The 62,079-nt window shown below is 54.0% G+C and overlaps 20 protein-coding genes across 20 annotated transcripts; 9 read left to right on the top strand and 11 right to left on the bottom strand.

Moving 5' to 3' along the window:
• Positions 1 to 6,474: 6,474 nt before the first annotated feature.
• Positions 6,475 to 7,995, top strand: BO80DRAFT_280774 (uncharacterized protein). Its single transcript, XM_025714927.1, has 6 exons — positions 6,475 to 6,668; positions 6,721 to 6,747; positions 6,808 to 7,042; positions 7,104 to 7,205; positions 7,269 to 7,667; positions 7,729 to 7,995. Exons 1-6 carry the CDS (start codon positions 6,595 to 6,597, stop codon positions 7,840 to 7,842), a joined length of 951 nt encoding a protein of 316 aa, XP_025569402.1. The 5' UTR covers positions 6,475 to 6,594; the 3' UTR covers positions 7,843 to 7,995.
• Positions 7,996 to 8,458: 463 nt separating this feature from the next.
• On the top strand, positions 8,459 to 11,229 carry BO80DRAFT_419833 (uncharacterized protein). The gene is made up of 3 exons (XM_025718322.1): positions 8,459 to 9,652; positions 9,709 to 9,811; positions 9,868 to 11,229. The coding sequence occupies exons 1-3, from the start codon at positions 8,873 to 8,875 to the stop codon at positions 10,947 to 10,949; spliced, it is 1,965 nt and encodes a 654-aa protein (XP_025569401.1). The 5' UTR covers positions 8,459 to 8,872; the 3' UTR covers positions 10,950 to 11,229.
• On the bottom strand, positions 11,145 to 12,097 carry BO80DRAFT_419829 (OB-fold domain-containing protein; the record flags this gene model as incomplete). The annotated part of the gene is made up of 2 exons (XM_025718321.1): positions 11,918 to 12,097; positions 11,145 to 11,854 (listed from the first exon to the last, which is right to left on the bottom strand). The coding sequence occupies exons 1-2, from the start codon at positions 12,048 to 12,050 to the stop codon at positions 11,145 to 11,147; spliced, it is 843 nt and encodes a 280-aa protein (XP_025569400.1). The 5' UTR covers positions 12,051 to 12,097.
• Positions 12,098 to 12,353: 256 nt separating this feature from the next.
• On the bottom strand, positions 12,354 to 13,263 carry BO80DRAFT_469714 (TspO/MBR family protein). Its single transcript, XM_025723034.1, has 2 exons — positions 13,129 to 13,263; positions 12,354 to 13,071 (listed from the first exon to the last, which is right to left on the bottom strand). Exons 1-2 carry the CDS (start codon positions 13,229 to 13,231, stop codon positions 12,617 to 12,619), a joined length of 558 nt encoding a protein of 185 aa, XP_025569399.1. The 5' UTR covers positions 13,232 to 13,263; the 3' UTR covers positions 12,354 to 12,616.
• A 417-nt stretch (positions 13,264 to 13,680) lies between these two features.
• Positions 13,681 to 15,111, top strand: BO80DRAFT_280706 (putative serine/threonine protein kinase). Its single transcript, XM_025714926.1, has 4 exons — positions 13,681 to 14,042; positions 14,086 to 14,375; positions 14,429 to 14,640; positions 14,692 to 15,111. Exons 1-4 carry the CDS (start codon positions 13,951 to 13,953, stop codon positions 15,031 to 15,033), a joined length of 936 nt encoding a protein of 311 aa, XP_025569398.1. The 5' UTR covers positions 13,681 to 13,950; the 3' UTR covers positions 15,034 to 15,111.
• BO80DRAFT_430211 (putative DRAP deaminase) lies at positions 15,010 to 15,939 on the bottom strand. Its single transcript, XM_025720661.1, has one exon. It carries the CDS (start codon positions 15,868 to 15,870, stop codon positions 15,190 to 15,192), a length of 681 nt encoding a protein of 226 aa, XP_025569397.1. The 5' UTR covers positions 15,871 to 15,939; the 3' UTR covers positions 15,010 to 15,189.
• Positions 15,940 to 16,191: 252 nt separating this feature from the next.
• On the top strand, positions 16,192 to 17,209 carry BO80DRAFT_450560 (DnaJ domain protein; the record flags this gene model as incomplete). Its single annotated transcript, XM_025721820.1, has 2 exons — positions 16,192 to 16,381; positions 16,440 to 17,209. 2 exons carry the CDS (start codon positions 16,192 to 16,194, stop codon positions 17,207 to 17,209), a joined length of 960 nt encoding a protein of 319 aa, XP_025569396.1.
• Positions 17,210 to 18,082: 873 nt separating this feature from the next.
• Positions 18,083 to 21,054, top strand: BO80DRAFT_280676 (universal stress protein family domain protein). Its single transcript, XM_025714925.1, has 4 exons — positions 18,083 to 19,615; positions 19,717 to 20,465; positions 20,513 to 20,574; positions 20,624 to 21,054. The coding sequence occupies exons 1-4, from the start codon at positions 18,394 to 18,396 to the stop codon at positions 20,784 to 20,786; spliced, it is 2,196 nt and encodes a 731-aa protein (XP_025569395.1). The 5' UTR covers positions 18,083 to 18,393; the 3' UTR covers positions 20,787 to 21,054.
• A 207-nt stretch (positions 21,055 to 21,261) lies between these two features.
• BO80DRAFT_430209 (tyrosine--tRNA ligase TYS1) lies at positions 21,262 to 22,876 on the bottom strand. Its single transcript, XM_025720660.1, has 6 exons — positions 22,656 to 22,876; positions 22,546 to 22,584; positions 22,030 to 22,487; positions 21,917 to 21,983; positions 21,627 to 21,868; positions 21,262 to 21,563 (listed from the first exon to the last, which is right to left on the bottom strand). Exons 1-6 carry the CDS (start codon positions 22,774 to 22,776, stop codon positions 21,330 to 21,332), a joined length of 1,161 nt encoding a protein of 386 aa, XP_025569394.1. The 5' UTR covers positions 22,777 to 22,876; the 3' UTR covers positions 21,262 to 21,329.
• A 581-nt stretch (positions 22,877 to 23,457) lies between these two features.
• Positions 23,458 to 25,931, top strand: BO80DRAFT_430208 (H(+)-transporting V1 sector ATPase subunit B). Its single transcript, XM_025720659.1, has 9 exons — positions 23,458 to 23,671; positions 23,761 to 23,845; positions 23,920 to 23,939; positions 24,026 to 24,061; positions 24,150 to 24,311; positions 24,370 to 24,686; positions 24,739 to 25,013; positions 25,067 to 25,285; positions 25,343 to 25,931. The coding sequence occupies exons 1-9, from the start codon at positions 23,570 to 23,572 to the stop codon at positions 25,648 to 25,650; spliced, it is 1,524 nt and encodes a 507-aa protein (XP_025569393.1). The 5' UTR covers positions 23,458 to 23,569; the 3' UTR covers positions 25,651 to 25,931.
• A 255-nt stretch (positions 25,932 to 26,186) lies between these two features.
• Positions 26,187 to 28,733, bottom strand: trpB (tryptophan synthase TRP5). Its single transcript, XM_025714923.1, has 3 exons — positions 28,432 to 28,733; positions 28,055 to 28,358; positions 26,187 to 28,000 (listed from the first exon to the last, which is right to left on the bottom strand). Exons 1-3 carry the CDS (start codon positions 28,565 to 28,567, stop codon positions 26,269 to 26,271), a joined length of 2,172 nt encoding a protein of 723 aa, XP_025569392.1. The 5' UTR covers positions 28,568 to 28,733; the 3' UTR covers positions 26,187 to 26,268.
• A 762-nt stretch (positions 28,734 to 29,495) lies between these two features.
• On the bottom strand, positions 29,496 to 32,015 carry medA (transcriptional regulator medA). The gene is made up of 3 exons (XM_025714924.1): positions 31,845 to 32,015; positions 30,271 to 31,754; positions 29,496 to 30,217 (listed from the first exon to the last, which is right to left on the bottom strand). Exons 1-3 carry the CDS (start codon positions 31,882 to 31,884, stop codon positions 29,768 to 29,770), a joined length of 1,974 nt encoding a protein of 657 aa, XP_025569391.1. The 5' UTR covers positions 31,885 to 32,015; the 3' UTR covers positions 29,496 to 29,767.
• An 11,990-nt stretch (positions 32,016 to 44,005) lies between these two features.
• Positions 44,006 to 44,790, bottom strand: BO80DRAFT_469704 (uncharacterized protein; the record flags this gene model as incomplete). Its single annotated transcript, XM_025723033.1, has 3 exons — positions 44,006 to 44,175; positions 44,226 to 44,597; positions 44,671 to 44,790. 3 exons carry the CDS (start codon positions 44,788 to 44,790, stop codon positions 44,014 to 44,016), a joined length of 654 nt encoding a protein of 217 aa, XP_025569390.1. The 3' UTR covers positions 44,006 to 44,013.
• Positions 44,791 to 44,818: 28 nt separating this feature from the next.
• On the bottom strand, positions 44,819 to 46,481 carry BO80DRAFT_430203 (putative alcohol dehydrogenase). The gene is made up of 2 exons (XM_025720658.1): positions 45,430 to 46,481; positions 44,819 to 45,380 (listed from the first exon to the last, which is right to left on the bottom strand). Exons 1-2 carry the CDS (start codon positions 46,234 to 46,236, stop codon positions 45,084 to 45,086), a joined length of 1,104 nt encoding a protein of 367 aa, XP_025569389.1. The 5' UTR covers positions 46,237 to 46,481; the 3' UTR covers positions 44,819 to 45,083.
• Positions 46,482 to 48,987: 2,506 nt separating this feature from the next.
• Positions 48,988 to 55,784, top strand: BO80DRAFT_439701 (uncharacterized protein; the record flags this gene model as incomplete). The annotated part of the gene is made up of 5 exons (XM_025721091.1): positions 48,988 to 49,085; positions 49,207 to 49,639; positions 49,727 to 53,705; positions 54,366 to 54,960; positions 55,043 to 55,784. The coding sequence occupies 5 exons, from the start codon at positions 48,988 to 48,990 to the stop codon at positions 55,782 to 55,784; spliced, it is 5,847 nt and encodes a 1,948-aa protein (XP_025569388.1).
• Positions 55,785 to 56,503: 719 nt separating this feature from the next.
• BO80DRAFT_460092 (putative RING finger domain protein) lies at positions 56,504 to 58,014 on the bottom strand (the record flags this gene model as incomplete). The annotated part of the gene is made up of 4 exons (XM_025722373.1): positions 56,504 to 56,762; positions 56,833 to 57,267; positions 57,311 to 57,861; positions 57,907 to 58,014. 4 exons carry the CDS (start codon positions 58,012 to 58,014, stop codon positions 56,504 to 56,506), a joined length of 1,353 nt encoding a protein of 450 aa, XP_025569387.1.
• A 685-nt stretch (positions 58,015 to 58,699) lies between these two features.
• BO80DRAFT_450548 (mitochondrial fission 1 protein) lies at positions 58,700 to 59,292 on the bottom strand (the record flags this gene model as incomplete). Its single annotated transcript, XM_025721819.1, has 4 exons — positions 58,700 to 59,029; positions 59,073 to 59,166; positions 59,211 to 59,229; positions 59,274 to 59,292. 4 exons carry the CDS (start codon positions 59,290 to 59,292, stop codon positions 58,700 to 58,702), a joined length of 462 nt encoding a protein of 153 aa, XP_025569386.1.
• Positions 59,274 to 60,221, top strand: BO80DRAFT_394802 (kinetochore Spc24 family protein). The gene is made up of 3 exons (XM_025717291.1): positions 59,274 to 59,494; positions 59,552 to 59,949; positions 59,995 to 60,221. Exons 1-3 carry the CDS (start codon positions 59,468 to 59,470, stop codon positions 60,170 to 60,172), a joined length of 603 nt encoding a protein of 200 aa, XP_025569385.1. The 5' UTR covers positions 59,274 to 59,467; the 3' UTR covers positions 60,173 to 60,221.
• Positions 60,172 to 61,131, bottom strand: BO80DRAFT_498019 (uncharacterized protein; the record flags this gene model as incomplete). Its single annotated transcript, XM_025724110.1, has 2 exons — positions 60,172 to 60,515; positions 60,549 to 61,131. 2 exons carry the CDS (start codon positions 61,129 to 61,131, stop codon positions 60,229 to 60,231), a joined length of 870 nt encoding a protein of 289 aa, XP_025569384.1. The 3' UTR covers positions 60,172 to 60,228.
• A 360-nt stretch (positions 61,132 to 61,491) lies between these two features.
• Positions 61,492 to 61,958, top strand: BO80DRAFT_439697 (med21 domain-containing protein; the record flags this gene model as incomplete). Its single annotated transcript, XM_025721090.1, has 2 exons — positions 61,492 to 61,533; positions 61,587 to 61,958. Coding segments are annotated over 2 exons (414 nt in total), but the record flags the coding sequence as incomplete, so codon positions are not given.
• Between the last annotated feature and the right edge of the window lie 121 nt (positions 61,959 to 62,079).

The raw sequence follows: 62,079 nt of genomic DNA, 5'->3' as shown, positions 1-62,079 counted from the left end.
AGCAGAAAAGAAGGCAACAATTGAGGTGTTAATGTGAGTGACGGACAGTGACGCGAGTGGTCCAGCGAACGAACAGGCGACGCGAAAAGGGCCCGGGGGGACTCGAGAGAGGCAAGATTACCTATTTCCAACGGGGGACTCATCTTACTTTCCCAAGGACGATGAACTAACCCCGTCCCAAGGGCCTAGTAATAATAAAAATCCATGGTCATTCGCTCCAGACGCCGTACTAGCCTGGCCGCTAAGGTGTCCGCGCGAGGTCGGCCTCCGTAATCGTCCTTCACAGCAGGATCCATACCGACCGAATCCGTATTGATTACTAGCTCCCTCAGTACTAAGAATAATACCCATGAATAATGTGGTCACCACCATCCCCAACTCCGTTTAGCACGTCGGTCCTCCCCCCGCCGAGAGAGGAATGGTCGAGGAACGGGGTCCCACCCGCACCCAAGGAAAGCGAAAAGGAGGTTCTCTGAGTTACCAACTTACCACACCCGGGCGGCCCAAGGGGAAACCTACCCTCGAAGACGGAGGCGCTGTTGGCAGCCTGGCACGGTGCCGGAAAGGGCCAGATGAAAACATGACTCAATAAACAACAACACTAACTACGCACTACGGAGTACTCTGTCGACGGAGGAGGAATGATCGTGGGACAACGATGGTTTAGAACAGACGGACGGATGACTTCCCCGAGAACGTCCTGGAGTTTGGAATAGAGACCACTGGGAGGGGAAAGAAAGAAATAGATCCATCGTTCTATCGAATCGCTCAACTTACTTGCGAAATGTGGTTACTTTTTCCCCCTCAATTTCCTCTGGGTTTGGGTTCCGGTGTTTACGGTTTGTTTGTTTTTGAGAGTTCCCCATCGGAGAAGAATGTCGTAAGTTACGGTATTGCGTTTACCGACATTCTCCCAGAAAGTCCCAGGATTTCTGCCCATTTTCCCGCCCTTGACTTAGCTAGGCATGTACTAACTACCTTAATTACTTTGCAGGCCACTGCTTACCTACCTGACTTTCACCACTAAGGTGCTAAGCTAAGCTCTTTGACCTGAAAGGACGGGAAAACTGTGATGCTGAGACGTTTCCATCCAATCGCCCGTGTCCAGATGTACTGCTGGCTGGGCAATGAGTGGGAGTGAAGCAGTGCACCCATTCATGAGGGAGGGGGAGCTACACCAGCCAGTCGTGTCCTCTCCTTACCATACATCTGAATCGGGGTACAGCCCCGATCCTGGCGAGTGGTCATTATCAACTATTCTAAAATCATGTGGCGCAACCGTCGTTGTTTGGGTCATGCCAGGCAATTTGAGATTCATTGCGACTGAACGGATCTAACAGAGTTCGGCCTAGGATGAGGTATAGATTCATTTGGATAGTTAGACTGGTGTAGATATATCCAGCCCATTGACATGGGGGCGGCGGCCTTTCAAAGAGTTCGAAATGAAGACCGGCCTGAGAGGAGCCGGCGGTGCGCCATACGACCAGTCACCATCACACGTCGCTTTGAAGACTCTGGGCTCTTGGGAGGTCCAGCCTTAATAGACTCCACTTGGTCTCCGCCTCTAGTGATCGTTAGACGGGCGCTAGCAAGGATGGCCAGGGGTTGGGCCGCGTCTCTTGCTTCCTGCCTGCACACTCGCTGAGGGATGCGACCTGCTTGGCCATCCCACCCAGGGTCTCGGAGAATCAGACTCTCGGCCTCAGTAATGTGACATGTACACCTCGCCATGGCGGACGGGATGAGAGATCGCTCGCCTCGTATCTTCCATCCCCCTTAGGGGTTGCATGTGATACCCCCATTACCTCATCGACATGGCCGTGGAGCAGACAAAGGAAGGCGAGCTGCAATGAAATCAAGATTTGAGTTAAGATTCTTCCTTGCTGCGATGCTGCTAGATGGGAGCGTTAAATAGTCGACCGGCCAGCCAAGTCGCCATAATGCCTGTTTTGGCACTGACGGACACTCTCAGAATGGAGGTGAGTCGGTGGATGGATCCACAGGATCGAGCAGAGGATACAGATGCCTACAGGCTGTGTGGACAGTTACAGTTCATGCAGGTTGCTATCAGGATCCATTAATGATCGCTCATCTGCTGTCTTGAACAATGTCTCCAGCCAACAGTGGCTGGACATGTATGCTCCCCGTACTTCCGTCGCCTCCTCAGTGCTTAGGTGGCTGACCGCCAACATGGCAACGCTACCCACTCACTGTAACGACCGATCTTCAAATCGAGCCCGGAAACTGTTACCCAGATGCTGCCACCCCCATCGAGACAGATGTGGCTTGCATACTTGCCCCTCCGGGTATGCCGGTGGACTCACCCTGGATAACCTACATGTGTATCACTTTCGATGGGTGAAACGGCAAGGATGCTTGGACGAAATTGAATAATTGAATGAGATCGGAGATGGCACTGAAGCAGGAGTAGCGCCGGTTTCATCATATCATTGGTGCTTCGGGTGAGCAGATGATGAAAATTTTTCATGCTGAAGGAAGTACCTTGAAAAACAAACCTCGTCGAAGGATTAATCCTAGGTATGTCCGAGGAGGGGCAGACATGTTGTTCCAATCAGCTATGGAGGACTCTCCATGCCCGTGCTTGATGCTCTCAGAGTTCAAGACAAATATGGCGCTTCACGGAGTTTCAATTTAGCTCACTCTTAGAGCAATAAACATGTACGAGTTACTCCGTACTCGAGCATGCTGTCGATACTTACGCATGTCTGCGTCCCGGACTGAGTTCTGTTCACCTTCGCGTCAGTATGTATCGGCTACTGGGTACGGCATACGCGAGACAGTCCCCAGCCATCTCAGTCGGTAACTCTCCGGAGTACGGAGCAGAGGCATCACACTACCCCATAAGGCCAAACCGCCAAGCCAAAAGTACGGAGACGATGCATATGTATAATTAGTTGATTCACGATACATACATGAAAAGGCAGTTTATACATCAAGCGACGTTGATCCCCTGTAGGTAAGCCTGTGCATCTGCGAGATCAGATCCAGTGGGCTGTACAAAGTACATCTTACAGAGTACTCCGTACATCGTACCATCAACCGAAACGGCAGTCTTTCCTGTACGGAGTAGTCTACTACTACTAGAAATAGATAGCTGTTACCACAGTGACCACCGATCCAGTTCCTTCTATACACCATACACAGTAATAGGCAGATACTTCGCCACTGAATGCACCAATTCTTGAGTCCATAATGGCGCATAAATAGTCCCATTTACCAGGCTTTCCGGTTTACCCTTGCAATGTGGGGTGATCATGGTCGATCTTATGATAAGATGACATCGACAACTCACTACCTAGATACCTAGTACCTACTACCTAGATGATTGATGGGCAAGGAGCTATCAAATTGGTAGCAATAGTAGAGTCGCTCCTACAATTGCGACAATTGAATAGAACCTTCATACCCACAACTACAAGGCATCCAAGGTAGATAGATAGTGCGGGTGGATTCATAATCACCATTCCACTATGTATACTCCGTACGAAGTAAGATCGAGCAGGTATTTCCCTGATAGGAGAATTGAGGTCCGCCTGTCAAGTCGGTGGCGGGTGATGGGTCATACCTGCTACCTAGATGGAGAAGCCATGTCTTGAGGGTGGTCAAGTCTGCTCTGGACCCATGGAAGACGCGTATGATCGAGAGCTCACTGCTGCACACCGCACCTACGGGGTGTGCTAAGCTTAGTGTCGACTCCTCGTTAAGATCCGTTTTTGATGACTGGACATACATATGCCAAAAAGGGGTCTAGAATTAGATAGTACAGACTACATAGCTAGGGAGGTTAGGATGGGTCGGTCACCGCTTGTGTCACTTGACCGATGACAGGCTTCAATTGATCCATTCGGTGGTGCACAGTCACCGTCTTTTTGAGGCCCCTCTTTTGAGGATTAGTTCTTTGGCTTTCTTCGTATTTCTTCTGATTGATTTGAGGGAATGAGGGGATGAGGGGAAGAGAGATAGACCAGATGGTCTTTGAGAAGGGAAAAAAGAAAATAGAGGGGTCGGCAGTGCGAAAATCTCGACTCGTAATCTTGCCGGCGTGACATATTCTCCGTTTTCTTTGCTCTCAGTTCTTCCGCTACCGGGCGACGGGCGACGGGCTCTGTTTGCACATACTATTGAATTTTTATTTTTATTTTTGTCTATTAGTAGTTCTGTTACTACGGAGTCTGGTTTATTTGTTTATTTACTCCGTACCTCTGTTCCACATCCCCTCTTTTATCAGACATCCCCGGCTGTTCATCCCAAGACGCCCACCGAGGTTAGTGACAAGTGACAACAAAGGCAAAAACTTTGTGGGAGCGATTGGGAAGGGGACAACCCAATGAGTGCCATTTCTTGGAAAGTTTCGGGCACCAGCGCAGAAAGGGAAGGGTGGATGACTGGGACCGGAGTCCTAGACGACCGGAGATGGGCTCCCGTCCCAAATGGATAGATCAGAGGTCGGAAGACGTGGTACTGGTGAAGCCAATGGGTCTAGTCGACCACCGGCCGTCTGAGCTACCAGCCAACTGCGCCCAGGATCCTAGACAGTGGAGCTCATCTCCCTCCAGCCGGGAGACAGTGAGTGGGCAGCGCATGCGGATTTCTGTGGACCTGGTGATTGCGCCGGGGGGGTTCGGGGAATGCGGATCCCCACTCGGCGTGAGGCCCGTCCCCGCTACCCGACAGACCCGGTCCCGTCGCTGGCCAGTAGTTTTGCGCCCAGCACAAATGGTGAGGTTGTGATGGAGCCCCCAAACGGATCCGTAACCAACAAACGGATCCCCTGGGTCTCCTGACTGTCTCGCAGCCATTCGACCTGTCTCGCTAGCCACTCCGCCTATCCTCAAGGATCTCTTAGCCATGCAACTATGTCAGTAGCTTTCGAAGCCGTCGCATTCCAGGAGCGTTCCAGAAGGATGGAGGAGGTTCATGGAAACGGCAGGGAAGGAGATCCGGCCACCAAAATCGCTCAAGTGGCCTGTCTCGGCAAAAGAAGCTCGTCGTATCGAGCGGCATCCCCTCCCGGGTGGAAGTTGACCGTTGAAAGGGAACGGACTAACGATGGGTAATGATCATGAAGGTGGCCATTCATCGGCCATCGAGTTGCGGACTACGGAGCGCCGTGGAGGATCAACAAAGCATTCCCTGCAGCACCAGACGGCTAGACATGCTTCTGGAACGCCACTAACGATCCCACATTATTAATTCCCAGAGTTCTGGTCCTTGACCTTTCACAGAGTGGCCAAAAGTACCAACATCCTGACTTAGGCAGGTACCAACCAGACATGCATCAGAGCCGACGTGCATTCTCCATCTCTCGCGGCAGTCTTTGCTCTTCCCTACCGACATGACCTACATGGGAGCCACCCTTCAGTGGGTGCTCTGTAGGCCCTCCTTCTGATCAGCTCCAGCCAGCAAAGACATCTTCAGGATGCCCAACCAATCGCGATGTGAATCAGGCTGGTCTTGCCACGGATTCGAAACATGATTGCTGGGTTAGCCGTCGGGACTTGCAGTAGTCTCAGGGTGTCTGCATTCCTCCCGCCAAGATGCATGCTAGATCTCCTTTTTTCTCTTCTTTATTTTCCGACCCGGTGTAGATCGATGGGGGCCGACGGAGGACTCCGTCGAACCTCCGACAAGGGTAAATGTCCACCTCATGAGTGCATCTGGTAGGCTACGAGAAGGTGGGATGTCTGAATTCTGCACTGTCATTGGCTCTATGTTTCTTTTTCCCCTCATTCGCTGGAACCATCGATTTGATATGGTACTACGTCATCACGTTCTTCTTCATTCTGATATTCCGTTAACATATCTCGTAGTGCTTTGCTCTACAATGAGCTTCCAGAATCTCCCCAAAGCCATGTAGTGATATCCTACTGCCCCAAGCGAATGGGGAACAAACAAGTGGCCTGTGGACGAGTCCCCAAAGTCCAAGACCTCTGTTTAACTTTGGCGACGAGGTGTTTGCCAGACAGTGCAGCTCGTACCAGGGTCATCTCTCAAGCTGGCAGACAATTGGCCATGAATATGACCGGCCACGAGAATAGCCTCTGAGCAGCAAACGCGGGTTCTCGTCCAGACTGAGCGAAACATTCCATTTTGGATGGGAGAAATACGGTGTTTGCCGTATTCAATAATACCAGCATGGTTGGGTTGACTGCCACTTGCCGCTTGCTGCGTAGTCAGACAACGTGAACTTCCTTCTAGAATGGAACTTTCCAGCCATGAATCAAGGCTCATGATGCTCTTGACCGCCACCGCCTCTCTTTCACGAGTTGTCTTATATCCTTGACTTGTGACTGGTGCCCAACTGCCTCTGATATCACTGGTGAATGCGATCATCTACACCCTTCACTGCTCGTTGAGGCTCCCTTCACTAGGAACACTGGATCTCGCTTAGGATGCCATGGTGACGAGTGTGTAATTACAGTTCTTCACACCAGCGTATAAAAGACAACACAGTTTCCTATCCGTGGATCACTCTCCTTCGATCCGGATTCCTTAGCAGTTCTCGGCGACCATCTCTCTGACCCGGACTACTGTTCTCGGCATACTGCGTTTGTCTCAGTGCTTGCTTTCACAATGAGTTCACGAAAGCTGGGCCCCGGAACCCGTAATGCCTATTCTGGGGGCTACAGCCAATCAGTCAGGAGACAGTCAGTTATGTGCCCCGCGTGATCCGGACCACTGGAACTGACAACACTCTAGGATAGACAATGTCGTTCTTCCAGACAAGTGAATCTCGCCCGCTTCCGTTTGTGAGTGTCCTTGGATAGGATGGCTAACAAGACATAGGATCAAGTGCGGAACGTGCAAGAAGTTTCGGTACATCCAGGCCTTTTCCAATCGTCAGCTGGACGCGCTACGCAATGCTGTAGTGGTTCAGGGAGTCCGGGCTACTACCAGTGGATATGCCAGATGCCTGACTTGCACGGGAGGAAGTCTCGCTGAGCTCAAGTGCGCCGCCTGTGACCGGGTCAAGGCCGTGGATGAGTTTGCAAAGAACCAGCGGCAGGCACGCGACGCTGCGGTATGCTGTCTGCATCTATAGCGGAAAGGGACCAGTGAGCTAACCTGCCATCTACGAACAGAAATGCTTGAACTGTGTGCAGGATCGTGCCGAGACCGAACCTCTCGTCGACGAAACCAAGATGATTACTGATGGCGAATCTACTGCCGCTAGCTCGACCATGGTTGGTGTTTCTATAGCCCCTACAGAACCTGAGGCTTGGTTCCAGTTGCTGACAGAGTTGAAGAGCCAGGTTGATGGTAGCTCCGTGGCGGGATCTTCGAAGCGCATCCAAGGCTCTACCGACGGCAACGACGATGGCGACGATGGCGACGACGGCGACGACGGCGACGACGGCAACGATGATGACGACCAGTCCATTGGTGGCGGTGTCTTCGTGGAAAAGGAAAATATAGACGAAAATAGCAGTCGCCCTGGAAAGGAGAAGGCATTCATCGGATACGACCCCCAGGGAAAATCCCACCGCCTGTCCGTCCGGACTGAGGGCGAAGAGCCTGCTGAGGGAACCGGCTCTATGCACAGCGGATGGGCAGCCTGGGGTGTGAAGAACAGGCCCTCCGGAAAGGATGCCAGTGATGACACCAGACCGATGAGGAAGAAGGAGCCCAAGTTTGCCAAGATCCGAGTAAGTATACGAGACACCAGTTTTGTCCAGGGTGGACGATAGTAACAATTGTCTTTCGCAGGGCTATCGATTCGAAAAGGGTGAAGGCCCCAGTATGAGAATTCCCGAGTCCACCGGCCAGACTATCCCGTCTGACGACGAGGAGGAAGACAATGAATTGGATAGCTTCCTGTGAGCCGGCCTGCTTCCCAAGGACAAGGCTATGTGCTGCGGCGATCGTGCTGAGTTGTCGGAACATTGGGTCCAACTGAGAGCTTCATTTCGGGTTTACTTTTCACCTTTCGGTCCTTTTCTTCTCTTCATTGATTTGTTTCCCTTATTAAACAGAATGCAACACATGTACTGTGGTAGCTGGAGACACTGGCAGGTCATGGGTAAGAAGCAGGTGCAGCCGCTGTATTTCCAAGGATGATAATAAATTGACATTTCGGTTTCATTGGGTCGTCAGGCCAATTCCAGGGATACGGTCCGTTCCCGCATATCAACCATGGTCCATGGGTGTTGTCGAGTAGGTCCACGAGTATATATCCGGTTGAGTCGACACTAGCAGGCTGACACTTCGTGATAGATGGGCGTCTAAAACTAAGAGACTACAATTGTGCCACAGGAACGGACATGGATAGAACCGAGCAGCCATGCCTCGTCATCGCCGCCCAAAGTCCATGAATTGGGCCAGGCGACGCGGGCAACAAACAAATCAATCGAATAATCGATGCGGTTCCCCGCAGCCGGCAATGACGTATGCTCTAGAGTCTTCTTCACAGTCGCTACTCTTCTTTCTGTTTTCTGCACGACCCACTGGAGCTGCCACACCTTCATTGTTTTTGATTCCGGGATTCTTTTTCCTTCGATCCACCTGTGGCATAGTGCTGGGTATATCTCCGCTGCCGTCAGTTGCTGTGCGAGGAGATTCCGTCCAGCTCGCTACACCGTCCGTTTCACCATCCGCCTCTTCCAGTGCCCCTCCGTCGTCGCCGCCCCTCTTCCTTCTCTTCCTTCTCTTTCTTTGTTCCCACTCTTTCTCTGCACGTTGCCACACGATTGTCGCATCCAGGCTATCCTTCTCCATATTTATTTGACCCTCTTTAAATTGAGTTAGCCTCAGTACTCATCCACAAGGCTAGCTTGGATGATCGTTTTGGGCTCGTGAGAGCGCAAGGCAACACAACACTGATCCGGCGTCCTGCGCCCCAGCAACGGTCACGATGGCTTACAACAGCTTCCCCAACAGTCCCCCCTACTCGCAGTTTGGACCCATGAACCATGGCAACCCGAACGAAAATCGTGCCTCGTCATACACCCCGCCTTACCCTTCGCAATATGGGTCCGAGCAGATCAATATGCCTCAGCCTCAAGTCCCTCCGACCTCCTCTTCTCCGGCCGGTTACTATCCGAAGCCTTATGAGCCAGCTCCATGGCAACAGCACCAGCAGCCGCCGACCGGAAGAATTAACGAGGCTGTGAATTCAGCCTTTCATCAGGCTGACAAGCCAGGCTATCTGTCTCCCGAGGTCGTTTCTCAGATAACTGCGACGGTGATACAACAGCTGAAGGCGACGGGATTGGATAACTTGCAAAGCGAGCAACCGCCGTCACAGCCCCCGCCACAATGGGCGCCTCCAGCAAGCTCTATTTATGGGGAACCGACGCACTCCCCCGTGAGGCCGCAAAACACCCCTCCGCTACCCCCCAAGGTTCCTACGGGAGATACGGACTACCAGGCACCTGTACCGCCTCCTGTACATCCTAGTAGCCCTCATTTGTTTCCTGGATCATCCTTAGGACAGTCGACAAAGAGACAAGGGTCTCCAGCAAGCCAGCTCAGCGGTCAGAGCCATAATATGGAGTCTCGACCAAAGCCACCGTCGAGGGAAGCTACGGTAACGGAGATGACAACGCTGGAGAAAATCTGGGGCAAGCTTTTCGAAGACGGCAAGCCAACAGAAAGACTTGGCCAGTTCTTGCGAGGAATCGCAGTCCACCTTGTAAGTGCAGCTCTGCAATAGGAGAGTTCTGGACGCTTACGAGTCTGTCTGATCAGATTGAAGAGTACCCGCCCGGAAACACTCTGGTCGTAGTTCCGGGGAAGATGCAAAAGTTTTATGAGGATACGAGCGTGTCGTCAGATCCTTACCCTTGGCAAGGTTAGCACCGATGATCTTCTGCTGTAACGCGGTGTTGCTGACTTGAACCTCTGTAGACATTTTTGACGATCATACATCATCGATTTCGAGATTGCTTCGCGAGCTACAAGTAGAGCATCATCTAGTGCAAAATAACCTGAATGAGAGACCTGATACCCCAGGCCTGACTCCGCGCGGCTTCGAGCGTTGGGCAACTTTAATGATCCAGGCCCATCCCGAGAAAGAGTACGATCGATTACAGAAAGCGGTGCTAAACATGCCCATCAGCAACCCTGACAAGAGAAGCGAGAGATTTCCCAAGGAAATACCACGGCGATTGTTCCCTGACACGCCGGACCTCTCGTTGAGGGAGGAGATAGATCAGCACCTCATCAAATATTGCGCCGTTGAATTGCCTCCGATCACGGAGGAGGAACTGAAACAGGTCGCTGCACAACGTCACAGGAAGACTGTGCACAAAGCATCGGTGACCTCTGTTGACTCGACCCCTTCAGTGGGGGAGCGCGAACGCCAGCCTTACTATAGTACGTCGTCTTCTGCTGTTGCCGACGATGACGATCAAGAGGCGCCGTCACGTCCTATTGAGCGCCAGAGGAAACCGTACACGGCGCAGCCTGGAGGCGGCAAAGTCTACGAGGAGCCTGGCACGCCCAGCCATCGACATGCCAACTCGATGTCCGCAGGCTCTGGGCCTCGCGATGGTCCTAGTACGATGGGACCACGAACGTCGGAGACGTACAGTCAAGACCCTTACCACTTGCGTCCCGGCACCAGTAACTCACAGCGCCCTACGACTACCTTTGGACGATCACCCAGTCCGTCACGGGCTCATGCCGGCGGCGACTACCGGCACTCCGAGAGCGATCTCTTAGGCCACAATGGTGGCTCTCGGTACCAGGGAATCTCTGACGGGGACTTTTACTACACTTCCACTGCAAACACCCTCCCGGGCGACATCATCGAAGACCGTCGCCGGTACCACGACCTTGACCATGACCGGGACGATCAAAGGCTATACGACTCGCTTCGTGAGCGAGAGAACGAGCGAGAAAAGCTCAAGCGAAGCAGCTGGGGTGGTGACGAGGACTACTATCGGGGGGGCACCGGGTACGATTACAAGGGGTATGGTTTGAGGTGATACATGACAGCAGTCTGCTTTCCTTGACAGCGTATGTTGAAGTTCGTTTTGGCGCTTTCCCGAAAAGAGATATCCGTTTATGACTTATGACTTATGATAACGTTTCCACCGTTATTCTCATTTGGCTTTGTCTTTCTTCTGCCATGACTGTCCCTTCACGATGTAATCAGGCTTTTCTCCTCCCTGTATCAATAATTACCTTTCGGGAATACCATCACCACCCCCAATACTCAAATCAACCCCCTCCCCTCTCCTCTTCTCAATCTCCCTCATAACCCTCACCCCATTCTCCCGACACCTTCCCGCCTCCTTCGCCCTAACCCTCTCCTCCCACTCCCACCCCTTCTGAATCCTCCTCGCATCCCTCTCCTCCCTCTCCACCCGTCTCCTCTCCCTCCTCCTCACCCGCTCCTGCTCCTCCTCCACCCGTTCCTCCTCCTCCTCCATCTCCCCCCGTAACCTCTCCACCTCATCCCCTCCCAACCGCCACGGCACCGACAACACCTCGACCAAAAACCGCGACCGCTGCTCCACAAACCGCATCTCCGCATTCGTGTCCCGGATCAGAAAATACCGTTCCAGCTGCAGTTGGTTGGTGTTGCGGAACGTCGAGATTGTTCCTTTTACGTGCGTGAGCGTTCCTGGTACCAGCGGGGTGATGTCGATTGGGGTCTGGGTGGTTGGGGAGATGTGTGTGGCGGGGCTGCTGGTGGTGGTGGTGGTGGTGGTGACAGTGGTGGAGGTGCTAGGCTCAGGGCCTTTGATAACAACAATATCGAGCGTTGCGCCGGTACTATCATCCAGGGTGAGGATTGTTCGGGTGGGGAGATCGTGGCAGGCGATGATTATGCCCACGAGGGAGATGAAGCGGATGGGGTGGTTGGTGTAGAAGTAGGTTTGTTGGTCTGGATGCAGTGTGAGATGAGTATATTGTATATGGCAGCAGTTGCAATGGAATCAAATCATACCTGGATACTCTGCCCGTCTTTTTAGTCGAAGCACATCCACCGCGGCTATCTTCACCCAGGTGAAGTGGGTTGGGGAAGCTTGGAAGCAGAATGCTGGGTAGAATGGGAGGGCATTGTTGTCTGCTGTCGCCATGGGACCATTTTCATGGCTTGGGGTGGAAGGGGTTCTGACTGGGGAGTTGGTGGGTTGATAGAGGGAGGAGTGGAGTGTTTGTTGTTGGTGAGGGGAGGAGTGGTTATCGGGATCACGTGGGGTCAGGTGGTGATAAGGGTGGTTTCTATAGGGTATTATAGAATGAGGTTTAATGGATACTCTACTGCGGCGTATCATCTCTGTGTGGATTAGTTATATCTAACTTACAGGCATCTGAACTGTCTACGGTAGATCCTGTTATGCGATTGATAAGCATCTACCACATATACTGCTGTTCTCTGCCAGCGATCGATGATCGAGCTCTCGACGACCCTTCGAACATTCCTAATAGACTCATTTGAAATTATCCATGTTCTTGACTAGCGTAGATGGGACATCATGGATGGGTACGGCAAGCATAGGAAGAACATGGGAAGGGCCTTGAATGAAGTGACTTATTGATGGAGCGTTCGACCAGTAGCCATTAATAGTGACAGGAAAATTCGGTGGATAGACTCAAAACAATCTCACCCCATACGGAAATCCAATAGTATTAGAGCAACCAATCACTCCCGCTTCTTTTCTCCAATCGTCCACTGATTCAACATCCCCACCCCAGCATTCAAATACGTCGCGAATCCCAACCACGCCGCATACGGCGCCATCAACCAAAACGCCACGCGATCATGCTTCCACCAGATATGCATCAACGCCGCCACGTTCCCTCCCAGCAACAAGATATCCGCGAGTGCCCAGGCCGGTTTCCGGAGCATAAAGAACAGGGGCATCCACAGGTGATTCAACGCGAGTTGCGAGATATATAGCGTTTGGGACTTGGCAGCCCAGTCTTGTACGATGGTCGAGGAATCCATTGTCGCAATGGTTCCTGAGACGGTCGCGTGGTGGATCGCAAAGCCCATCATTCCGTAGAGGGCGGTCCATGCGCATGGGAAGAGCCAGGTGGGTGGATACAAGGGTGGTTTCTTGAGAGAGTGGTAGATTTGCTTTGTCCTGCCTTTGCCTGGTCTGTGTTAGTGATGCATGCGATGGTCTATCTAGGGGAATGGGGCAAGCTCACGATTGGTGTAATAGCCGACGAGCGAGCCGGTGGTGATGGGCGTCACCACGGAGACAAGGGGGTGGGCGAAAATCGCCTGGGGCAGCGCGGCGGACCAGGGCATGTTGTTGGATTCAAAAAAGAGCAATGAATTGAGGAGAGCTTGTGGAGTGGAATCGTGTTCGTTGGCGATTATTTATGTACTGCGGAGATCGATCGATCGCGGGAGCAAGGAGTGGTCGACGTCATCGCGGGATTCCCCCCTGGGAATGTGTTTATGCGGAGAAATGAAGGGTCTCTAACATGCGATGGAGTGATGACATCTGGCAAGATCAATTCCCTGGTGAGAACATGACTGTTCGTGCTGCCATTCATCGAATGAAAGTATCTTGCTTCCCCGCATCTGCAGATCTACCGAGAAGCTCGTGTGGACTGCGGAGAAGCTTAATGACACCACGTGAAGCCTCTATGATAATTTCAACATCGCGAGGGTTCTATGAGTTCTCAAGTTCTTACTATTCTTACTAATTGAGATCTGCGCTACATCTATTCAGAACAGAAAGTATAGCCAAACTGGCAGAGCTGTTGAAGAGCATCTTGACCCCTACTAGCTTGATTCAGAAGTGAATTAGACTGGCAGACTAAACATAACCTATAGCTATCAACAGCCACCATCTGTACTTAAGACTCACGTGTCCATGATATTTACAGCAATATCATCCCTCATACCCGGCTGTTTATGCTTGCATCACGTGGGATACCTCGCACCACAACCCCCTTAATTCTTCTTCACTAGCTGCCCGAACTTCCCTTGTCCGAATACCAAATCATATCATTCACCATATGTCATTACTTCAACTCGGGCAAACCCTCCGAGGCAGGCTGGGAAAATACACCATAACAAAACAAATCCAGGACACCGTTTGGTTTGCACGGTATGTGAGTCACCCTCCTGAATTCCTGGCTAAGCCTTAGCAGAAACCAAGCCAACGAGACAGTCGTAGTCAAAGGAGTTCAAGGCCATCCTCGCGTGGAAAATGAACGAGATGCTCTTAAACGCTTCCAGCATTCAACGACTCATCTCCGACCATTACTCGACGAAGTACAAGAGCCTGCAGAACCACCTATCATCATCCTGAAGTATCTGGAGGACAACCTCCTCAGTTCATCTATCAAGAAAACTCTCAATCGTCAGGAGCTTAAATATGTTGCACGATCTATACTCAAAGCATTGAAAGTCCTCCATAAAGATAAATATGTGCACACAGGTAGGTTAATTCGAACGGATTCACACCGCATCATTTAGCTAATCAATCCTCAGATGTCAAACCAGACAACATCTTCGTAAATTACAAACAAGGCAAAAACCGGTTCTCCGAGATCCAGCTCGGCGATCTAGGAGGCTGTTACCCCGCCGACAGCTCCATCGCAAGAAGAGGCACGCCTGTGGGCGCAGCCATCTGGTCGAGTCCTGAGATACTGATGGAAACGCCCTGGAATACGGCCACCGACATCTGGTCTTTTGGAACGGTGGTGAGTTGTGCGCGTCTACAATATAAATCTATAGCCTAACACTTCTTATAGCTGATCAGCCTGATATACGGGGGTGACTTTAACTTATTCCGACCACGCACGGTGCCCTATGGCCATGAGGAATACAACTTGGAGGTCTTGAAACAGCAGTTCAGATATTTTGGGCCCTTTCCGGGGAAATATCAGGAGATTGCAGGCCCGGAAACGGTCTTGGCGATCTTGTATCTGATGCATGAGATTCCTCAATCGCAGACCACGCCGTTTATTCGGACGACGGAACGAGAGGTATCTTTGAGGGATAAGTTGTTTATTGGGAAGATTATGATGCTGGATTGGAGGGATAGACCTACGGCACGAGAATTATTGGAGGATAGGTGGTTTGAGCAAGACTAGTCGGTGTATTCGACCTGTACTCGTCAAACTGTCAATCCCCAAAGGAACGACCTGGATATATTGCTGTACATCTTATAGACACATACAACCCCACTCCACCCACCCATACACAATTGAAATACATCCACCACCACCGCCGCCGCGGCATCCCCAAGACTAAACTATAACCTCCCCCTCCATCATCCTCTTCTTCGGATTCCTCTTCACCCCCTCCTGCCTCCTCCTCTCCTCCTCACTAACCGCATCCAAATCCGTCCTCACCCCCCGCATCGCCCTCTCCACCTCCTCCTCCCACCCCTCATGTCCCGCCACCGCAACCTCCAAAATCTCCCTCTCCAAACCCGCCACAACCTCCCACTCAATCCCCGCCTCCTCCAACCTCTTCACTCCCACAGACTCCCCCACAAACGTCCCGGGCTCCTTCACCCCAAAATACACCTTCTCGATACCTCTCCCCTCCCCACCCCCGCGGGTTTGAATAATCCTCTCCACGCAGGGCATATTCCCCGAGAGACGTTTCCCGCACGGCTCCATGGTCACATACATGACTAGTTTCCGGTCTGGGTCGTCGGAGGGGAGGACGTCGGCGACGTGGTCCGGGGGGACGTTATGTTGGGAAGCGAAGTTGGCGAGACAGCATTGTTCGGCGTGTGTGTTGCCTGGGTGTTGTATTGTGTGGCCGGTTGAGAGGAGGATGTCGGAGGTGTAGGTTGGGGTTGGGTCGGAGGTGTGTCGTGAGATGAGCACCGCGCCGACGCGGAAGTTGGTGGGGAGGGCGGGGGCTTGGGAGGCGAGGTCCAGGCAGGTGCGCATGTATTTTAGGTGGGGGGTTGTCATGGTGTAGATTCAGAGTGAGTTGGGGAAATGAGGGAGGTGTAATTGAGGTGGGGTTTGAGAGGAAGATAGTATGAGGGGAGAATAGTTACAGACTATGACCGCATAGATTGATAGCGGGAGAAGCTCAAACTCCACTAACCCCGATCAGGAAAGCAAAGAGGATCGCGTCCCACGCGTTTGTGTTTGTCTCGTTTGTCAGGTCTTCGCCGCTCGGTGTTATCCATGTTCTTGTCCAGGATATAAATCACCTCCAGGTCATAACAAAAACAACTAACTTTTACTTTTTGTCATATATATTCATTTTTTTGACTCTGACTCGCTATGGATAGTTCCTCTGATGACTTCTGGGAGAATGGCCCAACCTGGAACAGTGATGATGAAAATAACGAGGACGAAGGCCCTCAACCGGCCATAGAGACCGACCTGTATGACATCCTCGGCGTCCAGGAGGATGCAACCCCGGATCAGATCAAGACTGCCTACAAGAAAATGGCGCTGAAGCATCATCCTGGTGCGTGGATATTCTCGTTCGTATTCAGATGGATTGTCGTATTCTGACCGCATTGCAGACAAGGTTCCCCAGAGCCAGAAAGAAGAGGCCAATACCAAGTTTCAGCAGATTGCGTTCGCCTATGCGGTCCTCTCTGATGAGAAACGACGGAAACGATATGACCGGACTGGCAGCACGGCGGTGGCGGTCTATCGAGATGATGACTTTAACTGGGTGGATTTCTACCGCGAACAGTTCTCCGCCGCGATCGATGAGAATGCGCTCGATCAGATCAAGAAGGATTACCAGGGGACGGAGGAAGAGGCCAAGGACGTGCTGGCTGCATACGAGACCCACCGGGGCGATTTGGATAAGGTCTACGAGTCGGTGATGCTGTGTAATGTGATCGATGACGATGAACGATTCCGCGCCATTATCGATACGGCGATCGCCGAGGGACGGACCAAGGAGTACAAGAAATACGTGGAGGAGCCGGAGAAGAAGCGCCAGCTGCGACTGAAGCGGGCGCAGAAGGAGGCGAAGGAGGCCGAACAATTGGGCAAGGAGATCGAGGGGAAGAAGGCCGGCAAGAAGAAGAACAAGGGGGGAAAGAAGGACGCGAGCACAGGGGACATGAATGACCTGGCAGCGCTGATCCGACAGCGGCAGGCCAGCCGTGCTGATGCCTTCTTCGAGAAGATGGAGGAGGTGTATGATGTGGAAAAGGGCCTGTTCAAGAACGGGAAGCGCCCGACCAAGCGGTCGCGCAAGAATGAGCCTCCCACGGAGGAGGAGTTTTACCTTACTGCAGCGCGCTTGGGACAGAATAAGAAGAAAAAGACCAAGTAGTTGGTGCCGGGCCTGCACCGGGTCTTTGGGTGGATTCATTTTGCGCCATTTTCCTTTGGGGGTTGGGCGTTCTGGTCATGTAGGGACGATTCCTTTCGTAGCATGGTACAGTGAGTGAATTGAATTGGCGAATCGGCATGGGGCATTTCTTTTTGTGATCGTTTTTGTTGTTTTTGTCATTGTTGCTTTTGCTATTTTTTGTGATTTTTTTACTCCGGTCTGCTCTTGTGGTTCATTCAATAGGCAATAGAACGGACATATTTTGACCGCCAGAAGATAAATGGATGCCTGGGGGAAGCTGGGGAAGGGAACGTGACCGATGACAGCTCCTGAACACTGAACACCACCTCACGTCGAGCATAAATAAGCAGCCGGTCTACTGCATCCTGCGTACACAAGCCCCTCTCCATTGGTGAGGACTAGACAGGTTTGCATTCCAGCTGCATCCCAGCAGGAGTGACTGTCTCCAGGATGATCGTCAGCATCAAGCCTGGGGGGAACCAATGCAAGGGATGACCATAGTTCGGGAGGGTGGCACAAGTGATGGTGCTTATAAGGATCAGCCAGCTGCTCCCCTCTGTTCGTGATACCCCGCCATGCCGAGCTTTTGGACGCCTTGGCCGGCCTGAACCAACCTGTTGTGCTCGCCTCGCCTCCTTCTGCTTCTTCTTCTTTCTCCCCATTTTCTCACTTGGATTCTCCCCCCGAATTAACAGACCAGCACCGATCAGCACAGTCCCCAGAGGAGCTAGGATAGCTTCATCGCCGGCTCGCTGGCCTGACGCCAGCCCCTGTCCTTGGCAATATCCGAGGGAAAAGCACCGAGTGAGGATCGCCGTGGAGGTGCAGCCGTTTACGCACGTGGAGATCCGGTCTCCATCCTTCTCCGTTCTTGTCGCGTGCCTCTGGGTTCCATCTCAGCGCCAACCCGGGGAACTTGCCTGCTCGGAACTGTCACGACTGACAAGAACCTCAAAACCTGGTTCAGCGAACGGGAGGGAACCTGGGGACACTGGAGGAGAGCAAGGTGTCAAGCAAACGATCATCACTCTCTCCACATCTGAAAGCTGGGCAGAGCAGCTAGTCGCCGACTGAATCACATTAATCAGTTAGCCCACGGTTAGTGCCTGGAACCCGCCCGCACAAAGCCAAAGACCGCGCGAGGCCATACCCCACAGCCCGTCATGCCGTACTATAGCAGGAAACCCGCCCACATGTCGCTGGAGACGGCCCTGGAGGAAGAACGCCGGGAGCTGCTGGAGGAGATGGGCGAGGGTCCCTCGCCCGCCTCGTACCGGCGCCGGAGCCTGCTGGACATCTCTCCGAGTCCCGGCTTCTTGCCCCCGCGGCATGGCTCCATCGCCGGCATTGGCGTTGGCGTGACTTCCCCCTCGTCTTCGGCCGTCCGTCATCCTAGTTCACACTACTCGTCCTATTATTCCTCGCCGTCTCCGCTTCCTTCATCTTCACGCCGCTCCTCCACCAGTCCCTCTTCCACCGCGACTGCGACAACTTTCAACCTGACGCCGGCAACCCCAACCACGCCTCAACCATCCCCTCGCACCACGACTACGGCAACCACCACGTCCGCCGTGGCGCCCCCTTTACCTTCTGCGCAGAGGAAAGGCTCCGTCCAATCCGACGGGTCTGTTTCCCCCACCCGATCCACCGACTTGGTGTCAGGCGACAAGGAAAAGTCCGGAGACAACAACACCAACAACGGCACCAGCAGCGAACCCAAAATTAAGCCGGAACACAAGTCTGGCCCCAGCATCCGCTGGGATTCGTCCACCGACATGCCGCCCAGCGTCGCCAACCGCAATGCATCCAGACGCACTGCTCAGCCGCAGGAGAAGTCATCCAATCGGCTGCCAAGCATGGCGGCGGTGATGTCGGGGCTCGACTTGAAAGTCGGATTCCCGAGTTTTGTCAGAGGTAGAGACTCCAGCCGGAGCAACTCCACGCGGGGAGCATCCCTGGATTCACGGGTCTCTTCACTCCGACCGGGTCGCTCCAACTCCCCGAAACGCCGCTGGCTGAGCCCCAATGCGCGTGGCCAGGTCGCCGATCCGGGGAAACCTGTGGTGGCCATGAAAAAAGACACCAGCCCTCCGACGAATATGACCAAAGAACCCAGTCCGGAATCCCGCCCTGGGTCCCCAGAAGTGGAAGCCAAGTCGTCAGCTCCAGGTGAGGCGCGACTGGAGAAAGATCATTTTGACAATGAGAACAATCCGATTGAGACCAGCGACGAGGATGTCGGCGAATCTACCTCCAGTGATGACGAGGCCGGTCATGAGGACGACTCGGAAGTCAAGCGTGGCAGGAAGAAAACCGTCGACAAAGAACCCCCCACCAACACTGGCCAAAAGCAACCTACTACCACGAAGACTGCGCCTGTATTCCGTATGTGCCCATGATTCTCATGTTCTCCAGTAGTTCCCTTCATATCCAGGTCGCTGGTATCATGCCGTCCTTCCTGTTGCACGAACTGATGGCGTGTGCAGGTTCAGATAATGACTTAACCGGAAAGGCAGAGTTGATGCACACTGCAAAACAAGGCCCAGTGCCGAAGAAGCCTGATGTCCATCCACGGACAAGCTTCGACTCGGCCTCGGCGACCAACACTCCGTTCGGATCTGAGGATGAAGCTGAGCTGTGCGATATCAAGCGGGCCCAGAAATTGGGCATTCAAATGTCCGCTATCGACAGTACCGTTCAACATCGATCCATCCGGACCATCATCCGCGGAGACTACACCGATCTGCAGGAAGAGACGGAGGGCAGCCGCCGACGGCAACGCAAGTACCTCGTTGCCACAGACTTGAGTGAGGAATCAGTGTATGCGTTAGAGTGGACGATCGGAACTATCTTGCGCGACGGAGACACCATGTATGCGGTCTGCGCCATGCACGATGAGACGGCTACACCGGCATCGGTGCAAATTGGTGACGGGGCCAAGGCGATGCAAGATGCGGCGGCCGTGGTCGGCTCGCAGACAGCAGAGACGGCAGAAAAGGCCCAGAATGATTCGAACTCCCATCTTCCCCGCGCGCTCTTTGGTCGTCTGGGATCGGACAGCAAGCCGGGCTCAGTCGATGCTCGAGGCATGTCCAAGGCCGAGTCGGAACGCGTCCATGCCGTCGAGGTTATTTCCCAAACCTGCGTTCGGCTTTTGCGGAAGACGCTGCTCCAGGTCCGCGTGGCCGTCGAGGCGATCCATTGCAAGAGCCCGAAGCACATGATCACCGAAGCTGTGCGTATCTTTTCTATGTTGTGATTCTATTGCTAATATAACCCTAGATTGACGGACTCGATCCAACATTGGTGATCGTCGGTGCGAGAGGCCGCAGCGCACTCAAGGGGTAAGTACTCATCCTGACATGTATATGTCCCAAACTCATCAGTCTACAGCGTCCTCCTCGGCTCCTTTTCCAACTACCTGGTCATGCACTCCTCCGTTCCCGTAATGGTTGCCCGCAAAAAGCTGAAGCAAACCAAAAACAAGAAAACGACCGTCCGCCTCTCCAACAACCTAACCACGCCTAAGAAACTAGCCCTAGCAAAGATCGACTAGAAAATGTTCCCTCCTTCCTCCCTCCTCCCTTTCTCCTTTCTTTTCTCCTCCTTGCCTTTAATCCTTACGATACCGATTCATGGCGGTCCGGCGCATAGGCATTTTATGGTCGAAATCTGATTATTCCTTATTTCCATCCAAGTTGTTCGCTTTCTTCGCTTCTGAACATGTATGATTAGGATTCTTTCTGACGACGGACGGATATGATGAACTACATTATTAGCTCTAAAAATTAAAAATTAATGACACCTTTTTGCTGAGAAGATTATGAGTCTGTTGATTAGAGGCGTCGCTCCCATCGTGGCTTGGGTGATAGTTTAGTTTCTCTCTCTCTCTCTCTCTCTCTCTCTCTCTCTCTCTCTCTCTCTCTCTCTCTCTGTGTGTGTGTGTGTGTGTTTGTGTGTTGGGGGATGGGAAGGGAGTGAGTAGCAGGCAGGAATTACTGTTGATGGAATACAATGAGAAGAAAGGGGTTCGAATAACCTGAAGGAGACATTGGCTATGAATTGACGCTATGCTTGCGGTCTAGATATGTAGTCTAGTCTATTGCTCTGCGGGCTTGGGGCTCTCTTCTTTCGCCGCCGCCGCGGCCGCTCCCGGGTGGCGAGAACCCTTGTCCTTCTGCTTCTTCTCCTTCTTCTGCTTGGGAGCCGGAGGCGGGTAGGCCTTCAGCGTCACCTCCTGCCATTCGGGCGAGGCCTCGTAGGCGGCCCGGATGGGGGCGGTAAGCTCGACGATAGCCTCCGCAACAGCGGGCTTGAGGATCTGGGGCGACAGCTGGGTTTGGTCAGTATGAGGCAGACAGCATGGGGATAGGTATAGGCAGATCCCTCAACTTACAATGTCGTTCTTGTAATCTTCGTGCATCTGCTCGATGCTGGTGTACACAAGGGGCTCCAGGCCGTCTCTCTCACGGCTCACGCGGAACTCCGGACTTCCGTTCTTCAAGGTCGAAACCGGGAGAAGGACGTACTGTGCGAATGCCAGGATACCGTTGTTGTCGGTCTCCTTGGGAGCGGCCTGCGCTTTGCGGATCTTCTTTCGGATGCTCTCCACGGATTCGAGGAGATCGATCTTGCTGTCTGTAAGGTGTAAGTCGGTTGCTGTAGGGAGGATGTGCGGAATAGTACCTTCTTCACTGGAGCTCATCTTGCCACCGGAGAGACCGGGCACCATTGCGTTGCAGAGATGCGCGCGCTAGCGATGTAAGTCATAGATCATTGGTGTGGTCGGTTATGCTTACCTTCCTGTAGCCAAGCTTGGGGTGCCATTCCGTGGAGGCGGCAAACAGCTTCCTTTGATCAAGGCCTCCGAACTGTGCGTCGACGTCCAAGTACTGCTCATCGAGCACCTGGAGGAGAGGGTACAAGAGACCACTCAGAGGACCATTGGAGGACTGCTTGACAATCTCCGCACCGGCACGCTTGGCGTCGTGCTCCGAAACCAGGGAGGACAGCTTGTACACATCCATCACATAGTCCATGTTCTTTTGGTAGGAGGAACCGCGAACGAAGCGCAGTTTCTCAGTCGAGACACCGACGGCCTGGAGCAGAGCGGTAATGGTGAACTCATAGTACTTCGCCCGGTATTCAACCTGCTCGAATGTGGACTTGAGCGAATCCAAGTTGGCGTGCAGATCCGCAATCAGGATGGTCATCTCTGCGCCCGCAGCGAGGAATTGGGCGATCTTCACAGCCGGCACTATACCGATGCACTAGTTAGCAGCGCGCCTATCGGCCACGTTTCAGTGAGATTGTACCCAGGTAGCCGCAGTGAGGTTTTCCGGTCGGGCTGGTGCCTGTCGCATAAAAAAGAATATGTTAGTATACTGCGTGACTGCATAGACTTGCAGGAGATGGTGAATCGTACCCCAGTAGATCTTTGGGTTCCGCCCCTCGGCCAGAATGTTCTCAATGAGATCCAGGTTGAGAACCTCCTGGAGGTTCTCGGTGATGAGGGCGAGCCTCTGGCTGGCGTTCAACTCCGTCATGGTGTGAATAGAATGGTCGAAGGGCTTTGAAGAAATAGAGGCGACGCTTTCTGGCGAATATAGAGTGTGCCTGGTGAGTCAATCTGCAGCGATAACCTAGTTAGTCATCGAACAATTTCAGTGTCTCTTTCCCCTCCGGAAGCAATTGTTCCGCGCTATCAATCCGGCATCGGATTGGTTCGTGGGCTTACCTAATCTCACGGCATGACATGGGCGATAAGATAAGAGACCCCAGGGATTCCCCAGGGATGGGAGGATATCCAGGGCGAGGGAGATGCGCCTGTGCTGATCATAGTGGGGTGAAAGAGCCATAGACAGTGCCAGAGACAGGCTCATAGCTTCAGGTCATGGGAGAAAGAAGACAGAAGACAGATTCATGTTAGTATGTAGTTGGACCCCGGGCGGGTCTAGATCGGAGAGTCCAGCCCCATGGTCCTGTGCATACAGACTCGAATACTCCGTAGAAGGGGGAGAATTGCATATTCCTAGCTAGGCAGAGCCACCGAAGTATTGTGAATAGATTTCTTGGGATTGGTGGTGCTGACCAAGATATCAAGGGAGTAGTTAGCTGGTAGGAACTAGGAAGACTAGTAATGTTGGACTAAGGACGTAGTAGCATCACGTGGGGTGGCTGGTCACCGCCCCGGCGGCGGCGTGGAGCAGCCAAAGCATACGTCGACACTCCGGCCTCGACTAAGGAGCTGCTGCTGCTGTCTTTCCCCTCAACTCCTTCCCCCCGTTTCTTCGGTCTTTCGGTCCTCTCGTGCGCTTGCTCCTGCAGCCCCTCTCCACCATGGCGTCCGAATTCGTCGATCCCAGGATGACCAACATCAAACCTCGCATCCGTTATAACACCATCGGAGGTATCAACGGCCCACTGGTCGTTCTGGATAACGTACGTTCGACCTGCATCGCTGCGCCGCTGCCTGCGATGATCAGGACCGGCCACTTGACGATCTCTTGACTTACGACAATGTATCCTAGGTCAAATTTCCCCGTTACAATGAGATCGTCTCCCTCACTCTCCCCGACGGGACCGAGCGCTCGGGTCAAGTCCTGGAAGCTAGAGGTATGTCCCCACCCATGCATCGCTTGCGACAGCCGCATTTGATCGAAAGAGCTAACTCAAGTCTTCCGGTGCAGGAAACAGAGCCGTTGTTCAGGTACGGGCTACATTATAGCTGTGGTGATCCGGTGATATTGCGTATTATCGTGCGGAGCGTTAACGCGGGATTGCGGTCATGACTAGGTCTTCGAAGGTACTTCTGGTATCGATGTCAAAAAGGTAATATATCCAGGAACTGGGGATAAATCCACCCTCCATCGGAGGCAGCAGATCCAATCAAGTACGTGCATGCTGACCTCTGTCCCAGACGAAAGTCGAGTTCACCGGCCACAGCTTGAAGTTGGGTGTGTCCGAGGACATGCTGGGTCGTGTCTTCGATGGATCCGGTCGCGCTATCGACAAGGGCCCCAAGGTCCTGGCGGAGGATTATTTGGATATTAACGGTCAACCCATCAACCCCTACTCTCGTGTATGTACCTGGTCGACTGCGCCTGGCATGCGACCCTGGCTGATTGGATGACGCAAAGGTGTACCCCGAGGAGATGATCTCCACCGGTATCTCTGCCATCGATACGATGAACTCCATTGCTCGTGGACAGAAGATCCCTATCTTCTCCGCCGCTGGTCTTCCCCACAACGAGATTGCCGCCCAGATCTGTCGTCAAGCTGGTTTGGTGAAGCGCCCCACGAAGGATGTTCACGACGGACACGAGGAGAACTTCTCCATCGTTTTCGCTGCCATGGGTGTAAACATGGAAACGGCCCGTTTCTTCACTCGCGACTTTGAGGAGAACGGCAGTATGGAGCGTGTCACGCTGTTCCTGAACTTGGCCAACGACCCTACGTATGTTGCTGCATATGTCCCAGCTGGTAGACATGACAACTGACCTTCCCAGGATCGAGCGTATCATTACCCCCCGTCTTGCCCTGACCACTGCCGAGTACTACGCCTACCAGCTGGAGAAGCACGTCCTGGTTATCATGACCGATCTGTCCGCCTACTGTGATGCTCTTCGTGAGGTCTCTGCTGCACGAGAAGAAGTTCCGGGTCGTCGTGGTTACCCCGGTTACATGTACACTGACTTGTCGACTATCTACGAGCGTGCTGGACGTGTTGAGGGCCGTAACGGATCTATCACTCAGATTCCTATTCTGACCATGCCTAACGATGGTATGGCTATCCCTGGCTCATCCACCCAAAGATCGTGAGCTAACCGAGTATAGATATCACTCACCCCATTCCCGATTTGACGGGTTACATTACGGAGGGACAGATCTTCGTCGACCGTCAGCTGTACAACAAGGGTGTCTACCCTCCCATCAACGTGCTTCCTTCCCTGTCTCGTCTGATGAAGTCTGCTATCGGTACCGGCCGTACTCGTAAGGATCACTCGGAAGTGTCCAACCAGCTGTACGCCAAGTACGCTATTGGACGAGATGCCGGTCAGTTCTCCCCTTCATCTAATTAATATGATGCTCGCATACTAATTCCTTAAACAGCCGCCATGAAGGCCGTCGTCGGTGAGGAGGCCCTGTCCTCGGAGGACAAGCTCTCCCTCGAGTTCCTCGACAAGTTCGAACGTACCTTCATCAACCAATCTCCCTACGAGTCGCGTACCATCTTCGAGTCGCTCGACATCGCCTGGAACCTGCTCCGCATCTACCCCAAGGATCTGCTGAACCGTATCCCCAAGCGCGTCCTGGACGAATTCTACGCCCGCTCCGCCCGCAAGATCGCCAACAAGGACACCCGCGACAACACCGTCGACCCAAACCAGTCGGAGACCCCTGATCTGATCGAGACGTAAACCGGCCTTTGTCTTTGGTGGGTCTAGTATACATGTTCATACCACGAGTTTGAAAGCCAAGCTGTTGTTTCCCTTCTTTATAACTTGCCCATTCGTCCGTGTTTGCCGCCTCTCTTTTGCGCGCCGAGGTCATTCCACCTCCCTTCCTGCCTTGATTTCCTCCACTACGATCTGCATATACTCCTTTTTCTCGTAGTTGTATATCATATAGCTCATGGATTCTTTGATAAATCGTCGATCTACTCAATAGAGACATCATCTGTGCATGATTGTCTACAGTACACAGGCATCTACACCAAGGTACTAATAGCATGTAGTAGAAAAGAAAGAACCAAAAAGAATCCCGATTGCATTGGTATATGTACTCTAAGTAAAGCAAACTCAACTCAACCGAAAAGAATAGGACGAAGCAGGAACTAGAAAAAAGAGACTTTTCCTTTTTTTTGTCGCTCATTGACCAAATCGAATCAGGTAGGGAAGATAGATAGGTGGTGACATATCCTTGGCTGCAGAATAGAGTAGATGCGGTGGTGTGAGGTCTAAACAGCTCTAGGATAGGGTGGGGGAGGGGGGTAGGTAGGTAGGAGGGAGAGGGGGGTGGTGATGGAGATGTGACGCTTAGAAGCGCAGGTCCCAACCGATCTTGGGGCCGAGGCGGGGCAGTTCGTCGGCGACGCTCTGGACGTCCTTGTCACCTCTGCCGCTCAGGTTGAGGACGATGTTGTCGCCCTTCTTCATGGACTTGGCGAGCTGCATGGCGCCGAAGACGGCGTGGGAGGACTCCAGAGCAGGAATGATACCTTCGGTCTGGGCGAGGGCGCGGAATCCAGTCAGGGCTTCGGCGTCAGTGGCGGCGATGAAGCTGGCGCGGTCACTGTCCTTCCAGTTACTGAGCTCGGGACCGACACCGGGGTAGTCGAGACCGGCGGAGATGGAGTGCGTCTCGGAGATCTGACCGTGCTTGTCCTGGAGAACGTAGGTGCGGACACCGTGGAAGACACCCTTGCTGCCGCCGGAGAGAGTGGCAGAGTGGCGCTCGGTATCGACGCCGTCACCTCCGGCCTCAACACCGACGAGCTTGACGCTGGGGTCGTTCGAGAAGGGGTAGAACATGCCCACGGCGTTACTGCCACCACCAACGCAGGCGACGACAGCATCGGGCAGCTTGCCGATGAGGGCCTTCATCTGCTCCTTGGTCTCATCACCGATAACGGACTGGAAGGTACGGACGATGGTCGGGAAGGGGTGAGGACCGATGGCGGAACCGATGATGTAGTGAGTGGTATCCAGATCAACAACCCACGCACGGAGGGCCTCGTTGACGGCATCACGCAGAGTACGGCTTCCAGCGTCGACAGCAACGACGGAGGCACCGAGCAGTCTCATACGGAAGACGTTGAGGGCCTGACGACGGACATCCTCAGCACCCATGTAGACGACGCACTCCATGCCGAACTTGGCGCAGACGGTGGCAGTGGCGACACCGTGCTGGCCGGCTCCAGTTTCCGCAATGATTCTGGTCTTACCCAGTCTCCGGGCGAGAAGGATCTGACCGAGAGCGTTGTTGATCTTGTGACTTCCGGTGTGGTTGAGGTCCTCACGCTTCAGCCAAATGTTGGCACCGCCAACGTGCTCCGTGAGACGGTCGGCAAGATGGAGACTGCTGGGGCGACCCATGTATGGGTAGTAGGAGCGGTATTCTTCCCAAAACTTGGGGTCGTTGCGCGCGACCTCGAAACCACGCTCGAGCTCGGCCAAGCAGTCCATGAGGGACTCGGGGACGTATTGACCGCCGAACTCGCCGAAACGAGATGGGATGAGAGCCGGGTCGCCAGAGCCGTTAAGAGCCTCGATCTGATCAACCAGACCAGGGCCAGCGGGCGTGTCGTCGTTGGTGATGACATCGGTGGGCTGAGACAGTGCGGGAGGGGCCTCCTTGAGAACGGGATCGAGCACGTTGACAGAGCCAGTCACAGTGCCCTGAGCATCTCTCTCAAGTTTACGACCGGTAACACCGGAGAGGTATTCTTGGGCCTTCTGAGCCGCCTGGCCGGCAGGGGCGTCACCCAATACGGTGATGATCTGGCTACCAATAACGACACCCTCGGAGATGTTCTGGACGGACAGGAAGTGCTCGCGGGTGCTGACACCGAATCCCAGAGCGGTCGGGACATTGCCGGACCAGGTGTGAACACGAGACAGGAGATCGGGCAAGTTCGCGCTGAGCTTTCCGGTGGCACCGGTGACACCCATTCTGGAGACGACGTAGATGAAGGAATCGGCGATCTTGCAGAGGAGCTTCATGCGGGACTCGGAGGTGGCGGGGGCAATGAGGGGGACGTAAGACAGACTGTAGAAGAGATTAGACGAGCTGTTCATTCACGGGCGAATCGGTCAAACGTACCCAGCGCTAGCGCACAGATCTCTGAAGCGGACAGCCTCCTCAGGAGGGAGATCGACCATGATGAAGCCATTGACACCGGCTTCCTTGCAATGCTTAAGCATAAGCTCCTCGCCATACTGCATCAGAGGGTTGTAGTAGCCCATCAGAAGAACGGGTGCCCGGAGACCCCGGCTTCTGGCGGTGCGGACCATGTCCAAAACGATGGGGATAGTAACGCCATTGGCCAATGCCTGGGTGTTGGCCTTCTGAATGGTCGGTCCGTCTGCGATGGGGTCGGTGAAGGGCACACCCATTTCGATGATATCTGTAGCACGTGGCCAATGCCTTGTTAGTCCTCCGAGGTCCAAATAATCGGGAGAGTGGGGTCAAGGACATACCAGCGCCTCCATTTTCCAGACCCAGAAGCACATCTACCGTCTCTTCAATGGTGGGATAACCTGCAGTGAAGTAAGCGACCAGAGCGGCACGCTTCTCCTGCTTGGCTCTGGCAAACGCGTTCTTGATTCCATCCATGGTGGCGGAAGGTGGGGGTGGCACCCAAAGAGCGGTCGTGAGAGAGATACGGGGGAAGAAAAGGGGGATTGATTAAGAGAGAGGAAAGAGACGGTAGAGGGACAGCCCAAAGAGGGACAATTAAGGGTAGTGGAGGGAAAACTGGGGGAAGGAAGAAAAGAGAAGGCGATGTCGGGGGAAGAAAGTGGGTTTGAGTCACGGTCAGCGAGTTGACTAACTGGCGATGTTCCTCTTTCTTTTGCGCGGAATGTCCCGCCCCGGTCAGGTGATGTGGCGATAAGATAACCCCGCCGGATTAGTCATCCCGCCAATCCCGGGGCCGCCGACTCGGAATGACAGCGCGGTGCCGGAGAACGGGCTGGTGGCGACCGACGCGGACAGACTCTGACAGACTCTGGCAGACACGAAATAGTACTATGGATATTGGTAGATCGATGGGCAGACGGATCGGTGAAAGACCTCTCGGTATTAGATTATATGGTAGTCAAATCACATCCGACCTCATCCGCAAGACAGATCGAGCGAGGCCAACCAGAACAACAGCAATATTCACAGACGCCACAAGCTATGCATATATAGATCCGCCCAGACACCAGAGTCCTGGATCGAATCCCCCGAGGGGAGACCACAAGTCTCACTCCAAAGAGGCGCAATGAGGAATGCAGGAACAGGGGCAAACCAGCGGCGGAAAACAACACGATGACACAAAATTGATACCAAAGCCCATTTCACACTTTTTATCCCTCGCCAACCCAGATGTCTGGTACATCAATCCCAAGGGCTATCCCAAACCTGCAACCTGAAAGGAACGACTGCGGCGCCATGCTATGCCAGATAGTTGTACAGCTTCGTAAAGGAGTGAAACCCTAATGCCCGTATAAGATGCAAAATCAAAGAGAGAAATGACACGGCAGAGAAAAAACATATCGTCTATAATGCGTAAAAGCGGAAGAGGATATTGGGCATCAAGGCATGAAAATGATAAAGGAGAGACATGAGATCATTCACAGTGATCATAAATAGAAGGCTAACCCGGGAGATCCATCGCTGAGTGGAACGACTCAGTCAAGGTCTCGCAGCCAAGGAATGACAATAAGAAAAGAGGTATCAAATAATAATGAAAAGGCACAACGCAGGAAAAAGAGAAGCCAAACGCCAGCCGATGCAAGTCACCGCCGTGTCACCGCAATCCATGGTATCTCAAGACCCGTGGGCCTGGTCATGCACGGAATACGGCATCGGGGTGAGGTAGTTGTAGCAAGCGCTGCTGCTGGGAGCCCCAGTGGCTGCCGCGGACGTGAGTAGAGGATTCAGTTCCCATGTCCTGCTGCTGACAGGAGCAGTGAGCCCGACTTGGCTCTGCTGTTGACAGACAGCCGGGTAGGAATACGGCGTAGCCAACGTAGGATAGGGCTGGCTGACAGTAGGCAACCCGCCCCGCAAGTCAGGAGGCCCCGTCATGGGGGGAGGTGTGTAGGCGGAAGCAGCAATGCTGGCACCGTAAGTGCTCGGAGCAGCAGTATCCGAGACCGACTGAGGGGATGCAGCGTTCTGGGGTTCAGTTCCTGAATCAGAAGCAGCTCCAGTGCTGTTGTAGTTTGAACTGATCGGGGTAGACAATGTTCCAGAAATCGAAGAGTAGCTAGCAGACTAAATGAACAACGGTTAGCCTATGCATGTGCGACAAGAAAATAAGCACTCACGTATTTCCCGATGATCTTCTTGAGGGCGTGACTAAGGATTTTCCAGGGGAAAACCTTCACATCCTTCTCGATATTTCTTGGCTTCGGGGCAGGGAAGCCCATGATAACTTTGAAGAAGTCCTCACTGTCGGCCTTGGCCTTGGAAACAGTCAGGGGTCTGAAGCCTTCCAGATTGCGGCGGATCCGGTTCTTCTCTTCGACCGTGAACCGAACCCCGACCAAAGACTCGAGCAGATAGATGGTGTCAACACTGGTAACAAAGCATTCGTCTTTCCCATCCCAGTAGATACAGCTAATGCAGATGCTGTTGGGGGCTCGATCCTCGGGGGCGACTGGCTTGAAATCGGCGTGGATCGTGCTACCACTTTGCATCCGGGTGAATTGGACGAGGCGACGTTTCGCCTCACGCTCCTCTCGAGACCAGCTTTCGGTCATGGCATCCAGATCACCGTTCAACTTGAGGACCGCCTTCGTCGGACACATAGCGTAGGGATTGAATGACTGTGCCTGGCCATAAGCGCCCGATTGCTGTAACGTCGACGTCCGAATGAGTGTTGGGTTTCCAAACCTCCCGGGCGATGCTTGGTTTTGTTGGCGGAACGCGTGGCTGACGGCATAGCTGGTACCTCTGGCATCATTACTGACCGAGAGAAACGAAGGGCTGTAGGAGGGTGTAATTGGGGATGGGGCTCGGATGGACGCCTGGGACGTTGTCGACAAGGCGGAGTACTGGGTGGTCGGCACTCTCGGGGATGCAGCCGCGTGATGAGGGGTGACAAAGCTGTTCATGGCGGGCAAGGTCTGCACATACGGAGAGTAGGCCGCCGAAGACACGGTGGGCTGCTCTTTTGCGTGCATTGGTGGGCCAGTAATTCGTTTGGGTGCTCTCGAGAGCGTCTCGTCCGAGTATGAAGGAACTCGTCGCTTCCGGGACTCGTCTGAGGGGGACTGTATCGCAGCATGCTCATAGGTATAAACACCGACTTGTAGAGTGACGGCATGGCAATCATTGTGGTTCAAAGCTACTTGCAAGGGAACCGCGAACGACGGAGACCCCGTGGAGCTGAATGGAGGCGTATCGACTGACAGGGCATACTGGAACAAAGGGCCCTGGAAACCGAGAAAGTGGGGGACGCAGTCGCATTTCTTCGAGCCAAAGACGAGATACACAGTGGCATAGGACGACGTGTGGAGATCGTACGGCGACTGAATCTGGACAAAGACTCTGGTACCTTCTGAGCCCCTCTGGGGAGAGTAGGAGACAATTTCCGGTAGCTGACGACTCTCGGCGGCCAGCATCGGCGAACGACTCTCTTCATAGGAGCTGGCATACTCTCCATTGGCCATGTAGGGAACACAGTCGGATATTTGGCTGGCATGATCGGGCATCGGGGAAGGGACAAGCGAAGTGGCCGTCACATACGGTGCCTGGCCGTAGCCCGGATATGGCACACCTTCGTGCAAAGATCGAGCAGAATCATAGTCTACCACCGGTTGAGTCAGCGTCTGTCTCACAAGGCCCCAAAAATGGACCTGAACCTGCCATGCCATGAGCATGAGCGAGCAGTGCTTACCGATCAACGCCGCGTGTGGGGGCTTCTGGAAAGTAGACATAGACAATATGGGTTCAGACTTGGCCAAAAGGCCGTCTGATAACGCACCGAGGAACTGTGACTCTTCAGGGTCGGAAAAATCCAACGACTCGTCTAGAATTAACGGTGTTTGTAACTCTGGGTTGAACTGTAAAGCGCCCGGGGTCAGTCCAGGGCCCAAGGTGTGTGAGGCAGCGGAAAACAAGGCTGGGCCACGCGGCGAGGCAGCAGATGAATCGAATATTTTAAACTGGGCGAGAGCAAACGGGGAAGGTGGAAGAAAAAGCAGAGATTGGGCAGCGAGCAGAAAAACCGGACTCACCAAAACACCGTGCGTCTTCGAGTAAGCCAGTTTGAAGGTGTTGCAGAGACTGCAACAGAACACGACAGCTTAAAAAAGCGAATGGCAGTGAATTTATCCTGGGAAAACGATAGGATGTTGGAAAGGCACTAGCGAGCTCTCCGAGACAAAACGAATGACGACACGAAGTGGCTGTCAGCCCGAATGAGGCAGATGGCACGAAAAGCTTCGAATCAGCAATCAGGACTCGATGGTCCAGAGTAAAATGACGAAGGTGTGGCTGCAGGATAGACACTAGAACTGAGCCACGCTGTCGATAACTTCTTCTGACTACCTATAGGAATCCTGCTTCCATCTGATGGCGACCTGTTAGCCTTTCACCACAGACAGCAGCAATGATGAATATCGGTGACAGTCTGTCTGACGAAGCGAGCGAGGTTGAGCCGACCGAGCCGAGACAGGAGTTGTTCTGCTCTCTGGTGTTCGTGAACGCGAAGGACCAGGAGAAGAAGGGCCTGTAGTCGGAGGGACGAACTGTCCGGGGTGTGAGTATGAACCACCCAGAGGTGAGGGAACCGGCTCGCTGCATAGACTAGCAGGACTTACCAAGAAAAATGAGGAGATGAGACTTGCGTCCGCGAGGCTTTTGGAAAGCTAATATGCAAAATTCACGGTCCCTAAGCGACTAACGAGATAGCCTACACCTTGACGGGGTTAACAACAAACATCCGGAGCTTGGTGACGGAAACCCATACAAGGGAGGTGACAAGCGCACGGAACCCATCATGGACCCTAATTTTCCTTGGGCCCTGGTGCGGCAAAGGCACGACCTTGGAGAAGCAAGGAGGATGAGAGGGAAGGGGACACGAAGGAGAGTGATGCAAGGCACCAGCCGAGTCTGTGGCAAAGGGAGGGAGGGTTGGCACCAACCTTAACAGACCAATGACTTCCACACAGGGCGAGCCTTCAGACCAAAGGGGACGCCTATTTGAGACGTTTTCCTGCTAGTTCGTAATAAGGTGGTGCCCTCAGCCGAGACACCGATCCACGATGGTTTGAGTCCAGGTCCGACCTCGTGAAGGAGGACTACACAGAGACAAGGTTGGCGAGTCGGCTGGCTGACGATCCACACGGTCTTTTCGTAGCCACTTGAGACAGAAGGGCGAATCCGGAGCCTGCAATAAAATAATGTCGTACTGGCTTATTTTATTTTGTTTTCTATTCGTTTCGTACCAATCGTGAAGGGCCACTGTCGAGACGATAGCGAGAACGGGGGCGGATGATGATCGTCCTTTGGGGTACTTCCCGCGCAACAAACGGGGATCGCTCTATAGATCCGACGTATAAGGAACCAGGCAAACGCACAGCTGGGGAGGCCGCACGACACGGAAAGGAGGAGTGGGCGTTCAATCAATCAGCGACTTGATTCCGTCGGGAATAATAAGACACTGTCGTCGAGCCCCCTCTTCTTCGGGTCGGATTGGCGTGGAGACAAGCTCGAGGCAATTAAACAGATATAGCACAGAAGCGAAGGTTGTCGAACAATCAGCGAGCGCGTGAGATCCGTGAAGATTAGAGATTAGGATATCCAATAAGACCGATCAGTTCCTAATCCGTCCTGCCAATAAATGCTTCTCTTCTTCCTTATTTTTTCCTTCTTCGTCGATCAACACAAACGTAGCGAACGTAATGATACTTGTCGATACCAAACAAAGCGAGTGTAAGGTGGGCGTGAGACGAGCGAGTGAAAGGGTAATAAAAAAAAAGTCACGAATGAAACCTTCACTGTGCCATAACAGACAGTGTCAGGGAAATAAAAGGTGGGGAGGGGTGGGAGGGAGGAATATGAGGAGAGAAGTAGTCGAGGATTAAAAAAAGAACCAGACTGATAGCTGGGGAAGAGGGAAAACAAGAGATGACGAGAGATATATTACTTTTCCCTTAAAGCAATCCACTTAAGCCGAGGATGCGGTGGTAAGAAACGAGAGAGCACTGGGCGACAATGGCCTAGTGTGGCGGGGATGTGCTGGGTGGGAGGGAGGATGGGAGGTAGGGAAAAAAGGGTAATATTGGTGCAATTAACCCTCGAGGTATGGCACCCGGCAATGATATAAATAAATAGTAAATTGAAGGATGCTTCAATCTCTATGAAATTCACTCGCGGAGGGGGGGCAGATCCAACGGCGGCCGGTTCTCAGTTGTGTGTGTTGTTATAATTATACCTGAGGTTCTTCGGGGAATCATAACACCCTGAAATCTGAAGACCAAATGGCTGGTTGGCCCATGGATCTTTTTTGCTCCATCGTGGAAGTCCCTGGGCTGGCGGTGGTCCTCCACATCTCAACCGCTAGACTACCAGTCCCATGGAGTCTTAGTACCGGCCCATACCCATCGATGGTTTTCTTTTACGAACCTTCCGAGGCGCCCATCTTTCTCCTTTCACCAGGAACCACCCAGGGTCCGGTCGGGTCACGGGGAAGCCTTCGAAGGAGGAAGGAAGCTAACGTTCTTCCCTTCTAAAAGAGGATTTTTATTTTTTGTTTTATCTTATTTTATTTTCTTATTGAATTTCACTTCTCTTTTTTCTCTCTTTACATAGTACTTGCACCCGTAAGAAGAAGATAGGGAAAGAAAAAAAAAAAAAAAGAACAAAAAAAAATATTCGGGCCCTTCACCAAAGAGGGGAAATCCTAAGTGGAGGGTGTTCTTAGTCAGGGTAGGTTAGCCCAAGGCTAAAATCATAAGTCATAAGTCATAACCACCAGGATCGTTATGATTATTTTTGTTCCCGGAATAATGATTAATGATTATTATTTGGTGAGAAGAATCTTACCATTGGGTATTGGGTGAATAATCATCCAACGACCCCCCCCCCCCCCCCAAATCCAGCAACAGGCTAATTCTGTGTTAGCAAAGAATAGCAGCAGACGCCGTTCGAGCGGTCCATGCCGCCTTGACCGGTGGATCCCCCAAGGGCAAAAGATCAGTCGGGGCTGCAGATTTGCAGAAACCACAGGGAGAGGGAAAAGAAGAAGCACTGGTTCTGGTTACGGTTATTTTTGCTCAGGCTTTATTTGGATCGTATGGAGGTCAGATTGGTACAGGATGGTCTCCATACTAATTGGCTGCGGCAACTCTGCGATTCTCTTTACATTGGTGGGGGAAGGGGGCGATTTTCATTTTCCGTGATCCTTGGCCTTTCGGGGCCCTGATACGCTAATACGGAGCCTAATAATACCTACCTACCAAAGCACGACTCTGCGCAGAAAGTTTGGACTAACTCACCCCTCGTACATCTGGCAGGATGAGCTGCCCTGTCACTATACGGCAGACTAAGGCAGAGACTGTAGGAGGTGCAGCACCGAGCCTTACACGGCCATGCCCTCCTTGCCGGTGCCCTTTGCTTTTTCCTGTTGCTTGCCCAGCTGGTGCCATTGATCCCGAATGACCATGCATTCCCATGATCATGGCTTGGGTCTTGATTCAAGGCCATCCATGTTGTTGGCCATCAAAGAGTCAGGTCGACCAGGTCATCCCGGTCCTTCCCTACCTGTCTACACCCGACTACTCCGTAGGGAAGGTGAGGACGCTCCAATGTCCCACGGGAGGTTCTTGAATCTTCCAATCAGGTATGAGGTCATCGACCTATTACCTAGATAGTGATCAAGGACCCTTTCATCTTCTCGAGATAGCGGATCTCCCAGGCACCTAATAGTAGCCCGTCGAGGAGGATGACCCGGATCCTTCGCATGGTCACCGTCCAGCTATCTCGCATGCAAAGGCACCGTTCTGGTACGAGGAATCGGAGCGATCGTGAGTTCGTGACATATTATTAGCTCTCCCAAAGGTGGTTTTTCCCACCCCTGCCCCCTTTCCCGAAGAGGAAGCCCTGGTGCCTGCCTCGGTGCCAACTGCCACGGCGCCATTCCCCGTTGGGGAGTCTTAATTTGGAGCCCTCAGGCAGCACCGGCCGTAGTTCGTTTTAGCCTCCCTTCTCCCCTCCATCATTGCCCCTTTTGGGAATCCTCCGTCCGTCGTCTGGAGATAAAGCCCCATTCAGCCTCGCGGTTCCAGTGATCGGGACCAACTTCTGACCGATGTTCCGAAGCAGGAACAGATATCAATTCAGATCCCTATCAAGTATCGCGTAGCTATCCTCGCCGCCAACTTGCTTGCGCGCGTTTCCGAAGGGAACAACCGTCCAGGGTCGACCCCCGCCAGTGACTTGGCAGCGTTCTTCCTCTCCTTCCGAGATTTTTTTTACTACGGAGTAGTAGGTGTGTAAGGGAAATGTCAGTATCAGCACGCTCCAGGATCCCATGACATCAAGTCTCCAGCATCCAACCCCGATATTACTCGCCAAGGTTTCTGGAAAAGTTTATCCGTCACTTTTTTAGCAGTGGTTGGGTTGGAGACCAAGGTGTCCAACTGAGCGCCCGCACGAGCATGCAGGAGCGCTTCAACAGCCAGTCAGAGGCAGCGAAGGACTGGTTCCGTGCCATCCCCCTCGATCACTCCACATTGTGGCAGCGCAGCGGCTGGCCTTGCCCACTGAGGTCATCCACCCACACGGATTCAACGCTTCAGCTTTCATGAAAGTCCCAGCCTTCCACTTTTCTGTGGTCGACAGGTAGATTGGTTGGTGGGCGGATTGCCTGAAAAGAGAGCAAGCCACTCGGGTCGAGGCGGGCGCAAGGCGGTGGTGATGCACCGCAAGGTACATGCGCCATCCGATCGCACTTGGTTGTACAGCTCTCCAGAGGACAACCAGACAGATGAGCCAGGCAGCGTAGGTAGCGGGCGATCTACTAGGATTCCGTACAGAGGTACTTTAAAGTGCTAAACATAGCAGGCCTTGCATTGGCTGCCCACTGGCGGTCATGCAAGGGCGGGTGAGGCCGTCCCATTGGCGCAGCGCGAGGGCCAGTGGGGAGTTGGAAATTCTTAGCGCACCAAAATCCGTTTCTTTCCCAAATCCTCCGGTTCCCCGCTACGATGTGATTCGTCCTCATTCGCCCGGACGGTGGCACGATGGGAAGCACCGAAAGGCTCGAGGTGGTAAGGTAGCAGCGTGGTAGTACTACTAGCCTGGGAGCAGGAGAGCGACCCTGCATTGTCACCACACCGTGACCCGTCAATGGCCGACTATCGCGGCTGAGCTGTTAAGACTTGAGACCTGGCCAACCGCGACGAGGCGATCATCCCGGCCGGGATCGTGGTTTCGGTATTTGGCTGGTTGCCCTTGGGAGCGACTAGGGATGGACGGGGAGGTTGGATATGACGCCGTGGCACCTCAGCCACGGGCCACGCCTACTTGTTAGTGACTCGGGAGTTCGTAGGGCAGCCCAGTGGGATCCTATCAGTGTATTCCCATGCTGACTGCCCCGGATCCATGAAGTCGCGGTACTTACCTAGTGGTGGTCCTCGTTGACGCTACCAGGATCGACGGAAGTCAAGAAGAAACAAGCCCGGGCAAGACGCCCACTAGTCAATTCTGATGAGGTCATCTTGGCTAAAAGCCGAGTGCTGTCGATCCTTGCTCTTATGGACGACATCGTGGCTCAGTAGCGACGGAGTACTCCGTTCTCCACGCCCGATAGAAGAAGGCTTCAAACCTTGATGGGACATTCCATGGGTTGCCTCAGGCCTTGGGCTGTGCAGCACCTTTCTTTCAGGGCTTTCGGATCGATTGCCAGATCGGTTTGACTTTCGGGACGACTGTCAATCTCCGCTCCGAGGCTGGTTCCGAAGCAGCTTCAGTACGGAGTAGAAGGCAGCACAACGCAACGGTCTGAAAAATCAGTTGGATCGGTTAAATCTCGACTCGCATCCCGTCCACCGCCATACGAGGCTTCAACCGCCAATTGCCCCCCAGATTCCATTTCTCCGAGTCCTCCGAATCAAGGTCGTCGTATCGATCGACGGAAAGGCAAATCGAAGGATCATCGTCCAGAGCACGTTGAGAACCACGTTCGCTCGCAGGCTAGCAGCAGCTAGTACCTACCTTAGTCACCTTGCCTCAGTCGGTCACTGGGCGTGCATCAGGTACGGGTGCTGGTCACTGGTCGCTGGGTACATGTCGCCCAACTCCCAAGGTGAGCAGTGGGCCCCGGCATAGATAGCATGGTTAGCATCATGGAGATGATCCATCTCCCTACACTACATCTAGGAGGATCAGCAGCATCCCCCACGATAGTCTTCATGGCTTGTCCCGATTGGGAGGGGCGACCGAGATACTTTGCCGGGTTGGCGTTCGAGAAGAATGGTATAGGACCATGGTTTCCTCACCACGAGGCCGGATTGGACCTCATTCTGACATGCATTGCATGGGTCCGGTTGATGCATGGAGATAATAACAGCCGTAATAAGACTGACGACATGTATGCTCATGAGGACGATGCTGCATGATATGATATTAATCCATACATTATACTCCGTACACCGACGACCATTAACCTTTCACCATCCCCATCAATGTGTGCATACTGCATAGGACAGTGTCCCCACGACCTGAAAACTGCCGTCACGCATGGCAGGGACTACAGGATAGTTTTCGGTCAATGCTCGGGGAAATCCATCCCCCGACCGACCGAAGTTTGAGCGAACGGACCGCAGCGCCCTCCAGAGTCGGGAGTCAGGGACAGGGAAAGTGTCGCCTTCAGTGCTTCACACTAACGGAGTCAATCAAGGCGAGGAAAATCCCGCGGAAAATCCACCCCGGCTGGTTAGTCTTCCCCCGGTTCAACCCTAGCCGTTGGCGAAGGGTTTGATTCGGCCGTTGCTGGTGTGCAGTATCCAGTCCAGTCCGCCAGGTATCTCTACATACGGAGTGGTGCTGGATTTTCGCAAGGAGGATTTAGGGCACACATGTATCGGCCAGGAAGATTGACAATCATTTGGTCATCAGCGATGACTGATCCCTGGACTCCGGACAGCATTCTGCTAATCCACATTCACCACGGAACATCACCGGGGTCGACCGGAGGAAATCCCTACAGGCTCCACTCTCCCCATCGGCTCCGCCCAGCGGCGCCGAACCTCGACCAGGGAACCAACCGGCGGCCGGTCAAAATGTAGGTGAATCTTCCGGAAGCCTGATGGAAGTGGAAACGGTTAACAGCGACGGATCCATGGGTCTCAGCGCATGGGAATGAATCCTACCGAGGCGCGTGTCGTATTCGCCCTTTATTGGGTGCGGTTATTTTTATCCTTGTCGACTGGATGATCACTGAGCATGGAATAGGTACAGGATACCGATGGGATGGTCATGCTTTTGGACCAAGATAGAAGGTGGTATCAACTACAGACCACCGAGTACCTTGGGATTGTTGTCAGGACCCCAGAGGTACTAGGCTAGGCGACTAGCCACCCCGTGCCTACTGCGGCACTGCCAGGGAGTTCGGTACCCACGGAGCCCGAGAAGCGCAATTAAGCATTCAGGGTCTTTTAATTGCAGTGGGCAGCCACCCCGGCTAGCCGTGTCATCTATATTGAGGCCGTTTAGCGGTTTGGCCACGCCCAATTCCCGGCCGGAGCTTGGCGCCATCCTGGCGTCGGAGGGGCCCTGGAAATGGGCAAGTCAAATTAAACATGCTTTAGTCGATTCTAGTCGGGTCCTAATGTATGCTAACCGCCTAACGGTGAAGCGTCCGATCTATGCCGTCATGAGTGATACAGATACTACAACTACTATTAGTTCTATCAGTGGTGGTACACCGAGGGCAGGCCAGCCTCGAAAGGCAAAGATGCATGCTTAATTTCATCGCACGAATGCATTGGATCGTCCTTGCATTACCGCTGATGATCCTCTACATAGAATGCGCTATATAACTTACTCAGGAACACCCTCGCATCCCAATCCACCCCTTGGTGACTCGAATCCGGTCATACCTTGGTCCATATGCGAGGGCGATTCCTACCATCTGAAAATCGGAAATTTTATCTCGTGCTCCCCACCGGTCGGAACAGCGCAGCAGCAGTCGGGTAATTAGCGCCACTGCACGCCGCACGGGATGAGCAGTACACTGCGAACGAGGGACGTCAAGCAGTATCTCAATAGTCCGTGGCTTTGTCCGCCCGGTCTCAGTGCAGTTGGTCCACCCGCCCGGTCTGATCGGCACGTTTTGAGGGGAGGAGGGGAGGCTTGGGCTGCGTCGATCGAAGGAGGCTGGTTATGGTTATCTCTGTGCTCCGTAGGAGGAAGGACTATCTAAATTGCACGGGATGTCACGATGGTGATTCATGACGAATCCTCTGCCTCGATAAGTAGGGATCCTTAGGCTTCGCTCCTACCTTGCATTTCCAGCCCGCCGCACTTTAATCCCTCCAGCCAAGACAACACTCAAATTGATTCTTTGATTAATTTGAGCTCGAAATCTATATTAAAATTCATTTCGATACCAATATATTATCAACCGAAGGAGCCAAAATAACCAAGAATTAAAAATAAATAAAGAAAGTAAAACACACGGGAAATAATTACCGTTCCCTCCCCACAAAGACCACCCACCCACCCGGCCGTCAATCCATTCCCATCCAAGCCCCCAACCCGAACCCTAATTGCAAACCACACATGTCTCACCAGGCCCTCTCTCGGTCAGGCTCCTAACTTCCTCCATCGTGGCTAAAATAGATATTTGGCTACTAGCTGTCCGTACCTGAATCAACTTTCTAGTAGTATGATTAATAGGGAATAAATGTCTTACATTGTCTGGATATGGTTAAGCATTTATCCTTAGCCTCGCAGAGTACAGACCCTGGGTGGTAGTTGCAGCTGTCAATCGCACGTCCACCCATACCCAAATCAAGTCCCACCTGATTGAAATCCCGGTGTCCACGAGCCCTGACATGATACTATCTACGTAGTAGTAACCCATCTTAACCACTGGAACGATCGTGGCTGAGGCCTAGATACCCTACCGAGAATCCTTTCACCATCGGAAGCCAGTATCCACCCATCTAACAAGGTAAATCAGGGGCTTACTATCTAATTCTAATGCGGGATGGGAGGTGAAACACGCCCTGAATAGATTTATTAGTGTTAGTGCTACTGCTACCGCTACTAGCCTACTGCCTACTAGCTTACCTTAAGAGAGGAATTTGAGACCAGGGCCCTTGCCCTCATCCTCGTCCCGAGATAGGTAGCGTGGAACCTCGTGGAAGTACTACTAGATACAAAAATGCCAAGATGGTAGTTGTTTAGGGGACTATGGTCGATGCTGTACTGTACAATTAGCTAATACCGAGATGCTTAGTATGGAGTTAATTTGGTTACTATGTGCTAATTGCTAGGATTAAGAACGTACGGAGTATCTACTTTGTATCCATTATTTTCGGGTCTACTACCTATTACTTACATAGTAGTAGATACGATTTGTCTAAGCATACTAGTTAACACATGGTCCCTGCGAGACCACCCACCATCCACCACCCACCATCCATCTCTCTCTACTCACTACGGAGTCCTCCGTACTCCGTATATAGCATCCAATTATCACGATACCTAACCCCAAAACTCAAATGAAGAAACTTCCAACAATTTATCCACCGCTGATCTTCTTCAGCAGTACTAAGTATATCCCTACCCTTCAGTTTTGTTCAGTCTACCCAACTCTCCGCAGCCTAGTCGGTCCAATGGCGTCGTGCCTCAGCTTGAAACACGACGCCACGAAAGTCTACGGAAAGTATATCCTGTATGTACTAGGTACTAGGTGCTAGTGCTCGTGCGGTGGGTTCTCCTGAGTTGTGTTGTTAGTGACAGGCCCGTGTCACACAGGTCTCGTGATTGGGGGTGGTGTGCACGGGCGATGCGTGACAGGTCAGGAAGTCTTATTTTGTATACATAGTAAGTAGTGTGTGTACTTGGAGGTCTGCGTGTTGTGGGCTTTGTAGGTTTTCTATTTTTGTAGGACTTGTGTTGGATGGTAGGATGTGGAATACTATATTCAGACTATCTAGATTATATTTCTAGGCGGTATTCACTCTACAAGCTACAAAATAGATAGGCAGTTTCTCCTAGACACTGCAGCCCATTACGCAACAATATCACTGGTACCTCGCACGTTCCATATCCTCGTCACGAGAGGATAATGTATCCGCTTCGCTGAGAAGGTCAGGCTGGTTACTCGATACCTGTTTTTGAGAATCATCGCCAAGGACATACAAAGTCAAACCCGCAATATAAATGCTCGTCAATGCGCCATCTCATCAATATAGGTAGATACCGTTATAACAGTTTGATTTTATCCTTACCGGAGTAGGAAATTCATACGAACAGCCTGCCTAACTAATCCCTCCATTCCTCGTCAACAATCAACAACTAAGTCCTTCAAATCCCAATTCTAACCAAGCCAAACATACCACTAACAACAGTAGTCCATCGTATCCAACTTAAATCCTACCTAAGTAGCTAGCAGATACCTAGACCGCCACACCACCGTATAATGACACAGTGCTATGACAAACTACCCAAATATATAGAGTTATTACGGAGTACTAGTAGCCTGTTAACCCCTATTTGGCCGCCACCAACATAATTTACCTGATTTACTCCGTGCTTCGTACTCAGATCTCTAGTACTGTTTATGCTTTACCTCAAAGACTGGATTACAGACACCGGTATTCATTATTTATGATCTTCGTTTGATTTTTAGGGGGTAGGTATTTGCGTGTGCGTGATCAGCTCATCATTAGGATCGGAACCGCAATCAGAATCGGGATTTGAATCCTAGCAGATCAGAACAGAGCAGATCATATCCTACGGAGCATCGGGTTCGTGATCGTTATCGTGGATGTAGCCTTTCCGAAACATGCTATCCTTTCCTCCCCCACTAAATACCAGTGCAGCATGGCCTTTGGTCACGAAATGCAAACGAGCAAGCCAGGGAAACAAACAAGTAGGTAAGTAACCCCATGACCCCCTCCACCACACACCTACATACACACACAGAGGAAGAGAGAGAGAGAGAGAGAGAGAGAGAGAGAGAGAGAGAAACGCACACACCCCAAAGACAAAAATAGCCCATGAAGAATGAAGTACCTACCGACCTACCTACCAAACCATCAATGCATGAAGCCACCCGCCTCACCTTACCTCACCTGACCTGAAAGCCATCCAGTCAGCTGATTAGTCCGGAGCAGTCATGCAGCACGGTGCAGCGCATTCATCCTCTGACATCAGCCCGGAAACAGACTTCCTCCATCCACCAGTCCACCAGTCCACAAATTGGCTACCGCCAGCAATCCAATCAACTTGAATCCAGACGCTCTGTCTGTAACATCATGTCTTAATCTCATCAAACGAAGGAAATGAATGGAACGGTGAGATAGCAATCTTGATTACCAGGACGATTGTCATTTCACCAAACCTGTTTCGAGTTGGATCTAGGCTAACGTGTGATCAATAGACAACTAGGAACGGAGTAGTCACCAAGAGGGGCATGGTATAGCATCACCCTGATTCGACTCGTGCTGTCTAAAGCCTATCCTGCATCCGCACGGCAGACACCATCCAACCAGACCATCGCCTGCAGGTCCTTTGCGCTGGTCAAAAATACCAGAAACATGGCCAGTCAGAGATAGCGAGGCCAGTACCGGCTCTGCAAACTAGCAAGTGTTACTGGATTCCCTATGGGTCGTTGCCAGAAATAGGACCAGTGACAACACCACACGCCTGGGTTGGAGATAGTGCTCCCGGTTTTGGTAGCATGTCTCACTCAACCCGCCACGGCTGCTGCACGCTGGTGGGACTTGACCGAGATTCCATTCAATCCTATCTATCCTGGAGATAAATCCCGGCAATCAGGACACACCCTGAACGGAGAAAAGTCTTCTTTAGCCACAGGAATAATATCAGAATATCTCGGCGCTCTCCTCCACCGACCGACTATAGCACAGGGGAAATAGTGTCCCCCAAAATCGATACATGCCCCAGTGATTCTCCTTTTCTGACACTAATCTTCGAGCAAAGGTGCATTCGGTCCGGAAAGAATTCGTACTGCGCATGTGCACAATCTGCTGACATCAGAGACGCACTCGGTCAGCCATCAAGCGGTTCAACTCACTTCGGTGTATCGCTGTAGAGCCGAGTAGTACCGCCCGGAGAGTCCAAAATTCTTTTTTAGGATTGACTTTCTGATCCTTCTCGCGGCCGTGGACATGATTCGTGTCTGTCTCTCCCGGCCAAGGTGGATATGATCGCCTACTGCAACACCTCCGGGGAGCTTCCACCCCTGTCGCTCGTAGATGACTTCGACCAGTCGGGTAAGCGTGTCAGCTTGCCATGTGGTTAGGAGTTCGTTGTGAAACGCCTTGACGTGATGTTGAAGCTTGCCCAAATCAACATTCAGCTTAATGACGTTGGAGCGCAACCGGCTCAGTTTATGGTCCAAATTCTGGTTGCTGGTCTGCAACAATTGGAGGGCCGAGGAGTATCTCTACACGGCATTAGCGTTGGTCCTACTCAACCCTTGTATTCCGTTGCCGATTCCCGGGTTGCTGGTGACACACCGATAGCGATGATACTGTCGCTCTGGCAGCCTTGCCATTCTCATCCGAAGACGACAATTTTATCTGCGACCGATAGAAGGACATTCCGGGTCCATATGTCTGGATGATATCAAGATCCATGATGCAAGATGCACTAATCTAACAAACAATGAGTGGTTCAACTATCCTTGGTATAAAACGATAACCGTGCTGTTGGCTAAAGGCTAAGGAGTGGCGACGATGATACCAGAGGCTGTTGTGAGTTGGATACAGGAAGGAACACGACATGGAGAATACTAGAGATGTCTGGTACAGGGCAGGAGCGCTTCACTACTTGCGCTTGGGAAAGTACTTCCATCTCGATGATTTCTCGCGTCGTAATATACACGCTTACAGACTCCTAAGACAATGGCTAACCGTCAGCGATCTCCAGATCACAGCTTACTTCCAGACGCCTTCCCGAACTCGATCACCAACTTCCCAAACTGCTTTCCGTCCTTCATATCCTGGAAAATCCCGTCGATCGCTGGGATATCCCCCAGGTCGGTCTGCAGAACGCGCGAAACCACCGGATGGATCTTATGCGTCTTGACAAATTCGATCACCTCTTTGAACTCCTTGCGCGAGCCCATTGTACAGCCACGGACATCGATGTTCTTCAGCACTGCCTTCATGGAAAAGGGCATCTGCGGCGCGACCGTCATCCCATACACGCAAAGAACGCCACCAGCCTATACAGTCAGCTATCACACATACCGGGGAAGCAGAGGCAGAGCTCACCTTGAGCAGCTTGACGGCTTTATCCACGGAATCGCCTCCAGCCCCGTCAATAATCGCATCAAAGGCCCCTTTCCCCGTAGGCAACATGCCCAGTAACTTCTGATCCCACTTGTCCTCCTTATAACTCACTCCCCCCTTGGCCCCCAGCTCAATTGCCTTCTGGATTTTCTCCTCGCTCGAGCTGGTCACATATACATCTGCTCCCCTGGCCACAGCGAGCTTCAGCGCCATCAGGGCCACGCCGCCCCCGATTCCGGTCAGCAGCACGGCAGCCCCCTTGGTCGTATTCCTCTCCCCAGCTTTGATCAGCGCCCTCCATGCTGTCAAGGCAGTAACCGGTAATGATGCTGCCTCGGCATCTGACAGATGCTCCGGCACCTCTTCCAGCTCCTCCTCGTCGATAGCCAAAAACTCCTGTATCGTCCCTTTGTTGTATAGCTTGGTCCCGCCCAAAATCCGGTACCCTTTCGGATCCTCTGGTCCATCGATAGAGTCCTTCCATCCTATCCCAGGGTTGAGGACCACCCGCTTCCCGATCCAGCGCTGCGGATCGCGCACCGCTTCGCCGGCGGCAATGACAGTTCCCGTCCCGTCGGCACCCATGGGTACATCAAAGGTGACCCCAGGGTAGAGATGTTGACGAAGGAACACATCACGATGGTTCAGGGATGCGGCGGAGAGCTTCACAAGAACTTCCCGGCCTTGAGGGGTGGGTTGAGGGAGGGTCTGCACGGTGAGGGGGTAGTAGACTTGGCCAGGTTTTCCGGGCTTGCCGTCGATGGGTGTGATGAAGATTGCTCTGGACATGTTGATGTATGTCTTGTCTATCTAAGTACTGTTCTTCCGGTGTTGGTAGAAAGGAGGCGCATAAGGGATAAATGCGAACACTTATCGGTTGGCGTGCGGGGATGTTGGGCCGTTATCGGTTGCCGAGGATGTGCGGTTCAATGGCTTGATGTTTGCGGTGATGATCAGCAAGAATGATTGTATGTAGACACTGGCATAGTATAAACTTGGAACAGAAGCGTAGAAATAAGAGTACTCTAATATCGTCTTCTTTACGCCACTGTCTCCGTTTTATAATGATCGACTACGCACGTCCCTGTCATCCCATCTCAACCTCGGCAGAGGATAAATAATCACCATTCAAGCATCCCTGCTCATCACCAACAGATCTGCTCAGACCTCACAAAGACAATACTAGACCTGAGAACATAGCTCAGCCTACTTACGATCCTCAACGAATCATAAAAGTACTATACCAAATGACTTATATAACGGATTTACTGCATACAAGACGACTCCAGCGATCAACTCAGCGCAGCTTGACCTGCGAGGGTGAGCATTACATGAGGTAAGCATAGCGTCTACGGCAGCTTTGATATAGACCCTCCAGGACGCAAGCTGACGAATTCCCAGACATTGTTTTGTCAGGTCTATATCATTCTTCTGGGTACCGATCCCTCTGTCCTGGTCTTATCTCGACTACGTTGTGGGCATGTGAGCCTGATGAGGAGTTCAAATGACCATTTGTCTCTATTACAGGAAGCACAACTCGTGAGAAGTATGCCAATGATGTTAGCAGAGAGAAGACAATGTCGTCGAGATTCAGTCATTGAAGACTGTGGACACGGGTGAACTCCCTCGATGACAGCCGTTTGTCATTCCATGATAAGTACGATGCTATGTGAGATGAATTAATGTCTTCCTGGATTCAGATATCAAGGATATGCATTCCTAGATGTTGAAACTCTGCTGATCCTGCGTGTTTCCAAGCATGATACCATCGATGGTAGTTGAATACTTCCTCTTCCAATTATCATCTGTCTTCAACGAAGACAGCTATCTACTGCCTGATCAGCAGTATTCAATGACACGGAATCCGACCCAGTCCAGTGTACTCCGTACCGGAATGGCAAACCCAGGGGTTCTGGTTGTCGCGTCCGTTCGGAATGCGGTCATGGCCGTATAGAGTATGTGTTCGCGCGACTACGACACAACATTTCCAAACCGATTGAGTTGAATTGAGCTTCACTTCTCATCCACGTCCGACAAAAAGATCTTATGTATCAGATTCGATCGCAGCGTTGACCAAAGTGGAGTCAAATCTGCGAATGGCGTGATATCGGACATCGTGTTTCATCATGGGGATCCCGGGAAAAAGTTGCACGAGAAACCGATGGATGGACAAACATGTCTCTGATGACTGACATGGTATTTACAGAAGTAGAGGAGTAAACAGTCGTTGTACTCCATCTGGAGTAGATCAACTGTTTGGATGCGCAAGCTGTGATCATACGTGCCTGAGGCACACTGGAGGCTGGGGTACGGTACAGAGTACCTGGCATGTACGTCTCCCGTATGGTATGTATGGGGCTGGTATGGAGGTAGTATTCTTCAGAGCTCGGACGAGTGACGACACCCACAATTGCCCGCGATGATGCCTTACATTTTGCATTTGCCTGGAAATGGCCCTGCCTACCTGGTAAGTAGGATGTAGTAGTATCTACTACCTACTACTGCGCACAGGTGGTTCGAGGATATTGTCCAAAGAGACTCGACTATCACGGCTATCACGGATATACACCCTCAATTTGACATTCTAAAAATACCCGAGAAGGGAGCTATCCCGAGTTTCTGAGACTGTTAGAGAATTAAATATTCACTCTGGGGCATTGGTGAAGCGACACGTCGAGAGGAACCGAAGCGTTTGCGGCCAAACCACCAGTGACGGCCGCGGCGTGGCAGTAACCCGCCGTAGGTTTGTCTGGGGATGTTGGCGCCACGCACCGTCCCGGAAATGCACCTCGCCTTCATTCTGGACCTCTGTCGATTTCCGGGTCCAATCTGACCTGTCACCTGGTAAAGGATTGCGATGGGCAGGGTGCACCGGATCGTAGATGTAAGGCCCCGATCACCCTCGTTTGAGGATGCTGGGAGCTGGAAGAGGTCCTGGCCGAGGTGATTTGTGCGGTGGCCGGGGACCCCCCCCAAGTCGAGTTGTGGGCTGAGGTAATATACTTAAGGAAAGAACATCCAGTGGATTACACAAGACGACGGACTTGCTGGCTGTACGACCAGGCTGCAAACGACTCTTGTCACGCCCGGTACGGTGGTAATTCCACGGCCTCCAGCTAATTCGCCGCAAGCCTCTTCATTTTTCTTGACCTGCCAGGAACTCTCGATCCTTTCGATCTTCTGATCTCGACCTGGATCGTCTAGCGTTCTTGTTTTCGACCTTGACTCTCAATCCTCCCCAACTGCTCTTCCAAGACCTCACTCCCATCAGACACCAAGGTGCGTTTCTCTGCTCCGGATCGTCGCGTGTCTGCCCACCCTGTGGCCCTCTCTCCCCCTCGCTGATCCGATCTCCTCCCCCAGCTCTTCTGCGGACTCTGCTGTCTTCAACCCACCCTTCCCCCCCCAAAAAAAACGTTCGCATCGCTCCCTTCGTTTTCCCAAGCCACGACCATAACTTAGCTTTCCAGATCTCGCCCCGAGTGTATCTTTCCCCTCCAACTCGACCGGCAATCTTTGTCCGCTTCCTCGATCTTCATAATGCCCACGCCACTTCCGTCTAGTTTTGCCTCGGCCGCCGCTGGCAACGCCCACGACTCTTCGACCAGGAGAGGTGATGGCTCTGCCGGTGGAGAATGGTATGCAATGCTCTGTTGATGGGTTCTACGCGGTTTGGCCGTGACTGTCGACGTCGTCTTGTCCTCCCCCGGGTTTTGCGTGGCGGAGTAACTGACAACTCATCCCCGACGGGGACTGCAGGTCTCGAACTCGCATGAATGGAGCAACACAGACTTTCCGCCGTCCGTCCGTTGCGACAAACCCTTCTCACAACCGGGATGCCAGCCAGCCCACATCGGCTACCACTCCTACCGTGGGCACCTACACTCCTCCGCATATGTCCTCCACCTATCCAGCCAGCGCACTACGCAACGGAGCGGCCACCGACACGCGTTATTCCAAGGACCAGCTGCTCAGCCTTTACAAAAACCAACGAGAGTCCGGCATCTTGGGGAAGAACGTTGCAGATTACTTCGTCGCCGACTGGAATCCTCACGAGACATCGCCCGTGAACGGAGCATGGGGGAAACGGGAAGACTCGAAGGATAACCCCTCCGGTCCGGAAGTGTGCTGGGATCATGGGGGCCAGAGCGAGCCGTTGGGACTGGTCGATCTGACGGACGATGAGAAAGAGGTTTGTCTCTTTGTTTACCCCGCCTTGCTTGCTGCTTGAGCGTGTTCTGTTTTATTTTTTGATCGGGACACGTGCTGAAGGGCGCAGTTATTTACTCTCTCCGTCAACTCCCCCCTCAAGCCGCCACCCACGAATGCTTCGAAGGAGAACGCTACTGCGGGGACCGGAGGTCGCAAGCTGTCCATCTCCCAGGGCCATATGAATAACTACAACACCGCATCCCCCAGTACTGGGCGCCCTGGCCCGAGACGTCGGGAGACGGGCGATTCGACTGGCAATCCCATGTCTCCCACCACCAGCGGCTCCCGCTTTTTCCGTGACGAAACGAACACCTCCACCCCGCCTCCGTCTTTGTTGCGTCGCAAGACTGATTTCCGGGACGCATCCTCCGCTGCTCGATGGGAAGAGAAGGAGAAAGAAAACGTGGGCCGAGAGGTGGGCGCCGAGGTCGCATCTCCATTTGGTTCCTTGAAGCGGAGTTCGACCAATCCGTTGAACGTGGCCCCCGGCGCCTCGAACTCTCCGTGGGGATCTGCATCGCAAAATGCCAGCTTCTCGCCCATGGGAGCTTTTGGCGCGTTCTCTTTGGGTACGGCCACCACCCCAACGACCGAGAAGAAGGCTGGGTTCGGTAGTCTCCGCGGAGAGAGCCGCCTGAAGGGGTTGTTCTCGAAGGATAGTTCCGAGGACATGTCTGCCGCGATCAAGGAAAAGCCGTCCCTCAGCAGCTTGGAACGCCTGGGGGAGGCTGAGGGCGAGAAGCGCGCCCAGTCGCCTTGGGGCGAGCCCGTGAAGACGCGCACTGGTCGCAGTGAGACGAATCCGTTCTCGGAAGAGCCTCGCAGTGGAAGTGCCGCGCTCGGAGGGTCCCAAGACATCAGCACTCCCTCTCAGGCCGCGGACCAGCTGGGCTTTGCGGCCTTTGGTATGACTTCCAGCATCCCTGGGTTCCGAGAATTGATGCAGAGCCACGAAAATTCGCGTAACCCTACCCCGAGTCTCCTGCAGGGACACGAACCCACCAGCCCGACCAACACGAACCCCTACCAGAGTCCCCACGGGGACCGAACTGGAGGAGGTGGTGGTGGCGACGATGACGTCGACACCGATGGGTCCGACATCCAGAATACCACTCATCCTGGCATCTCTGGCCTTCGCGACACCTCGTCCGCGTTTGGTTCCATCCGACGGGTAGGATCGGGTATGGACTTGCCTTCGATCGACCGGAGTCAGACCTCCAGTGCCGCCGGCAACCGCAGCTTCTCCAGCCTTGGTGGCTTGGGTGGACTTTCCTCGCTGGGTGGTGCGGCGGGATGGCCCTCCAGCGCTGCCGTGGGTACGCCTACGAGGGAGCGCTCGGCCTTTGCCGGTGGCTTTGGCGATCCCATCTTCGGCACCATGGGCGATTTGCAATCGCCGAGCTTGTCGACCTTGGGAGGCAGCGGGTTGTTCAGTCCTCATGCTGGCATGTCGGGCACCGGCAGCCTTGGCCGCTCCAGCAAATTAGGATCTCTCTTCCCGGCCGCCATGCAGGAGCAAATGCAAGCTGAACAAGGACGGCCAGACCTGGGCACTCTCGATGATGGCTCTCGCCAACCCGGTAAGCACCCTGACGAAGCGCTACCGCGCGTCCCGCTAACACTTCGAGCAGACCACCAACAAACCGACAAGCCAGGCCAGACCAGCCAGCCCGCCACTACCTCGGCTTCGCCCGACCCGGTGTCTGCTGTGGGATCCATGTCAACGTCCATGGCACCCGAGGTACCCCCGCCGAGCCAGACCCCTGGCCAAGTCGGCGCTGGGTCCGTGCCTCCAGCTCAGCAACGGACCATGGTGATGCCGGACCGGATGCGCTGGATCTACCGTGACCCGCAGGGCAACATCCAGGGCCCTTGGACCGGACTCGAGATGCATGATTGGTTCAAGGCGGGCTTCTTCAGCCCCGACCTGCAGATCAAGAAGCTGGAGGACCCGGAGTTCGAGCCGCTGGCGCAGCTGGTGCGACGCATCGGCAACTCGCGCGAACCCTTCCTGGTGCCTCAGATCGGGATCCCTCACGGACCTGACCCCAGCCCCGGCCCATGGACTGGCAACACGTCCGGCACGGCTCAGCCTCCGTTCCCGGGCAGCTTCCCCAGCTTCGGAACCACCCTGACCGCTGAACAGCAGAATGCGCTGGAGCGCCGAAAGCAGGAGGAGCAGTATCTGATGGCGCGCCAGAAGGAGCATCTCGCTCAGCAGCAAGCCCTGATGAAGCAAATGCAGTTCCAGGGCGTCCCGCACACGATGCACCCGCACCAGCTGCAGCATCATTCCAGTGCGCACAGTCTCCACAGCCAGCCCAGCTTTGGCAGCATTGCCTCGCCGATCGGCTTCCAGCCTTCCCCCATCCAAGCTCCGATGCAGCAGCCCCAGTCCGTCGCCGGCTTCTTCGATGCGGCCGCGCCGGTGCGGAACCCGCTGCAAAATGTGGGCCCCCAGGTGCTCGGCACGGATCTGGTCAACAGCCAGGACCAACTCCCGGCCCTTCTCGATCGCCTGAACGTGAGCCGACCGGATCCGTTTGCCTTCGGTACCCCCAGCTCTTTCGCGGCTCGCCAGCCCGACAGTTTGTTTCATCAGCAGCAGGTTGCCAGCATGCTTCAGGATCGGGCTCGCTTGCAGCAGGAACAAGAGCAGTTTGACAGCGCGCAGGGCGACAGCCTGTTCGACCAGCAGGCGCGCGAAGAGCGGCTGCGCCAGTTCCATGCTCTGCGAGCTCAGGAGGGTGAGCTAGGCCTGCGGACTGCCGAGGGTCTGCCCACGCACCCGGCCACGACCATCCAGCCGGAGGAGCCGGAAGAAGTCGAGGAAGAAATTGAAGAGGAACAGCATACCCTCACCCTGTCGCAGCAGGTGCAAAAAGCCGCCTCCGCCCAGCGTAAGCAGCAGGAACAGCAGGAACAACAAGAGCAGTTGCAGCGCGAGCAGCTTGAGCAGCAGTCCCCCGAACCCAGCGATACGCCCTGGAGTGTCAAGGGCGATAGTGCCATGCCCCAGCCCTTCCCTCCCCCGCCCTCTGCATCCCCGCTCCCCGCTCCGGCCGCCCAGCGCAACCGCCAGAACGTCGCCGAGTCTCTGGCTGCCAACTCGCGGTCCCAGACCCAGACTCCCGTTGAAGCCCCGACTACCTCGATCGCGCCGTGGGCGAAGGAAGCGAATGAGGTGCCCAAGGGGCCCTCCCTGAAGGAGATCCAAGAAGCCGAGGCTCGCAGCGCTGCGCAGAAGGAAGAGTTGGCGGCTGCCGCGCGCCGAGCCCAGCTGCTGGCCGAGCAGGAGCGTCTCAGCCAGGTCCAGGCCCAGGCCCCGGGCCTCCCGTCGACTGCCAACTGGGCCAGCGCTGGCTCCCCGGCCACGCCCACGTCCTCTGGCTCGGTCTGGAACAATAAGGGCCAGACTGCTCCCACTGGTACGGCGGCCAAGAAGACTCTCGCCCAGATTCAGAAGGAAGAGGAAGCTCGTAAGCATCGCCTGGCTGCGGCGGCTGCTGCGGCTGCTGCGCAGAATGCTGCTGCCAGTCCCCCGGCGGCCCCCTCGTCGACCGGCAAGCGGTATGCAGATCTCGCCAGCAAGGCTCCGGCGGCGTCTCCCGTGAGCGCGAGTGCGAGCACCTCGGGCGCGTGGACCACGGTGGGTGCGGGCGGAAAGCCCAAGCCTCCGCCGGTTGCACCTTCGGGGCCGCGGTCGACGAGCAGCGCGACTCCGGTTGCCGTGTCTCCTGTGAAGCCCAAGCCGGCTACTGTTGCGACGCCCCGGACGGTGACGGTGGCCACGCCGCCAGCGAACCCGAACCGGGCGGTGGAGGAGTTCACCAAGTGGGCCAAGCTTGCGCTGGGCAAGGGACTGAACAGCAACATCAACGTGGATGACTTTGTGCAGCAGCTGTTGTTCCTGCCGGCGGAGGCGGAGATCATCTCGGACTCGGTGTATGCCAACTCGCAGACGTTGGACGGACGGCGGTTCGCGGAGGAGTTCATCCGGCGGCGCAAGCTGGCGGACAAGGGGATTGTTGACCCGGTGTCGGCGAGTGCGTTTGCGGAGAAGAACACGGGGGGATGGAGTGAGGTGGCGAAGAAGGGGTCGTCGAATGCGCACCGGGAGGAGGACAATAGCAACACGGCCTTTAAGGTGGTGGCTCCGCGGAAGAAGGGGAAGCGGTGAGGTTGAGTAGCGTTGATGTTGTCTTTGGATTTAGATAGTTAGCCAATGATTCTGGCTAGTGCTGATTGTGCACTGTGTCCCATGCCGGTAGATGCTCCATAAATAGCAGCGGACCGGAGCAGCCGGAGTGCAGCTTGTGTAATTCGAGCCGAGAGGAATTGGGTCATCCATCACTCGAATACTCGAATTGATAAGGCTTTTCGTGAGAGGTTCTCGGCGCCGAGGTAAAAATAGGCTTCTCGGATGGGCTCCAGATGGCCTCGAAGCACGCCCTATGCTTGACCAGCATCTGACTCACGACCGTGACTCACGAGGAGGTTAAATAGTCTCTCCCTCGCTTCTCATCATTCCAGCACAGGAAACCACCATGTCGTCCACTTCCACTTCCACTTTTACGCCGGTGCCCTTTGGGGCTGCCATGCGCGAGCAGTTCTGCCTCGATCCCGAATGGAAGAATCTCAACCACGGCAAGTCCCCCTCCACCACCACCACCACCATCACCACAACTAACAGACCAATGCAATAGGATCCTACGGCACCTACCCCCTCCCCATCCGGACCGCCCTCCAAGCCCACCAAACGCTCGCCGAATCGCGTCCCGACCTGTTCATCCGGCAGACCTCGCCCGCCCTGAGCGCCGAATCCCTCACGCAGCTCTCCGCCCTCCTTAACGTCCCCGCCTCCACCCTCGCCTTCACCAAGAACGCCACCACCGCCGTCGCGACCGTCCTGCATAACCTCCCCTTCACGGCCTCCGATGTCATCATCTACTTCGATACCGTCTACGGGGCCGTCGAATACGGTCTGTTCTCCCTGGCGGAGCGCGCCCCCGTGAAGTTGCGCAAGGTGGAGTATGATCTCCCCACGACGCATGAGGAGATCGTGCGACGGTTCCGGGACCTCGTGGACAAGGTGCGCAAGGAGGAGGGATTGAATGTTAAGGCGGCGGTGTTTGATACGGTGGTGTCGATGCCGGGGGTTCGGTTCCCGTGGGAGACATTGGTCGAGACGTGTCGTGAGTTAGGTGTCTTGAGTGTCGTCGATGGCGCGCATGCGGTGGGTATGTTTGAGGTGGATTTGGGCAAGGTGAAGCCGGACTTTTGGGGGAGTAATTTGCATAAGTATGCCCTCCCCTCCTCATACCATTGCCCATATAACCCTCTTTCTTGGACAATATGCTAATGATGATAATGATGTGAATAGATGGCTCTACGTCCCCCGCGGCTGCGCCGTCCTCTACGTCGCGCCCGAACACCAACATCTCCTCCGTACCACCCTGCCCACATCATGGGGCTACATCAAGACCACTCCCTCCATTGAATCAGCAGAAACAGTAGCAACCCCCGACCCCGAAACCACCGCCCTCGCATTCCGCACCCTCTTCCAATCCACCGCCACCAACGACGACACGCCCTACCACTGCGTCCCCGCGGCCCTCACCTTCCGAAAGGAGGTCTGTGGCGGCGAAGACCGTATCTACGACTACCTCGAGACGCTCGCGAACCAAGCGGCGGACCTCGTCGCCGGGATCCTCGACACGGAAGTCCTCCAAGAACCCGATCTCAAAGCCGGGGAGAAGAGTCTCCTGCGTGCTTGTGCGCTGAATAACGTCCGCTTACCCATCGCGATCCAAACTGCTACCGATCAAAGCGGAGGGGAAATGGACTGGACTGCCCCTGGCACCGGGGGTAGTTTATATGCCCCTCTGCCCCGCGTGCTGGCGGGACAAGTCGCGGCGTGGATTCAGGGGAAGCTCATGGAGGAGTATAAGACGTTTGTGCCGGTTTTCGTGTATCGGGGGTGGTTGTGGACGAGGTTGAGTGGGCAGGTGTATTTGGAATTGAAGGATTTTGAGTGGGTGGGGGGTGTGTTGAAGGAGTTGTTGGGGAGAGTGGGGAGGGAGTTTCCGACTCCTGTTGTTGCTACGGATTTGCCGATTCGGTAGGTTGGGTTGTGTAGATAGGGATGTTGATATATTGAGATTGATGTTGGGATTGATATTGGAATTGAGTCATGTTAAGTCTTGGGGCTGGGGTTACTGTTTTCTGATCTTCATGAGTAGAGAGATCTACGTGCACAGAGTACTAGACTAGGTAAGATGAAGATCCGTAGGCGTGGAGTGAGGAGCCTTACTACCTAGTGGTATGGAATTATTCCGCTACGTGAACCCAGACTAGTAAATGCCTAGGTCCGGTTACTGTTCAGATCTAGATAAGCTCAAATACTATACTCTACATCGTACGACTGCTATCTGATATCGGACTCAACTATTGATGATCTGTGTATCTCTCTGTGCTGTCTGTATGTGTAGGTAGGTAGGTAGGTAGTGTGTTAGGGTTAACGGTCATTCATCTACCCGTCGTCTTCTGATTAGATTAGATTAGATTGAATTGGTGTAAGTAGGTAGGTATAGTATGATTTGGGTTCATTAATTAGAATAAAGTCGGTCTTAGAAGGGGATATGTGTATCAGTGTATGATAGGGCATCACAGCTGCACTTCTGGAGGCTGCATATACATGGGTGTTGGTCATGGCTTCAATCAGTCTAGGTCATATAGCAAAGAACGAGAAAAGATAAGTCATAGGCCGCTCAGTCATATCCTCATGTCTTCATAGCAGTTCGTCACTACATACACCTCGTCATGGCAATCTTCGTCCGCTGCATCAACTGCTTCCTCCTCCTAAGCGACTGCGTAACCATGCTGCTACCCCGGATCCCTCCCGACTGCTTCGCCGTGGCTCCTCGGACCCCGACCACGGTGATGACCACGATGAAAACGATTGCGAACTCCACCCCGACGGTGACTGTGCCCCATGCGTCTGGCTCGGTCCATTCTCCCCACCGCTCGACCGTCGTGGAGCTGGCTCCGGGCTGTCTGGGATCACGGTCGGGTTGTTTCTTGTGCCCTCGGGTTCCTCGTGCCTGGATTCGGGTCCAACTTCGGATCTGATACAGTTAGGTACAGCAACAAGCATAACAGGCAGGCACTCACTGGCTGGCATCAATGCTCCGCCGACAATGTGGACATGTGTTGTGCTGGTTCAGCCACAACTCGATGCAGTGATAGTGGAACCAGTGCTTGCACGGCAGTATCGTCACCTCTGTCCCCAGGTCCACCGTGTCCATGCAAATCGAACACTCCGCCCGGCCTTCGCTCCCCAGCATCTCCGCATCTACCTTCTTCTTTGGCAGTGACTGGATCGCGGTGGCCGGGGCCGGCGGTGGCGCCCCTCGGTTGGCATTCTGCTCGATCAGCTGCGAGATCACCCGGTCCAGTTCCTCCTGCGAATATACCGCATCGCCGTGGCGATCAAAGTTGAGTAATGTCGATAGCATGGCCAACGGATTCGGACCGCCCACCACCCGCACGCCACTGCCGCCTGCCTGCGTATTCGTGCCGAAATCCGATCGGAACAGCTCCAGAATACTACACTTGTTAGCCTATACATGCAATAGAGTGATACACTTACTCGCTCAGTGTGCGCAGCGGATTGTTCATCGGTTGCGGGCCATCCGCATCCCGGGGATGCAGGCCCTCTTGCCTCCCAGCCCGGCCATCGGCCTCGATGTCGAACTCGAACGACCCCAGGGTCCGCCCCCGGTCGCGGTCTGGGGTCTGGGGTTGGTTGGACGACGATCCCGGGGCATTTTGCTGTCGGTAGGTGCCCGCCAGTCCGTTGAAAATGCTGCCCAGCCCTTGCATCACTGGCATCAACGGGTCGTTCACAGGTTGCTGACTGGGAGGCGACCGGCGCGGGAAGCCGTGGGTATAGGTGGTCGTCGAGAAGGTGAACCGACCGTCCGGGGAGCGGTATGTGCGGTGGGTGAATCCGTTCCCATTTCCATTTCCCGGTCCCGTTCCAGCTCCCGATCCCCAGCCGTGATCGAGGTCATCGTCTTCTTCTTGATGTGCCCAGGGGTTGTGATCGGCCCAGGGATTCGGGCGGGCGCTGGCCGGGGCGGGGGCCGAGGGGGATCGGTCGGGCGGGAGGTCGGCGTCAGGATCGGGGGGTATTTCAATCTAAAGGGTTAGGATCTGCTGGTCGCCTGAGAAAGAGAGGCATACGATCTCGGTAAAGTCCGACTCGCAGTGCGGACAGACCATATCATCAGCGTTGCGCAGCCACACGCCACCACAGGCGTGGCAGAACATGCGGTCTCCGGCGTCGGCCATGGCGATCGGGGAGGCAACCGAGGGTGATGAGGAAAGACGGAAGAGGAGGGGTCGAAACTACTATGTCAGACGGTCGTGCAGGAATCGAGATCGGGCGAATCAATCAGGCCGAGGAGATGCCAGAGCTTGATGCAGCGTCGTTCATGGCTCGTTGGGCACGCATTCGTCACCATGCGAGAATGCAGTGTCACAGGAGGCAAGAAGAGGAGTGGATGGAAAGGTGAAAGTGATTTGGATGTGGATGAGGGAGGAAAGAGCAAGAGCAGAGGGGAAACTGATGCGTGACTGTGAAGAAAGCAGGGTGAATCGGGATGACGTTAGCAACCTGTGGCGCAGCTGCACGTTCTCCATCTTATACCCAAATCCCAGCCAGTATCACGGGGGCAAGAACTTCCAGAGGGATTCGACGGAGAACTGCGTCGCGGAGATTATCTGCAGGAAAGGTCCCCGTCAAAGGCAAATTCCGGCTTGCAGCCAACCTGACACAGAACCGACCAAGCCTCGTCGGAAATCCCCCCGCTCTACATCATCCATGCGATGCCACTGGATTCCATGTACAGAATCCTCCATTAATATTAGCACATCCAATCTGCCGCATCATCAAACGCCATAATGCTAAACGGAACACAGCAACCAACACAGCCAAGGAACTATTTACATCATGCACCGTTAACAAAGGAAGCCGCTAGCGTCTCTTTGCCCCCCGCATCACCAGTCCACCGACCACGCCCGCGGCCAGGGCTAGTCCACCGACGATGGCAATGCCCATCAGGCCCTCCTTGGACACTTTCTCATCGATCAGCTGTCCCAGACTGGCTGCCTGCAGGTTGGCCGGCTCCTTCTCGCGCAGCAGGTCGTTGTACCGACGGGCCTCGCCGTAGTTCCCCAGCTTGTAGTTGCCCAGCGCAAGGTAGTACAGGCATTCACGACGTCGTTCGGGTGCGGCACGGAAGATCTCTGACAGCAGACGGACACCCTCTTGTTGCTCGGCCCGGGCGTCGGATTTGATCAGACCCTGTATGGTCAGTAACGCTCTTCATCAGAAGCAATCAACCTACCCAGGCATAGTTGAACTTGGTCTGGATGCCGACATAGTCGCCTTCTTTCTCATACTGGGAACGAAGGACCTGGAGTTCCGCTGGTTTCAGCGGGCTAGGCGGGTTAGCGGCGTCGACAGGATTCGTCAAAAAGCATACCTCTCGGCATCGGCGGCATCTGCGATGGTTAGCGAGATTAACAATAGGAAGAAGAAGACCTACAGGGAAGGTTGGAGCCCATGTTGATGAGTTGATGTGAAGTGTGCTGAAGGCAGCGAGAATGAAGAGCGGCGAGCTTGTCGTCACCCGCTGTGGCGGTGCGGGCGGTGGCGGTTGCTCCACCAACAACGATAACAATCCTACAGTGGACACCACTCTCGACAGCATTGGCTAACAACGTACAACAAACCGTCGCCATGATTCTCGACGAAAACCCCGCCGGGGTATGTTTCTGCTTCCTACTTCTTGTGCTAACCTGCTAATCTAATATCTGGTTACAGCTCATCAACCACACCATCGGCAACTTCAACATCCAACCCGATAAACAGGCCGTCACCCGCATCAATGACTCGCTCGCGGCTTTGCAGCAATCGCGTGAACTGCGCATGCGCGAGGCCGAATCCGCTCTGCGCAAGCTGTCGCGTCATCTGTCGGCGCTGAATGCCCAGCACGAGGAGGCTGTCTCGGCGCACGACTCGGGCAAGCACGCGGCCGAGATTGTCGAGCTGGACACGAAGAAGTTCCGGATTGCCAAGGCGGCCACCGAACTGGAGATTGAGAGCGAACGACTGGAGGGCGAGCTGGAGATGCTCAAGGAGCGGTTGGCGGATCTGGAAGCGCAGGGGTTGGAGGGCGACGAGCCAACGCGCCGGGAGCGCGAGCTGGACGATGCCACGCTGTGAGTATTCCTCTGAAGTCTGCCAGGATGCTGCTAACGGTGTAGGCTACGATTAAAAATCTACCGATCGCTCGGAGTGGACATTGAGGCGGACGAGGCGGGCAACTTCAACAAAGCGGTGATTCGCAATAGTCGCAAGGGCGATGTGCATGTCGTGAACATCGACCCGAAGTTCTCGCGGTTTTTCTACTCCAACTACTTTTGGACTACCATGCAGGGATAGGTTTTGGATTGGCGTTACGGGATACCCAGGATAATACATTTTTCAGTCTTACCATCCTATTCAGTAGATCTCATCCTAGCTCTCTCCTGCTCGATATCGGCACCCTGCAAACATCTCCTCACAATCTCCCTCTCCTCACCACTCAACCCACTCACCCTCCCATCTGCCGCATACAACAACGGCTTCTCCTCGGGAAACAACCGTTCCACGACCCCAACCACCTCCTCATACCTCTCCACCCCAACATCCCACATCCCAAACCACCTCCTCTGCACATCCTCCATCCTACTCACGACGTCCTCCATCCCGGGAACCTCCTCCCCCTCCCACGTCAACTCCACCCCTTTCCCTCCCCCATCCCCTCCATCCCCTCCACCCTCAGTATCCCCCCCATAAACAACCCTAACCCCCAAACCCCCCACCCCCAGCCCCTCCACGCGCTCATTCCACAAAACCTGCCTCACACCCCCCTCCAAGCCCACCAAAAACCACACCAACGGAAACCGACTCCGACTCAACGCCTCCCTCACCCCCCTCGTGGCCTCCCTCGGCGACACCAACACCCCGACAACGCCCCCGCCCCGCCACCCCACCGGCGCCTGCGAAAACGTGCCCTCGAGTTCGCGGACCAGATTCGGCCCGAGCTTCGTCTTCAGGGCTTTGCATTGGACGAGGACGCGGAGCGGGTGTTCGTGCGTGGGTAAGTGCCAGGTGCCTAGGAGGTCGAGGCCGGAGTCGGAGCGGCCGCCGGTGCGGTGGAGGAGGAGCGCGGAGTGGAGGAGGGTGCGTTGGGTGGTGTATTCGTAGTGGGTGCCGATGTAGGTGGTGCTGGTTGGGGGGAGGGCGGTGCGGGTGGCGTGGGTGAGGAAGGTTGGGAGGGTGGTGTGGTTGGTGGTTGGGGGGGGAGGGGGGAGGGGGAGTTTGAAGAGGCGGCGGGTGAGGGCGGATATTGATGTCATTGTGGTGATTGTAGTAATGTAGTGGTGTTAGTTGGGCATAATGTCTGTAGTAGCAATAGTTAGTAGGAGTAAATAGGGCCGGTAGTGGTATTGTGGAGAGGACGTACGTAGTGGAAAGTAGAAAAAGATGAAGCTAAGTCGGAGTAAATAAACGGGGCTGTTATCGGAGCTAAGCTCTTCTTCACCTCCGCTCCGCTCTTCACAACCTCCAACTTTGTCAATCTACGCGCACCTACAACCTACATACAATCTACAGCCTATATTCTACAACAACCATCTACAATCACCACCTACAATCAAATCCACAACACAACCTACCCCTAACCGAGCCCACCACACCACACACACCTCACGACCAAAATGGCCGACATCCTCACCCAACTCCAAACCTGTCTAGACCAGGTACCCCATCTCCTCCCCCCTCCCCCCATCCAACCACCCACTAACCAACTCAGCTAGCAACCCAATTCTACGCAACCCTAAGCTACCTAACGACCTACCACGACAACATCCCCACGACACTCCCCCCCACATTCCCCCCCTCACTCTCCGCGCCCCCTCTCGCCAAAATCCCCAAAAACTCATCAACACCACCCGTCCCCGCCACCATCCAAGCCTCCCAATCCCAAACCTCCCCCGCACCACCACCCACAACACCTAACCCCAACCAACAAGCAGCCACCGAAGGCGGAGGCGGGGGAGGAGGAGAAGGAGGAGGGGAAACAGACCCGGCCCTCCCGGCGCCGGACAGTCCGGAGACTTTCGCGGCGCGACAGCGCGAATTGGCTCGAGATTTGGTCATCAAGGAGCAGCAGATTGAGTATTTGGTGAGTGTGTTGCCGGGGATAGGGAGTAGTGAGGAGGAGCAGGAGAGGAGGATTCGGGAGTTGGAGGGGGAGTTGAGGGTTGTGGAGGGGGAGAGGGAGAGGAGGAGACGGGAGTTGGGGG

This window comes from Aspergillus ibericus, assembly GCF_003184845.1.
Source record: "Aspergillus ibericus CBS 121593 unplaced genomic scaffold BO80scaffold_87, whole genome shotgun sequence".
Lineage (NCBI taxonomy): Eukaryota > Fungi > Ascomycota > Eurotiomycetes > Eurotiales > Aspergillaceae > Aspergillus > Aspergillus ibericus.
Note: the sequence above shows the minus strand (reverse complement) of the source record. Positions and strands in the feature narration are given on the sequence as shown.

Excerpts from the sequence above, each read along its gene's own strand:
- BO80DRAFT_430208 (XM_025720659.1), top strand. The coding sequence starts at position 23,570 with ATGGCGTCCGAATTCGTCGATCCCAGGATGACCAACATCAAACCTCGC. Across the intron at positions 23,672-23,760 it reads CACTGGTCGTTCTGGATAAC|GTCAAATTTCCCCGTTACAA; the intron begins GTACGTTCGACC and ends AATGTATCCTAG. Across the intron at positions 24,312-24,369 it reads CCATCAACCCCTACTCTCGT|GTGTACCCCGAGGAGATGAT; the intron begins GTATGTACCTGG and ends GATGACGCAAAG.
- BO80DRAFT_430211 (XM_025720661.1), bottom strand. The coding sequence starts at position 15,870 with ATGACAACCCCCCACCTAAAATACATGCGCACCTGCCTGGACCTCGCC.
- BO80DRAFT_394802 (XM_025717291.1), top strand. The coding sequence starts at position 59,468 with ATGATTCTCGACGAAAACCCCGCCGGG. Across the intron at positions 59,495-59,551 it reads TCGACGAAAACCCCGCCGGG|CTCATCAACCACACCATCGG; the intron begins GTATGTTTCTGC and ends ATCTGGTTACAG. Across the intron at positions 59,950-59,994 it reads GAGCTGGACGATGCCACGCT|GCTACGATTAAAAATCTACC; the intron begins GTGAGTATTCCT and ends CTAACGGTGTAG.
- BO80DRAFT_430203 (XM_025720658.1), bottom strand. The coding sequence starts at position 46,236 with ATGTCCAGAGCAATCTTCATCACACCCATCGACGGCAAGCCCGGAAAA. Across the intron at positions 45,381-45,429 it reads AAGCCGTCAAGCTGCTCAAG|GCTGGTGGCGTTCTTTGCGT; the intron begins GTGAGCTCTGCC and ends CTGACTGTATAG.
- BO80DRAFT_469714 (XM_025723034.1), bottom strand. The coding sequence starts at position 13,231 with ATGCCCTGGTCCGCCGCGCTGCCCCAGGCGATTTTCGCCCACCCCCTT. Across the intron at positions 13,072-13,128 it reads CGTCGGCTATTACACCAATC|GCAAAGGCAGGACAAAGCAA; the intron begins GTGAGCTTGCCC and ends AACACAGACCAG.
- BO80DRAFT_419833 (XM_025718322.1), top strand. The coding sequence starts at position 8,873 with ATGGCTTACAACAGCTTCCCCAACAGTCCCCCCTACTCGCAGTTTGGA. Across the intron at positions 9,653-9,708 it reads GAGGAATCGCAGTCCACCTT|ATTGAAGAGTACCCGCCCGG; the intron begins GTAAGTGCAGCT and ends CTGTCTGATCAG. Across the intron at positions 9,812-9,867 it reads AGATCCTTACCCTTGGCAAG|ACATTTTTGACGATCATACA; the intron begins GTTAGCACCGAT and ends GAACCTCTGTAG.
- BO80DRAFT_280706 (XM_025714926.1), top strand. The coding sequence starts at position 13,951 with ATGTCATTACTTCAACTCGGGCAAACCCTCCGAGGCAGGCTGGGAAAA. Across the intron at positions 14,376-14,428 it reads AGATAAATATGTGCACACAG|ATGTCAAACCAGACAACATC; the intron begins GTAGGTTAATTC and ends ATCAATCCTCAG. Across the intron at positions 14,641-14,691 it reads TCTGGTCTTTTGGAACGGTG|CTGATCAGCCTGATATACGG; the intron begins GTGAGTTGTGCG and ends CACTTCTTATAG.
- BO80DRAFT_430209 (XM_025720660.1), bottom strand. The coding sequence starts at position 22,776 with ATGACGGAGTTGAACGCCAGCCAGAGGCTCGCCCTCATCACCGAGAAC. Across the intron at positions 22,585-22,655 it reads GAACCCAAAGATCTACTGGG|GCACCAGCCCGACCGGAAAA; the intron begins GTACGATTCACC and ends TTTATGCGACAG. Across the intron at positions 21,984-22,029 it reads CCAAGCTTGGCTACAGGAAG|CGCGCGCATCTCTGCAACGC; the intron begins GTAAGCATAACC and ends TTACATCGCTAG.
- medA (XM_025714924.1), bottom strand. The coding sequence starts at position 31,884 with ATGTCTACTTTCCAGAAGCCCCCACACGCGGCGTTGATCG. Across the intron at positions 31,755-31,844 it reads CCCACACGCGGCGTTGATCG|ACTATGATTCTGCTCGATCT; the intron begins GTAAGCACTGCT and ends AACCGGTGGTAG. Across the intron at positions 30,218-30,270 it reads AGAAGATCATCGGGAAATAC|TCTGCTAGCTACTCTTCGAT; the intron begins GTGAGTGCTTAT and ends TTGTTCATTTAG.
- trpB (XM_025714923.1), bottom strand. The coding sequence starts at position 28,567 with ATGGATGGAATCAAGAACGCGTTTGCCAGAGCCAAGCAGGAGAAGCGT. Across the intron at positions 28,359-28,431 it reads TCTGGAAAATGGAGGCGCTG|ATATCATCGAAATGGGTGTG; the intron begins GTATGTCCTTGA and ends CACGTGCTACAG. Across the intron at positions 28,001-28,054 it reads GATCTGTGCGCTAGCGCTGG|TCTGTCTTACGTCCCCCTCA; the intron begins GTACGTTTGACC and ends TCTCTTCTACAG.
- BO80DRAFT_280774 (XM_025714927.1), top strand. The coding sequence starts at position 6,595 with ATGAGTTCACGAAAGCTGGGCCCCGGAACCCGTAATGCCTATTCTGGG. Across the intron at positions 6,748-6,807 it reads AATGTCGTTCTTCCAGACAA|GATCAAGTGCGGAACGTGCA; the intron begins GTGAATCTCGCC and ends AACAAGACATAG. Across the intron at positions 7,206-7,268 it reads CTGCCGCTAGCTCGACCATG|AGCCAGGTTGATGGTAGCTC; the intron begins GTTGGTGTTTCT and ends ACAGAGTTGAAG.
- BO80DRAFT_280676 (XM_025714925.1), top strand. The coding sequence starts at position 18,394 with ATGCCGTACTATAGCAGGAAACCCGCCCACATGTCGCTGGAGACGGCC. Across the intron at positions 19,616-19,716 it reads GAAGACTGCGCCTGTATTCC|GTTCAGATAATGACTTAACC; the intron begins GTATGTGCCCAT and ends TGGCGTGTGCAG. Across the intron at positions 20,466-20,512 it reads AGCACATGATCACCGAAGCT|ATTGACGGACTCGATCCAAC; the intron begins GTGCGTATCTTT and ends ATATAACCCTAG.